Source organism: Oryx dammah, unplaced genomic scaffold (genome assembly GCF_014754425.2).
Source record: "Oryx dammah isolate SB20612 unplaced genomic scaffold, SCBI_Odam_1.1 HiC_scaffold_19, whole genome shotgun sequence".
Lineage (NCBI taxonomy): Eukaryota > Metazoa > Chordata > Mammalia > Artiodactyla > Bovidae > Oryx > Oryx dammah.
Genome location: NW_024070203.1, coordinates 75,053,835 through 75,125,923, shown reverse-complemented (window position 1 = coordinate 75,125,923; position 72,089 = coordinate 75,053,835). Strand labels below are relative to the sequence as shown.

General features: G+C 40.9%; 1 protein-coding gene and 1 non-coding gene across 3 annotated transcripts; one reads left to right on the top strand and one right to left on the bottom strand.

The window, feature by feature from the left end:
* Positions 1-13,884: 13,884 nt before the first annotated feature.
* Positions 13,885-49,146, bottom strand: YWHAZ (tyrosine 3-monooxygenase/tryptophan 5-monooxygenase activation protein zeta). 2 transcript variants are annotated; one of them, XM_040260969.1, is made up of 6 exons: positions 48,661-49,146; positions 45,419-45,723; positions 22,673-22,796; positions 21,761-21,924; positions 21,587-21,682; positions 13,885-16,053 (listed from the first exon to the last, which is right to left on the bottom strand). In XM_040260969.1, exons 2-6 carry the CDS (start codon positions 45,710-45,712, stop codon positions 15,994-15,996), a joined length of 738 nt encoding a protein of 245 aa, XP_040116903.1. In that variant the 5' UTR covers positions 45,713-45,723; positions 48,661-49,146; the 3' UTR covers positions 13,885-15,993. The 2 variants fall into 2 exon arrangements, with proteins under 2 accessions (XP_040116903.1, XP_040116904.1); XM_040260970.1 differs by lacking the exon at positions 48,661-49,146 and adding an exon at positions 48,141-48,355.
* On the top strand, positions 30,501-30,572 carry TRNAC-ACA. The gene has a single exon. It is a non-coding gene; the product is annotated as a tRNA-Cys (tRNA).
* Positions 49,147-72,089: the final 22,943 nt, after the last annotated feature.

The following is a 72,089-nucleotide window of genomic DNA, read 5'->3' as shown; positions in this document are numbered from 1 at the left end:
GATCGTCTTAGCATTTCAGGGAGATTGTCACAGCCTAAATTTCATTAAGGTGGAGATAAGTGCAAGGATTCAGATTACAAGTACAGGAAATACCCCCATTCGAGGTCAGGAGACCCAATTTCCAGTCTCAGTCATGTCACCAAGTGTGTGACGTCAGGCAGGTCACTGAACTGCTCCGTTGCCCACGTGAGAGGGGCCTCGGAAGCCCTCTCCAGCAGTCAGCTCTAACTAAGTCTGTGTCATTCTAGAAGAATACAAATAGTCAGGTTGACCAGGTCATCTATGAGCTAGAAGCCTGGGAATGAACGGGTTTTATAAGCTACAAAAGCCATGCAAAGGTAAGAATTTTTTACTGGAGATGGGAAATATTAAGATATGCTTAATTCTCTCAATCATCTATGGGGCAACAGATATTTAGTGAGCTCAGTGCTGGGTGCTGAGAATACAAAGAAACATAGGATAAGCCCCTGACTTGGAGGAGCCTCGGACCTAGAGAGGAAACAGCCAAGGACAGTGAAAGTTGGGAAGGGTGGTGGTGGTGGTGGTGGTGGTGGTGGTGGTGGTGGTGTGGTCCTTGCATGAGGCGGCACTCAATCTGAATCTCAAAGAATAATATTCTAGCCAAGGCTGATTTGACTTCAAGGAATAGAAAGTGAAGTCACTCAGTCGTGTCCGACTCTTTGCAACCCCATGGCCTGTAGCCTATCAGGCTCCTCCACCCATGGGCTTCTCCAGGCAGGCATACTGGAGTGGGTTGCCGTTTCCTTCTCCAGGAGATGAACCCGGTCTCCCACATTGTAGGCAGACATTTAACTGTCTGGGCCACCAGGGAAGTCCTCAAGGAATAGAGATCTCTTCAAATGAGGGGTTGAGGGATCTCCTGGAACCTAAGCCAGGAAATGAGTTATATAGTCCAGGGTCATCAATCTGGAACGGAACACTGGAAAGAACAGAGGAGACACATGGTCTCTCTCTTTTTGGAAAAAAAAAAATTGTTTTTAAAATTATTTTTGGCTGTGCTAGATCCTCATTGCTGCGCAGGCCTTTTTCTCTAGTTATGGCGAGTGGGGGCTACTCTGGTTGCTGTGCTCAGGCTTCTCACTGTGGTGCCCTCTCTTGCTGCACAGCAGAGGCTCTAGGGTGCATGGGCTCAGTAGTTGCAGCTCTTGGGCTCTAGAGCACAGGCTCAGTAGATGCATGGGCTTAGTTACTCCACAGCATGTGGGATCTTCCCAGATCAGGGATCAAACCCATGTCTCCTGCACTGGCAGGAACCACCTGGAAACCACCCTCTGAACCACCAGAAAGAACCTGCCTCTTTTTCATTCAGTCTCTCCTACTCCTCCCTTCCCTCCCTTCCTCCATCCCTCACTCTTTCTCATTTCTGACTCCCTCTACACATCTCTTCCTTTTTCTCTGTAGATCAGCTTCTCTGTGGGCTCATCAGCCTGTAAATGAGCCCCAAAACTGTTGCCTTAGGCTCCAAGCCCAGAATCCAGATAAACTAGTACCGTTTCTGATTTGCTTTGTTTTTATTTGCTTTGTCACTACCTGACCACAAGGTACAGAATTCATTTGAATTCTAGAATGATTGATCTAGCTCAGTTGTCCAATCTAGGACACCCAACTCACTAGCCAACCACTGGTCAACTGTTTGGGGCTCAGCTGACCATCTCTGGTCAAATCAACAGAGTGCATAGTATTGGGAAGTCTCTCTTCCAAGGACCAGGCAAGCTACAGGGGAGTAGCAGGCTTGTTTGTTGATGCAGAATCTAGTGGAGCAGAGAGGAGAAGGGAGATGGCAAGGAAGAGAGAGGGCAAGGAAGTAGTATGAGTGAAGGACCTTTTGGCATCATGAAGCATCTTGAGAGGTTCAGTAAAGGGCGCCTCCATCTAGAGGTACTATTTGAATAACATCTTAACTGGAAAGGCCTGGCTGCCAGCCTATTAGAACAGGCAGTGGCTGTCAACAGCTGGACTGGTGTTTGAATCCGATGCTTGAATCCAGGATTCAAGGCTGGATTCTTAAACTATTATAAAAGCTTTTCACGCATCTGCATTTTTACTGAAGGTTGTGGCCCTCTCTTATCAGGCTCCCCTGCCCACTTCCTCCTTTACCAAGTGAATGGTTCTCAGCCTGAGGAATAGAGTTGGCTCTGCAGGCTGGGTCCGGACTGGTTTTCACCTCCAGGCCACCTGTGGAGTGCACAGCACAGCTGTTCCTTCTGTCTGCTGCTTGGGTCTGAGGGGACTTGACTTGCCTGCAAGAGTTTTGAAGCCGCATTTCCCCTTTTCAGCCTTTCTGGGGATAAGAAGGAGGAAGCTAATGTGGTTCGATGGCATCACCGACTCAATGGACATGAGTTTGAGTAAACTCCGGGAGTTGGTGATGGACAGGGAGGCCTGGCGTGCTGCAGTCCATGGGGTCACAGACAGTTGGACACGACTGAGCAACTGAACTGAACGTGTTTGAGCCCCAAGAAGGCTGCAGAGAATTCTGGGTGAGTAAGCACTAAAAATGGGGGAAGTTTCTGAAAAGCGTTTCTCAGCCAGCAATACTTTAGCCCTGGCTGGGGTGAGTCTCTACCATGCTTTGTGTACATGTGACTCATATGAATGACTCCTTCCCTCACTAGAGGGGCTACTGGTTCTTATGGGACATCTCCTATGTGCTAGACACTGAGCTATATATGACATGTATCATCATATTCAATCATCTATAGTCCACGCTCAGATTCACTGCACAAACTTTTCCATCCCAGACATCCTCAGATTTCCCACAAACATCCCACAAACATCCCCAAACATCCCCACCTATTTCTTATGGAGCTCTGGATACTCTGTGTAAAAAGCACCATTTGGAAATAAGGCAGAGATGAAAATGGCACATCCTTTTCACATCATAGCAGGTAAAAGAGCACCCGAGAGTGTCTAGAATTGCCCTGTCCAATGCAATAGCCACTAGCCACTCTGCTTGTGAGCTTTTGAATGGTGGCCTCTGGGTTGACATGTGCTGTTAAGTGGAAACTCTACACTGGACTTCATAGACTTAGCATGGAAAAAAATTGCAACATAGCTTATTAAAATTTTTCATGTTGATACCATGTTGAAGTGATAATATTTCAGATATATTGGGTTAAATAAAATTCATTACTAAAGTTAACTTCAGCACTTTTTTAAATATGGCTGATCAAAAATTTTAAATTATGTCTGTGGTTTGCATTTTATTTCTATTGCGAGGACTGGTCCAGTGGAATGTACTTAGTATATCTCATTGTTTCCTATTGATTAAAAGTTCTAGATGTAATGAAGTTATTCTTAATTTATAAACATTTTTCCAGTAGAGATGCAGATAATTTCTGTTGAGTGGAACAAATAACCCTTAAGATTTCACTGGTTTTATATCTAACCCAGCAATTGTGTCCTAACATTTCATCACTCAGTCATTGTTAATTCCTAACATCTTGGCTTTTCATGTGTTCTTTGTACTGGTCATAACATCTTATTGGTTCCCTAATTAATTAATGAGTTTTTAAAAATCCTTGACACATGTTCATTTTACATTTAAGAGTTTTTTCTTCACTTTTTGAAAAGTTTTTCTAAAAAAATAAGTCATTTTTACTTTTTAGGCCATCATGAATAGCATGTAAGCCACATATGTTATTTTAAATTTTTTTGTAGTCACATTAAAAAGTAAAAATTAATTTAAAAAATATATGCCTTTTAATTCTGTATGTGCCAAATATTATCATTTCTACCTATAATCAACATAAAAACATTATCAAGTTTATTTTACATTCTTGTTTTCAAAAATCTGGCCCATCTCAGCCTGGACCAGACACATTTCAAGTTCCTAACAGTCACGCGTGGCAAGTGGATCTTGCATTGGACAGGGCAGGTTTTGACTCTAAACATAGAAGTAAAGGAATATGACCAACAAATAAAGGCAGCTCAAGACATCCAGGGTCCACATGTGAGCTGGAAGGCGGTTGTCTCTACAAAGACAACCAGAGGCCCCAGGGCAGAGTAAAGCTGTACCTGATGAGAGTGTGCCCCAGTGCTCAGGAAATGCTCATCCTGTCAACCCACCAGCTGGGTCCACCTGAAGAAAATCACCTCTCTTTTGGGTTTCTCTCATGCATGCGTGCTATCGCCTCAGTTGTGTCTGACTCTTTGCAACCCTATGGACTGCAGCCCGCCAGGCTCCTCTGTCCATGGGGATTCTCTAGGCAAGAATAGTGGAGTGGGTTGCCATTTCCTCCTCCAGGGGATCTTCCCGACCCTGGGATCGAACCTATGTCTCCTGTGTCTCTGGCATTGGCAGGTGGGTTCTTTACCACTGGCGCCACCTGGGTTTCTCGGTTTCCTTGTTTGTAATGTGGAGGGGTTGAAGTTCTCTGAAGTCCCTTTTGTCACTGATGTGCCATCATTCTCTGAACTCCTCTTTGGGAGCACCCTCTGGGGAAGTCAGCCACTCACTCTTGGAAGCTTCTGGGTCCTTCTGAGTCTTCCTCTTGGTCTTGTCATGTCTTGACAAGAGGCTAGGAGGCTGGGAAATGGATATGGAGCTACCCACTCAACCCAGAAGAGGCTTCTCCCTTTGGGCCGGTGGGTAGGATCTCTTGCTTCATGAAGTTCTATAGTCAATCTTACGCAACAGAAGATGAAGGAAGTTAATTCCCTTCTGAGGATTCCAAGAGACTGTGAAGGAAATTAGGAACCAGGATGTAACAAAGAAGAAAAAGAAACTCCAGGCTGATGACTCACTTCAGGAGCTGTTAACTGTCGATTTCTGTAGGTAAAATTCTCTGGAGCCTTAAGACCAGGGATTAGTCTGTAGATGTTCTTGCGTAAATCAATGAGGGGAAGCCAAATGGATATACCTTCCTCCAGTCCAACAACATGTGTATCCTGTGACGATCCAACAACTAAGTAACAGGGAGATGCCTCACCTACTGGTGCCCAGAGTGAGGGGCTGTGGGACAGAGGCTCAGGGAGGTCAGTTTCTGTCTGTAGGTATAGGGACTGTCTGAAGATGGGAACTTCCTGTGAATCAATGGACAGCCTCCGAAGGCTGGGAGATACAGGCCTTTGAGGTTCCAGGCAAAGTCTACCGGGAGAAATGTTCCACGTGGAGCTTAGGACCTGTCCAAGTGCTCCCCTGTTTAAATCACCTTATATTAATAACAGTTGTGCTTGAATTACTGACCACACGTGGGTCGTATGCCTTTTATTTCAGCTTCTCCAGTGACCGGCACATTATCTGGTCCAGAGCAGCTACTCACTAGATGCTGAATTCATGCATGAATCTATCAAACAGTTCACCAGTGGATAAAGCAATGAATAAATAAATACATGATTCTTTCATCAGATGGTTGTTGGACTAGGTGTTTTTTTCCAGGCTTGAGACTGGAGAGTTTAATGAACTAGGAAAGATAGGAGAATCACCCCTTTTTCCGGCGCTGGACAGTCCTTTCTTCTGACACTTCCACAGAGCAGAATGGCCAGGAGCTCGTGAAGCAAAGGCTCCCTTTCCTCCTGGCCCGCGACTTACTGAAGCCATCTCCGGACAGAAAGAGGCGGCAGGGAGGGAGAAGCAGGGGCAGAGATATTTTCCGTCACATCTGGACTTGTCCATTCAGGCCAGTTCCATGTGTCCCATCAAGTCACAGCAGGGTAGGCGCCTTACATACAAGGGCAGCATTATGATTCGTGAGACGCTGGAGAGGGCACAAAAATAGCTCCTCCCCTGTTACCTGAAATCCCACCATGAGGGATGCACTGATAATTTATGTCTTAAAGAATAACTCTGATTTTAGGAGTTCTCTTTTACACTGCATAAAAACCTGGGTGAATAGGCATCCTTCGTGCTTATCAGCTCATGTCTTGGGGTCCTGTAGGAAAAGTCATAGCACAAGATGCCTGAAATAAACTCTGCTGTCTTTGTCCCTTAATGCTGCAGAACACTGGGCCTTTTCCTCCCTGGAGCTTAAGGGTTTAACATCGGGCCAATTTCTGGTGAGGGAAGGCAGATATAACTCTCTGACTGCAGGCTATTAAGAGCCAGACAGATCCTCGTGGAGGTCCTTGTGTGAACAAGAGCAGACTCCACCAATCCACAGGACACAGGACAGGCATCTATAATAAAGCCTACCTTGGACTAGAACCCTAGGAGCCAAGTACATCTTTAAAATACACCCTAAGCTTTCTAAATTTGCCAATAACTCAAAGTGATACTACTATTATCATTGTCCCTTGAGGCTATTTTTTATATTAAAAAAATAGCTGTTAAATATAAAACAGACTTCATTCTGGAAATACGGTCTTGGGAGCAAATTACAAGTGAGATTCATTCTTCTAACACAATATATTTGAACACCTATTTCTAGTAAGTCATTGTTGCTTACTATGTATGTATACAAAATTGCTTCAGTAATGTCTGACTTTTTTGTGACCCCATGGACTGTAGACCATCAGGCTTCTGTCCATGGGGTTCTCCAGCAAGAATACTGGCTTGGGTTGCCATGCCCTCCTCCAGGAGATCTTCCAGATCAGGAACTGAACCCACATCTCCTGCATTGGCAGGTGAGTTCTTTACCACTGGCGCCAACTGGGAAGTCAGGTAGGTGTTTGAAAGTCAAAAAGGGAAAAATCTTTTTGTTTGTTAGCACAGATGCCAGAAGGTTTAAGGCTTATTTACAATTGTTTACTAAAGATCTATTCTGCGCCATGTTCTATGCTGAGTGAAGAACAGAATGATCAGTAGAACATAGTTGCTGCCCTCTTGCAGCTTAATTCACTGTCCCTATTGGGTGTAAGTTGGCTGGGGTGTCTCCAGAATGCTTGCCCTGAGTAGGAAGGGTACACTTTTCCTGGTGTCCTCTTGTATGTGCAGATTCTAGCTGAGGATGGTTTTTTCATTGTTGAATTCCTGCTAGAGGTCAGGATAATTTGGGGGTCTCCCGTCAACAAGGAGAGTGTGATATTTGGGCAATTTATTTATATAATTTTAAAACAATGAGAATGTTGAATAAATAATGTGCCCTCTACTTTCTTAAGAGAGATTTTTTTTCTTTAACAGCATCAATAATGGGGTGGGGATATCACATGCATCCTGTTACAATACCCTAAGGACCCCAGGTCATTTCAGTGCGACTCTGAAAAAAGGGCACAATCTGGAACTAATGAGAAAACATCAGGGAAAAATAAAGTACACAATCGAGAAAAGAGACATACAAATCAGTTGGTCTGTACTCTGAAAACATGCCATGAAAACAAAAACCAAGAAACTGTTTCAGGTTAAAGGAAGCTAAAGAGACATAACTAAGATCCTGGATTGGATCTTAGACCCAGAAAAGAAGTTCCTGTCCTCTGCCACAAAGATCATTAGCAGAACAGGCAGATTTGAATAAGGTCTGTAGATTATAGTATCACAGGTGTAAATTTTCCAGTTTTGATAATTATATAGTTTTATGTAAGATTATCTTATTTTCTTTTTGTTTTGGCTGTGTGGTGGCTTTCAGGATCTTAAGACCCCTGACCAGGGATTGAATCCAGGCGCCCCCCTGCAGTGAAAGTGTAGAGTCCTAACCATTGGACTGCCAGGGACTTCCTGTGACTGTCTTTTCTCTTTTCAAATAAACACTCAAGCATACACTAGTAAAGAGGCATCATCTCTCAAATTTACTCTCAAATGATTCAGAAAAATTACTTAGGGAGAAAAATATGGCAATATATTGACAGTTGGAAAGCCTAGATGAAAGGTACATAAAAATTCTTCATATTATTTTTACTTTTCTCTAAGTCGAAAATTTTACAAAAGACTACTTCATGTTTGCTACTCTTAAGAATATGCAATCAAAAAAGGTTTTTAACTCTAAATCACCTAAAGTTCCACAATGTTGATCCTATTTCTTTGATGAGAGGACACTCTCAAATTTTGCTAAATGTTTTAAAAGTAAGATACACAGACTATATTAATCAAAGTTTTACAAGTAAGACACACGGACTATATATGTTTTTTCTTAATAAAAGACTGATTGTAAGGCTTTCTTCTCAGGAAAAAGTAGTTGCTGTTTTGTGTCATTAGATAAAAGATTTTATTTTCTGGGAAAAGTAAAATTCCTCACTGGTGTTTTTGCTTGTTCCTTGAAAGAAAAAATAATCAAGTAGGAACATGTTTTCTCAGTATACTGAGCTGAGTTTTTTAGATTACCTGCCAGATTATTCAATTATTATTCAATTACCTATTCAGTTTTTTTCAGTGTCTTCCTTATTTTCTTCATTTTGGTTTCTATTCTCTTTCACCTTCTTAGTCATATAAAAAACCGTTTTTTCCAGTTTCTTTCAGATGGCTCTTTCACTCAAGCTCTTAGAGCACTAATTCTTCCATTCTTTTACAGTCTCACCCTTGTCATTTTTCACTGAGCTGAGATTGTTTTAAAAGTGGAGATGAAGATCTAATTGCACATCCTGTTAGTTTCTTTCCTTCACAGTGCACTGATGGAGGGATGGGTGGGTAGCTTCGTTTTCCATGTCCTCACCTGGCCCACTCCTCCTTCGGCGGCCAGCTGCGCTGACTCCAACGGGGTTGCATTAGGTGGGGGCAGCTCTCACAGGACGAGAACCACCTGACCATGACAGATATTAAAAGTCAACTTTCCTAGCCATCCATTGATTCTTTGGAGACCAGTCACAGATTAAATCTTGAGCTATCTCACCATCAGCTGCTGCTGCTCTGCCCTTCAGCCAGGCAACTCTTTAGACCAAGTTCCTGGTCTTGATCCTGGCCTCCTGGAAGCATGTCCACGTTCTGTCTTCAGAAATCCTGAGAGCAAACCATTTCAAATGTCATTACTTCTCCCGATCTGCTATCATTATCACCAGCTAGACACTGTCTCGAGAATTCCCAGTGAACCTAGCTTCACAGAGCATCACACAGTAGATTCCAGAAGTTTATGAAATGCCCCCTCCTTCCTTCCCCTGAGCAGGCAGGTGGAGGAGGAGGGACAGGCCTAGCACTTTAAAGCTTTCTCTGAAGAAACTGTCTTTTTCAATTTTTCTGGCTCTTCAACTTTGATCCTTAAGATCAAGTGTGGACTAAAGTCTCCAAAAATGATTACCTGGATATCTATCTTGCAAATCTTGGGAAAGAAAACAAAGGACCAACAGCTGTATTTCTATTTGACCTAAGTACTTCTGTGTACAGATCATAAAAAAGTAGATTTTGTACTTTAAACTCAAGTCAATAGACTTTCCCTACAGAAACCAATTAAGAACTCCTGAAGAAACCAAGAGATGAAAAAATACTGAAAAATTTAAGAATTGGCTACACATAAGGTACGAAAAGGAGATGTCTCAGTGACTTAGGCCTGAATGCAACGTTTCCTCTACATGTTAAGGAGTGAGGAAACTCAGGCTGAATTCGCTGAAGCGGTTTGGCTGGTATGACAAAATTCTTCAGACCCCAAAATTCTTCAGGATAGACCCAGAATGTGCTATCAAAAGTTCCTGAAGACGTTCCTCTTTCATGTTAAGAGACTCTTCATTTCTCACTTGTTTCAGTGTTTCCTAACATACCTTACCGGCTCAGTCGTTCTTCCAGCCAAAGCTCTGGTTCTTGCTTCCTGCTCCTGCACAGTTAAATGGAAAGGATGGGAGTTTTAGGGTGTAATGCACGGGGTGGCGATTTTTAAGTATTGACAGCTTCACGAATCTTGCTATTTTCCGTATTTTTAAAACTGCCAATCATTTTACCATTCAAGCAAGCTTTTGACTAGTTTATTGGCCCTCTGTACTTTATTTCCATTTAGTTCCTTTCCTTTGACTTTCAATGCCCAGAACTGGGTTAATCATAATCCTTGTTTCACCGCTCTTCTTGAATGGATCTCTTGAGTATTTATGAACCCACTGCCCTGCTCCCAAGCAGATAACCAGTGACGTATTCACCTTGTCTTCCCATCCTTGTCCATCCCTCTCCATAGTTAACCTCTTCTACGTTTTGTACTTGTCATACGAGTCCTTGGTACGGAAAGTTTTATCACATATGTTTGCCTAGGCAAAAGATCTGCTCAGTTTTGAACTTTATATTGCACTGTATTATGTAGTTTACTTGGAGAAGGCAATGGCAACCCACTCCAGTGCTCTTGCCTGGAAAATCCCATGGATGGAGGATCCTGGTAGGCTGCAGTCCATGGGGTCGCTAAGAGTCGGGCACGACTGAGCGACTTCACTTTCACTATGTAGTTTACTGAGGCTGTTTTCTCAATGTTATTAAAATTCAACCATGTTACTGACAGGACCTTAGTTGACTTACTATCATGAATGAAGACTATCTCATCGGGAAAATATTTATCCATTTCCTTTCAATGAACGTTTGGATCGTCTCCAGGTTTTTTTCCAATATTTGCTCTGAATACTCTATTTCAATTTCTTAGGGCACACATGCAAGTATTTTTAAGAGATGTGTTCAAGAGAGAGAATTGCTTGGCTGTAGGGATATTAATGTTTAACTTTACAAGATAATGCCAACTTGTCCAAAGGGATGTGATTTAAACTCCAATCAATACTGTATGTGACATTTCCATCCACATCATCTCCAACGTCTGGTATGGCCAGACTTTCAAACTGTTATCAATCAAATGGAGTAAAATGGTAGTTAAATTGTGGTCTTGGTTTGCATTTCTCTGTTAAGCCTCTTTTCATGTATTTAATGATCAGACATTTTTCTTGTATAAAAATGCCTGTTCTGAATCTGCCCATTTTCCTATTTTTATTATAATTCTTTACCTATCTATACTCGCTTTTTGGCCAGTCTTTCCTCAGCTGTTTCCTTTCACTTCCAGGTGTAAGAATTCCTAGAGTTGAATTTATATTAAAGTTCATATATTGACTGTGCTTTAATGTTTCTAGTTTTCTGGGTCCACCTTTACTAGACTTTTCCTTACAAACTTCAAGGTCAGCAAGTTACTCACTTAAACATCTTATGACCATTCCAAAGTTTGCTTTTAAATCTTTCATCCTTCTGGTTTGATTTTTGCTGCCCGGCTTGCGCAATCTTACCCAACAAGCAATTGAACCTGCAGCCTCTGCAGTCAAAGTGTGAAGTCCTGAGCACTGGACCGCCAGGGTACTCCCTGGATTTTTGTGCATGACAGGAGTTAACAAAACCAGTAGAACTTGCGTTCATTAAAACAAAACATAAAAATTGTGTTACCTCTCTCCTCTTGACAGAAGTTTTAACCTAACTGCTCCGAAACTAATTCAGAATCAGTAAGGTGAAAAACCTGTTGTGACATGATCTGCTAAGCAGATTCAGACTTTTTGTTTTGCAGACTGAAGCTTTTTTGGGGGGGGGGGGGCAGTTGTTGAAATGTTTTACACACCCTTTTCTCAAATGTGGACACTAAGTTATTATAGCTCAAAATTAGAATCCCTGAGACTGGGTGCTGGTAGAAAGCATTTTACACAAGCTCCCCTGATATGATCAAAAGCATTACAAGTGAAAAGCCACAGGTGTTAAGAAAGCAGAGCCTGTTTCTTCCTACAATCTCACAGGGTGCCTCACCTGAGTGCAGGGAAGTCTTTCAAGTTCTATCTTATGCCTTTGTGCAGACTGTAACCTCCATCAGGTCCCATCCATTTTCCAAGTCTGACTCCGACATAAAATCTCTAAATAAAGTCCACCTTAAACACTCAGAACAGTGGCTGGCCCTAACCAACCTCTAATATTAAAAAATATAAGTACTGAAATATTGATAGGTTTTAAAGTTCTTGAATTGGAAATAATTTTACTGATGACTTTTAGTAAGTTTGGGTTTTCAGAAATTTATGGTACTTGAGTACTTACATGATCCCTGGCATCACCTGCTGTTGCTGCTGCTAAGTCGCTTCAGTCATGTCCGACTCTGTGTGACCCCATAGACGGCAGCCCACCAGGCTCCCCCATCCCAGGGATTCTCCAGGCAAGAGTACTGGAGTGGGGTGCCATTGCCTTCTCCGTGGCATCACCTAGGATTGATAATAGCTGTGCCTAAGTATATCCATTCAATATATCTTGGTTTCTGCATCCAAGACACACATACTTGCTTGACCAGCACGATGATTGGATATTCTTACATACTATGGGTACACAGGTCAGAAGCAGATGTTCTTGATATACTTGGGGGTTGACAGTCAGACATAGACTTCAAAGGACCAGGTGAGTAGTATAACCAGACTTGGATGTACACAACCAACTTTTTTAGTTTTCAGACTTTTAAAGTAGACCTACCACTGTAATGGGTTCTTAAATACCATTTCTTGATACCAAAAGTATCAGTTTCCTTAGAGGCATGTTGCAGTTTCCAAAACATAAAAAAAAACAGAAGACCTATGAAGACCCAGTAAGCAGATCTTATGCTTCGGTCTCTTGTATTTTTAAAGGAGCTAGAATTAATCAGGACTGTGATTGCTGTCAGTCCCATCAAGGTAACAGAAGAGTCCTTTATAGATGCAATTTCACATTCAGGAAAGGATCCAAGTTCAGCCATTTCCCAGGTGCCTAGTCTAAGCCACTATTTTAAGACTGCAAATATTTTGATTCCACCACTATAACTTCCTATATGGTAGGTGACAAAATAAAGTGGCTTATTTCTTGACCTTTTTTCTACAGGAATGTCTCTCTCTGAGCACATAGGGCCATTTAAAGTTCTCACATACTTCAGGCTCTCCTCTCAGGGAATAGATTACAATGTTCCTGCATCCAAATAAAATGCCACCCTCCCCTACTGGCAACATAAACCACTTAGAACAACACTACCACCACTAGAAGTCTCAAATTCTTAGACCTGCACTTAGTCAACTAAAGACTTTTAAACCTCTCACCATCGGTCAATAAAGTCAAGTCACTCAGTTGTGTCCAACTCTTTGCGACCCCATGGACTGTAGCCTACCAGTCTTCTCAGTGCATTGAATTCTCCAGGAAGAGTACTGGAGTGGGCTGCCATTTCCTTCTCCAGGGGTTCCCAACCCAGGGACCGAACCCGGGTCTCCCATATTGCAGGCAGACGCTTTACCATCTGAGCCACCAGGGAAGCCCAATCAAGTTAAGACCTGATCACAAATAAATCTTTGACTGCAGATTACAAACTGGCTTAGTAACTAGTTTTAAAAATATGCTCTGGGCCATGGCAAGATTGGTGACTAGTTTTAGAGAAGACAAGAAAACTCCTATAGTTACTAAGCCCCTTGACATTACCTTCTTTTAATCCTCTTTGACCCCCACCCCAACTGGAAAAGCCAGGACCACATGCCAAAGTGGCAGCAAAATTCAGACTTTAACTGATCACACTGCTGCCCACTCACAAGGCACAGCTCTCAAGTGGATATATACGTTTAACAACTCCAATACTACACATATACCAAATACAAAACATTGTTGAGGTCTCCAAATTCCTGGGAATGTTGACAGAAACAGACATGAAGCCTGAATTGGGGGCAATTTAAGAAATGTTATAAAAAATTTATTATTCGGATCTCAAGGCAAAAAAAAGTCAGGTTGAAATCTTCCTTTATCTACTGGGCACTACTATGCAGAAACATAGTAAAAGCCAGTATTAATGAAATTTTATTACAATTTCAGAATCAAACTAGCTTAGCAGATGACTGAGGCATCTAAGTAGGCAAATGAGACAAGCTTTAGATTTTATTTATAATTTATGTGAATAAGATCCATCTCCTCAGTCTAGCTTCATTCCCTATAGCTATAAAAAAGATTATTTCATGTCCTTGGCCTGGTGGGCAGCAGAAATTAACAGAAAAAGAAAAGAGCTGTGAGTGAAGATGCATTATCATGTCCCAAATGCATAAGAGATCTTTTACTCCTTGAAAGAAAGACCCCAAGGCCTCCATTGCACTTTTATTTGAATGTAATATTTGGGACAATTGTCCCAGAGGGCTAATTCCCAATTTAATCTGAGGTCATAATAAAACAAACAACAAAACAGTATTTGGGATTTCAGTTTCTCACCCTTATCATCAAGACTCACTGCCTCCCATCATCAGTATTTATTGAGCATTTACAGTGTACTAGGCACAATAGAACATACAGAAAACATTGTCCCTGCTCTTGAGGAGCTTACATTCTAGAAGAAAAAAAAAATACACCTCTTTTAAAATGGTTATTTTTGTTTGGTGTTTTCTGCAAGGTACTGAGGAAATAGTTGGTAGGGTGAGCTTTGGGTTATTACTTAGCCCCATCATTATTTAAAGAGAGGAAGGGGAAAGAATTTAAAGGCAAAGACAATGACAGACCATTCAGGATAGGTAGGGTGTATAGGGAGATAACACAATCTCATCAACTCAGGAGAGATTCACTGCAGTGAATAGGAAGAGGGAAATAGTCTGTGGGATGCAAGCAGAGGAAGCAGGGTGTCCTTAGACAGTGAGTGGAGCCAGAAAGATCATGCGGCCTTTTCCCCAAGTACATGGCCACCAAGTAGGAATGATTGATGACAAGACAGAGGCTAAAAAAGGTAATCCTGTGCACCTGACAAATAGAAAGAAGAAAGGATCAAAATTGAAGGCAGGCTGTAAGAATACCAAGAAATTCTTAAAAACAAAAGAGATTTGGAAGCACAAAACTTACAGTTAATGCTACCCAATGTCATGATGGGCCAAGAACACTGTGGCTTCCTAAGTTAGAAAATGCCATATACCAAAATTTTAAATGGAATAACATTACTTTTTTCAATCAACTCCCCGTCTCTGAAAAAAATTTTCAGGGGGAGGGGGGAGAATAGGACATGGTTGGGAACAGTAGTAGTTATCTTAGTAGTATTTTACTGTTATGATAAACTTTGTATTCAAACTTGGTAAAAGCCCATTAGCTGCCAAGAGGGAATAAGGAATAAATTTCCAAAAATGTACAATTTTCTTTAGAGAAGTTTCAGAACCAAAACACTAATTTACATGAAAAGCTGTAGAGAAAGTAGTTGAAAAGTCCATTCATAAAACTTTTATTCCACTTACATGAACTTAATACACGTGTTCTTAACAATTATGCTTGGATTGTTCATGAAAATCTCATAAGACATTAAACAAAGCTAGCCATCATCTCAAGTTATTTCCCTGTTAACTATTTTTTTACAGCACATGCATGTTAGGCAAGTATCAAAAAAAAAAAAAAAATCAAAAAAGCAAAAAAAAAAAAAAAAATAAACAAAAAAAATTTAAATACATGGGTTTTTGTTTTACTGCTGTGCTTGATACACATGAAGTAATGAATATCAAGCAATTCATTTTTACTGCATCTTTACTTGTACATTTGTTCTTAGGTTGCCTAAAACATTTAAATACAAATAAAATGAGTGTAGCAAAAATAATGAAAGCAAACAGCAGGTAACTTTACAAATAATGGAATGTGAACCGTTTCTGCCCTTATCCAGAGTAAATTGGGTCACAACTAAAGGAACACTTCTGTAGCTGCAGTCAACGGTGTGCACACTGAGTCTGAGTATTCCACAGATAACACATGGTTTAACATGCAATATCCATGGGGTATCCATTTCTACTACAGCTCTGTAAATGCTCCAAACCTAAGAAGTACCCACAACTACACCTGTGATTGGAACCAATTATCCCTTTTATTCCCCACCAGGACATACCAATATGCAGGCAATTTTCTTTGCTTAGACATGGAAGCAGTTTTAACACTGGCCCTCGTGAAGCCACAATGTACCAGAAGTACTATGCCAAACATTTATAACTTGTATAAAAATTCCACATCCCCATATTGGCCACCTCAAGATGAAAACAGATAACTCCCTAAATGTTAACTGGCTCTACTCCCCTAATATTAAACATAAAAACCACATGGGAAATATAGAAATTCAAATAGAAGTAACATAAACCTGTCATAAATCGTAAACAAAAAACTATTTGTGGGACAGCATGGATGACAAATGGTCTACTGTGTAAATTTTAGAATGAGGCAGACAAAAGGTGGAAGGCAGGTTAATTTTCCCCTCCTTCTCCTGCTTCAGCTTCGTCTCCTTGGGTATCCGATGTCCACAACTAGTTAAAAAAGAAAGAAAGAATTTTTAGTATATTTCAGCTTGAAAATTTTTTATTATATACGCCAAGGTACCAGAATGTAAGCACAATTACTGGAAGGCTTAAAAAATAGCAGCACTGAAAACAGCCTCAAGATATAAAACACCTCCAGGAAACTATCCAATATCCTGTGATTAAATCATAATAGAAAGTTAATATGAAAAAGAATGTATATATGTGTAATTGAATCACTTTGCTATACAGCAGAATTTAACACAACATTGTAAATGAACTATACTTTAATAAATTTAAAAAAGCACCTGAATATAACACATTTCCTACCTAATCATTCAGCACAGTAAATACATACCAGAGTTGTCTTTAAATAACAAAATCAGATTAAGGAAATTCTTGGCTATTCATAGAAGGTAAAGAAAAAGTAGATGAAATCATAGAAATGCCAATTCTAAACATCAACAGCTATCCGATGATAGCCTGTCTTCAAACGCTGCAGTGTGCAAGTTCAGTGCAACTAAACCATACCCTTCACCTCGGCCCGCGCTCAAGGCACTCAGGCTGACTTGACTACTTCCACCTCGTAGCTTTAGACTTCCCCTCTAAAGAGAGTGCCACACTCTGTGACATTCAAGAGTTAGGAGCAAGTCTGGACTAAAATACAATTTAACTTTACTAACATTTTTAGTTTAGGAAAACATACCTTTTCTGCATCTGTCTGATTCAAAATATATAGTTAAACACAAAACAGTATGGTCAGAACCAAATCTTACAAGAGGTAAAAACTGAACTGTCTCAAAGTGGTAGGACTATGAAGCCTATTGATTTTTAGATTAATATTACAGCTTTTCGTCAGGTTAAAAAGATGATTTTTAAAATTATCTCAGCTGCTTCAAATATCAACAGTTCTTCTAAGTCTTACCACCCTAAAATGATTTTTAGAGGTAATTATAGAAGGACTATTTCAAGATGACCTTGAAATTCTATACTGCTTAACACTGGAAAACGAAAGGAGAACCTTATTAATGTTTTTCTGTCCCCTAAATTACCCATTAGTTTTATTAATCAAATATATTTCTGGCCTGGAAAGGAGACTCTTTGAACAATCATAAAGTTAGCTGAACGATCTCTAGAAGTCTGTACTGCTTTTATTAAACTGGGAGTCTTGTAAGACAAAATAAAATTATCCTTCAACATTATCTTTCCACTTCTAACTTTCAAGGATCTTTGTATTTTTCACATAAACATGAAAAATTGGATAAAAGGTGTTTCTCTTCCCAGGGTTATGTGTTGACAGTGTATGTCAACTGGATTTAGACTCAAATATTAGTTTCTACAAAAAACTTCTTTGCTTGACATGTAAGTGAGTGGACGATCAACCCTTGCCGCAAGCCAGCGTGAGGAATCCCGCCTGTGACAAGGTCATAAGGAAGCAAGATGACATACGCAAGGCATGATCAGACTTCAGGGGCCCCCCTGGCATTTCCTGAGCATGTACCCCGCAAAATAAGAATCTGCGTGCTTTTCCACTCTTCTGATATTCTCTGGAAAAAGTCAACTCAGGGCTTTAGTCTTCTGCATTTGAAAGGGATGTTTCAGTTAAACCCCCTCTTATTGCTCTCTAGCTTGCCTAAAAGGTTCCCCGGACCTCTTACAGCTTGTGAATTGCTTGCAGCCCCCAATCGCGAGAGGCACAAAGCTTAAAGCATCTTAAAGATACAGAGCCTTTTCTAAAGAGTTAAAAATCATATTGGTGACGGATTTTCACTGTTGACTCAATGACTGCTGCCAGGCCTCCATATTCTTTAGGCACCTAGGAGGATGTTAATCAATGGAAATGGGACATGGAAAAGGATATACAGTAGTTCTGATGTTAGCAACACTAGACTTTTGAGTTAATTACTTCTCTTTGCACTCCTCTTGTGTCCTTGCTATGTAAGAATGTAACTTTATTTAGTACTTTCTGAGAGTGGCACCAAACCTTGGGAAGACCAACACAAGTCAGTCTTCTGGTTGACAAACACTTATCAGAAAAAAGGCTGTAAAATGTTAATTGGCCCTTTTTGGCCAGAAGATGATGTAAATCACCTAAGACTTGTGTATACAATTAGGTATGCAGAGAGAAAAGCCTGGTTTTGATAAGAGTCTGGACTGCTAACAGTGCATAATTTTGTATTACCCATTGATCTCTATGTACAATCTAAAAGGTATATAAGGCCTTCTAAACAATAGGAGCTGGAGCCAGTCGCTGGACTGGTTTCCCCCGTGTCTTTCTCTCCTTTTCTCCCTCCCTCTCCTCTTTAATTTCAGGCTGAATTCCCATCTGGGGGGCGGAGGCTCGCCAAGTCTACTTACTTGCCCTGGCTGTTAAGACCCGAGCAAAAGGGAGCCTAAGGCGAGGCACCCTTAGATATTCAAGTGAGCGCAAGTGGCCCAACGCAGATGGTGCAAATTCCTTGTCTGGAATTTTATTGGTCTTCCGCGTAATCCAAGTTATTCAGCCCTCTTTCTCCACTTAATCTTCCTACTATACTATTGTTTCTTAATTTAATCATATTAATAAACAAATAAGTCTTTCCTCGCCAACGCTGTCCACCCTTCGAATTCCCTGGATCCCCTGGGGCTGGACCCCGGCAAACCCTATAATGGTAACAGGCAATACGACCAGGGCTCAGAGAAGGCACGTGATAGTGACAAAATCAGAATCTGAACCTTGGGTTTTCTTCTCACTCAGCTGTTGTACTATGCTCTTCAAGCTATACAGATACCAAAATTCAGCTGCAAGTACATATTCACATCAGGCCCTCTCAAAAAGTGCTGACAATACAATTCAGTAGTGATTGGGTCTCAAATTCTACCTTTTAGAAGTACCTCATCATTTCAAACCAGAAAAATATGAAAAATTAGCTAACAAACTGCAGTACTTCATTTAATGTACATAAAATTATTTGCTCTTTAAAATGGACTATACCATACCCTCTTGGAAATAATAACCTTCCAAGTGTATAGGAAGCCCTCAATTACACTTTCTAAAATAACTTTCAGTGTTTAGTAACTAACAACTATACAATATTGTTCAAAAAACTGCTGAGAACATTCAACACTAGAATATATAAATTGGTTCAGAAAATTGGCAATGGACTAGATAAAATAAAGCTGAGAAAAGTGAAACGTATATAATGATGTACAGTCCCCAGAAGAAAAGGACCTAAAGCTAATAAAAAACCAGTAGCACTAAACTATAATCTTCACTCCTAGCTCTTTATCTGGCATATGACAGATACTTAACACTCTTCACTCAAGCCTTGTAACTTCAAATTTAGTATCTATGTGAAGAACGTGAAAACCCATGGGCCTAAGGAGACATATCAACCAATTGCAATATGTAGACTATTTGGATCTCAATGCAAGTTTAAAAAAACTATTAGGGGAGAGAAAAAAAAGACAATATACAACAAAGACAATACAAAAAAAACAAGTGATAACAATGCAAGAAATTTACTATTAAGGAATTAACTGTGTACTTTCTCAGTGTGATACTGGCATTGTGGTTTTAATGTTTTTCAGTCTAGAGCAGCAGCCCTCAACCTTTTTGGCACCAAGGATCAATTTAGTGGAAGACAATTTTTCTATGGACCAGGGGCAAGAGATGTTTTGGGGAAGATTTAAGTGTATTACATTTATTGTGCTCCTATGAGAATCTAGACAGCATATTAAAAATTAAGAGACATTACTTTGTCAACAAAGGTTCATCTAGTCAAGGCTATGGTTTTTCCAGTAGTCATATATGGGTGTGAAAGTTGGACTATGAAGAAAGCTGAGTGCAGAAGAATGATGTTTTTGAACTGTGGTGTTGAAGAAGACTCTTGAAAGTCCCTTGGACTGCAAGGAGATCCAACCAGGCCTTCCTAAAGGAAGTCAGTCCTGGGTGTTCATTGGAAGGACTGATGCTGAAGCTGAAATTTCAATATTTTGGCCACCTGATGTGAAGAGCTGACTCACTTGAAAAGACCCTGATGCTGGGAAAGACTGAAGGCAAGAGAGGGGGCGACAGAGGATAAGATGGTTGGATGGCATCACCAACTCCATGGACATGGGTTTGGGTAAACTCCAGGAGTTGGTGATGGACAGGGAGGCCTGGTGTGTTGTGGTCCATGGGGGTGCAAAGAGTCAGACATGACTGAGCGACTGAACTGAACTGAATGAGAATTTAAGTTACTGCTGATCTGACAGGAAGTGGAGCTCAGGCAGTAATGCAAGTGATGGGGCTGTAAAAACAGATGAAGCTTCACTCACTTGCCCACCCACCACTCACCTCCTGCAGTGCAGCCCAGTTCATAACAGGCCACGGACCAGTACCAGTCTATGGACCAGGTGTTGGGGACCTTGGTCTACAGTATACCAAAAAGGGTAATCATGACCTGCCACAGTAAGTCACTTTTTTTTCCTTAAGAGACTAGACAAAATAGATGTCAAGACTATGCAGCGTATCTGAAATTTTATAACTAAAGTTATTAATGCCCTACCCCTAGCTACATAAATACTGCTGCTGTTTAGTTGCTAAGTCATGTCCAACTCTTTTACAGTCCCATTGACTGCAGCCTGCCAGGCTCCTCTGTCCATGTTATTTCCCATGCAAGAATAATGGAGTGGGTGGCTATTTCCTTCTCCAGGGATTGAACCTGTAAGTCTCCTGCATTGGCAGGCAGATTCTTTACCTTTGATCCACACCAGAGAAGCCCTACATGAATACAGAAGCAACTTTAGGGTCACCATTTTTAACGGACTTCAAAGATAACTTAAGCATACTTTTGAAACTAAAAGCAAAACTCTATGACTAAAATGGAAGGAACAGAATTATTTGCATTGAAATGAAAAATAAAATGGCCTATATAACTGAAAGTCCAAAACCATGAATTACAAAATTATTTTTAAAACGTGAATTTTAATAAATATGTAACTAGTAAAAGGGCACATTTTTAGTCCTTGGTCTAATATTTCAGCTTCTGTTGGTTTTCTTCAGTTTTTAAAGCAGATAGTATCTTGCATTAAAAACACACAAAAAAGGATTAGAAATATTCCTGTCGTAGTCTATAAAACATATATAAGCATACTTCAGAGATATTAAGAGTTCAATTTTAGATCACCACAATAAAGCAGAAATCAAAGTAAGTGAGTCACATAAATTTGTTTCCAGTACATATAAAAGTTATATTGACACCATACTGCAGTCTATTAAGCATGTATTATGTGTTTAAAAAAACCAATGTACATACCTTATTAAAAAATACTTTGTTGCTAAAAAAAAGTTCATCATCAATTGAACCTTTAGCCACTGAAATCTTTGTTGGAGGGTTTGAATCACTGAAAATTACCAAAATGTGACCCAGAGACATGAGATGAGCAGAGAACCCTGCTCAATAGTTTCAACAAGCCTTCAATTTGTAAAAACCACAATATCTGAAGTACAATAAAACAGAAATGCACCTATAATTTCTTCATTATTAATTAACCATTCACAGTGCCGTTAGGTACTTACTGTCAAGTTATCTCTCAGTAACTGCATTATTAGCGTGCTGTCTTTGTATGACTCTTCACTTAATGTATCAAGTTCAGCAATGGCTTCATCAAATGCCTGTGACCAAAAAAAATCACATTTCAGTGCTCAAATAATGACTACTGAATTTCCACGTAACAGGTAAAAAATACATACTGTCTTTGCAAGAGAACAGGCTTTCTCAGGGGAGTTCAGAATCTCATAATAGAACACAGAGAAGTTAAGGGCCAGACCCAGTCTGATAGGATGTGTTGGTTGCATTTCCTTTTTGCTGATTTCAAAAGCTTCTTGGTATGCTTGCTGTGACTGATCCACAATCCCTGGATAATAAAAGGCACCAAAATGTATCAATGAAAAGTACTTTGCTTTCATCCCTCGAACCAAATCTTTACTCATCCAGTAATAAATTCTGAAATACTAAGCTGCAGCAACTTTAAAACTGGCCCTTATATTTAAAAAAATAAGCTTCTGCTAGAAACCTACCCTAGTCACTGATCAATGTCAAGACAAAATAACTCTGTAACCATCTCAGTATAATTTTTAATTAGTCTGTACTGCTCTACAGTTATGCTGTAATTACTATGTCTTAAAATTGTGAGGAAACATTCCTATACATAAAATTGACTTGTGAGCAATCATACATTTTACGAAACCAATTACTAGGCAGTAGGTATACAGCTGACCCTTGAACAACACGGGGCTCAGGGATGGATAACAACTGTTGATGCAGCTGAAAATCTGAGTATAATTTTATAGCTGGCCCTTCATGTCCAACCTTGTATAATGTAGTACTATAATATTTACAGAAAAAAAAAAATTCCTGTGTAAATGGGTCCGTGCAGCTCAATCTGTGTTCTTCAAGAGTCAACTGTACAATCTCAGGAAAGAGGAAAAAAAGAAGGGAAGCGACAGGGACTGGGGGAAGAGAGAGAAACAGAGAGGAAAAGGGAGAAAGAGCAAGGAAGAGTGAGCAGAGTCCATTTGCTGCTCTTCAAACAACAGAACAGAAGAGACCACCTCTGGCCTCTGTGACTTTGTAGCGCCCAGCAACAGGCTGAGGCAGAATACCTTTCTTGTCATCACCAGCTGCAACCTCAGCCAAGTAGCGGTAGTAGTCTCCTTTCATTTTCAAATAGAAGACTTTGCTCTCTGCTTGTGAAGCGTTGGGGATCAAGAACTTTTCCAAAAGAGACTTGGGGAGAAAAGAAACAGTCATAATAAGACTTAAATATTTATAAAATTCAGAGAATGTGCATTTCCAAAACACACACCACAACTTAAGTGATAAAATTTTAATACCCACTCATTGCCAATAATACTACTTTTGAAAGTAGTAGGGTCATAAATTTGTGGTTTAGAAGCAGAAGCAATTTGGACAGCAATACTCAAAATTTGAAATTAGTGTTCAGCTTACTATTTAAGGCTAATTTGAATACTGGCCTTTCCCTCACAGTGCTTATTAATTTACATGCTGATACAGACTGCACGTTTCAATGAATGTGAAAGCATGAAAGTTGACAAAACTTTATTGCCATGTGTTATTATGTTTTATTAATATATATTTAACAAACTGGCAAACTTTTCAGTTTCAAGGCAGTCATGACACTAAAATGGAAAGAAGACAGAAATTAACCTTTTGAGACTATGATGGTATATAACATAGGCAGAAACTGTTAATATAATAGACACTACCAGAATCCATGACAGAAGAAGCAGAACGAAACTTCATTTATAAGACTACAATTAAAATAATACCTTCTAAGGTAAAAAGCTGTTCAAAGTAAAAGTTCTATTTTTCCTATCTAAATTAAGACACTGGTAGGAAAATGAGAATTAAAGATCTGAAGAGTAAACCTTTAGTTCATTAAAGTGATTCTCAGCTAATAAGATAAATGTTTACCAATCACCTCAAACAAGTAAAACTTCATCCTACATAATTCTGTTCAAAACTGTAACAATCTAATTAAATCCATACATGCTAATAATTATATTCTACAAATGATTTCAGAAAAACATGACTTCACTGTATTAGGGGGATTAAGGCACAATAAACTAGTGATTTTTTTTTTAAGGAGGAGAAAGATAATATTCCAGTAGTAGAATTAGGCAAAATGTTTACTGTTTTTTAAAATTCTCCACTTCCTACTAAATATACTCTACAAATCAAAGTCAATTTTCAACTGGGCTTAGCCCCAAACAAGTCTCAATCTTTACAAGAAATAAGGGTATTTAATTCTTGGTTTCTATTCTTGTTGCCCAGTAGTTTAGTCTATACAGCACTTCCTTATATGCCAAAGTTTGAAAAATGCTTTTAAATAGTAACTAACTTTTTATGTTTATCCCATTATCATGTTCCAAATGGTGAGTGGGTGAGTAAGCTTTAATCTAGCTTCTCTCCCCTTCCTACAACTTAAAACTACATATACTCAAATGAACTGGGTAGTTCCAAGTTGGCAGTAGGACCAGGTTGCAATGCATTACAGGAAAAGGTTGGAGGTGACAGAATTCAACCTGAAATAATGTTTCCTGTGATTATTAGCTGGCCTGAAATCAGAAGAGCACTTTGGTTAGGTAAGAAAATTCTTATTAGACGACACCTCTCAGCTGCAAGTGTTCTGTCATTCATTCCTTCATTCAGTTTGAAGGCTTCCTAGGTGGTGCTAACGGTAAAGAACGCACCTGCCAATAAATGCAGGAGATGCGGGTTTGATCCTTGGGTGGAGAAGATCCTCTGGAGTAGGAGATAGCAACCCACTCCAGGATTCTTCCTTGGAAACTCTCAAGGATAGAGAAGCCTGGCAGACTACAGTCCATGGAGCCACAAAGAGCTGGACACAACTGAGGGTACACACACACACACAACTGAGGGCACACACACACACACACAGACACACACACACACACAGACACACACAGACAGACACAGACACACACCCACCCACACACACACACACACCCACCCACCCACCCACACCCCGTGAAACCTCAACCAGCTTCAAAATACAGGGACCCTCTGGGGTTGGAGCACCACTGCCTTCTCTGACGGAGGATGCCCACAACCGAAGAATTCAAACTTCTGCCGTCTTGTCCCTTCTCTTTTGAGGTATGAACACTGTGAACATTAGGGCTGGTCTTTGAGGATCTGCCTCAACAGCATAAGAGCGTTCCATTTAATATAGTGGTTTTTAAAATTAAATGCCCAGCCCTCTTCAAGTTTTATATCTTAATACAAAATGCATTCATTCAACTACAGGAGACCGTACAAGACAATGGCTTTGGAGTCAGTCTAGGTTTAGACTACAGCACTCCACAGCTGGAAGGGTCAATTCCACTTCTGACTGGCTAGGCTAAAGGTTATGCTATGAAGTCTAACTAAAGAGAACATGTATTGCGATTAACCAGAATTCACAAATAATTTTAAATTAAACAGCAGGAAAAAATATATATATATAAATTTAAAGAAGTCTCCATATATTACTCAATTGTGAACTGTTCTTTGGCTCATTTATGTAAATTTAAGATTATACGAAGAATATCTCCAAATGAAAGAAGTGACAAGTAAAAGCCTAACCATGAAATCAGTTCTCTATTTAGGTATTTCTAATTCACATTTTACTACTTCAACATTTTTTTTTTAACATTGACTTATTCTCCAAAACTTAAATATCATTGTGTGAGGCACTGAAAACAGTGAGCAAGACAGAACAAGGATAAAATGTCAAGCAGGGAAGGCACTATAGAAACTAAGGATTAACACAGCCTGGTCATGTCCTTCCACTTTTCAATGACTTTTATCTAACCCACTGTTTATTTGTAAAGATAAAGGACACAAACGTGCAGTTAATTAAGGGTAAATCATTTAAAGTAAGAATACAAACTTGGAGAAGTTACTTAGGCAAGGTGTCAATAAATGTCGTGAGAATTTGTAACCCATCTTTTATGAGTGGTAGCTTCTCTCTCTCTCTAAAAACTACTGTTTTACATTAGGGTAACTCACACTGAGAATTTTTCAATTAGCAATTAAGTACTTCTTCCTCCAAGGAGAACACTGAATTTATCCAAAACATCAGATTAAAATAATCTACTTTTTAAAGCTATTAACTGGATGCACTCATCTCACACACTAATAAAGTAATGCTCAAAATTCTCCAAGCCAGAGGAACCAGACATCAAATTGCCAACATCTGCTGGATCATCAAAAAAGCAAGAGTTCCAGAAAAACATCTATTTCTGCTTTATTGACTATGCCAAAGCTTTTGACTATGTGGATCATAATAAACTGTGGAAAATTCTTCAAGAGATGGGAATACCAGACCATCTGACCTGCCTCTTGAGAAATCTGTATGCAGGTCAGGAAGCAACAGTTAGGACTGTACATGGAACAACAGACTGGTTCCAAATAGGAAAAGGAATATGTCAAGGCTGTATATTGTCACTCTGTTTATTTAACTTATATGCAGAGTACATCATGAGAAATGCTGGGCTGGAGGAAGCACAAGCTGGAATCAAGATTGCCAGGAGAAATATCAAGAACCTCGGATATGCAGATGACACCACCCTTATGGCAGAAAGGGAAGAACTAAAGAGCCTCTTGATGAAAAAGCAGAGTGAAAAAGTTGGCTTAAAGCTAAACATTCAGAAAACTAATCATGGCATCCAGTCCCATCACTTCATGGCAAACAGATTGAGAAACAGTGAAAACAGGGACAGACTTTATTTTTTGGAGCTCCAAAAATCACTGCAGATGGTGACTGCAGCCGTGAAATTAGAAGACACTTGTTCCTTGGAAGAAAAGTTATGACCAACCTAGATAGCATATTCAAAAGCAGAGACATTACTTTGCCAACAAAGGTCTGTCTAGTCAAGGCTATGGTTTTTCCAGTGGTCATGTATGGATGTGAGAGTTGGACTATCAAGAAAGCTGAGTGCCAAAGAATTGACGCTTTTGAACTATGGTGTTAGAGAAGACTCTTGAGAGTCCCTTGGACTGCAAGGAGCTCCAACCAGTCCATCCTAAAGATGAGTCCTGAGTGTTTATTGGAAGGACTGATGTTGAAGCTGAAACTCCAATACTTTGGCCACCTGATGCGAAGAGCTGACTCATTTGAAAAGACCCTGATGCTGGGAAAGACTGAAGGCAGAAGGGGACGACAGAGGAGATGGTTGGATGGCATCACCAACTCCATGCACATGAGTTTGGGTAAACTCCGGGAGTTGGTGATGGACAGGGAGGCCTGGCGTGCTGCAGTCCATGGGGTCACAAAGAGTCGGACTCGACTGAGTGACTGAACTGAACCAGAACCTACGAGTAACAAAAGGCAAAAGCCAGGCTGCTTACTGGCCTAATGATAAACCAAAAAGGACCGAGTGCCAACACAGTGGTGAATGTTTCTGATAAAATGGAGACTACAAAAAGTTGAAAAAGCAAACTCATCACTGTACCCATTAAATAAATACATAGAGTTCTGTCACTTATACCTCAGTAAAGCTGTTAAAAATAAAAGGTGAGACAGGGATACATGACAAACTTAAAATCTTTTGATGACATAAAAGTAAAAACCATTAAAATTTAAACAAAAAAAGCAAGAAAGACTGGATTAAAGAGTAAATTTGGTTCCAAAGGCTAACTGTGAAAGAACAGAATTGTGGTAGACTGACTCCAGAGATGGCCTCCACCACGCTCCTGAGTCAGAGTTAATTTGTTGATTAGCTTTAACCAAACAGAATGCAATAAAGATGACTCCTATTCCAGTTCCAGACCTAACCCTTATGAGGACTAGCAGCTTCCCCTATTACTCTCTTTGAACCCTAAGCCAGCGTTAAAACAAAACAAAAAAACTACCCTGCTAGAGAGCAAGGTCAAGTCAGCTCCAGTCATGAGACATGTTTAGTGAAGCCACACGGGTACTTCAGACCCAGCGGAAGACAGCAATGAATGACTATAGCCAACACCATGTGAAAAACTGTCCAAAAGAATCCAGACAAGCCACAGAGTCATGAAAAAGAATTAAATCACTGTTTTAGTTTTTATTGGTTTGTTATGCAGCAAGACACAATTGAGAAAATAAAAATATTACTTCAGTAATAAATGGCATTTTAACACTTAAATTAAGCACTTTATATGGATTAATTGATCCTTCCATAACCTTACCTCTGAGAGACAAACTACAATTAGCCCCATATCATATAAGACAACAAACAGGGCCCAGCAGTATACGTGCTCAAACTACAGCTAAGCTGCAAAGGTGCAACTCCAATGAAGCAGTATGACCTGCTCTACATTATCCTACATTTCCTCTGCCTACTAAGAAGCAGAACATGATTCAGAGATAGTAATTAGAAACCAAAGTTAAGGATGATGTTTTAGCTCTACACTGTGCTGATGAGACCAAATCTAGAGTATGTTGTTCCTTTAAAAATAGAGAGTTCACTGCCAGTCCGGTGGTTAAGACTCCACTCTTCCACTGCAGGGGACAAGGATCTGAGCCTTGGTGGGGGAACTAAGATGTCAAACGCCCACCCCAAAATATCTAGACAGGCTTTGACAAACTGGAGGGTATCCAGGAAAGCAAGCAAGAATGTTGATGAAACTAGAAACAGTCATGAAAACTGAAAAAAAATTTAACATGAATGGCTCCAGAAGACAAGACTAAATTTAGGCAGAGGCAGATTTCTGCTCAGTATGAGAAAACTTATGAAACAAATTTGGAATAGGTCATCTCATTAGATGGCAAGTTCTACTCTTCTTATTTTAAAGGAGCAAATCACTATTTTTCAGAGATTCATAAATCAGATGTGGTTTCATTCAACTCTGAGATATGGAAGATACAGAATTCGCTGAATTAAGTTAACTAGCGGTGATTTAAGTATGTTAATTTATCAGACTGAACAAAGAGAAATAAACGTTCAATTTTCCAGATTTTTGCCAGAGGAGAAAAGCATGATGGAAGGGGCAAGACCATGATGGGAATAAAAACAGAAGGGAAAAAAAGGAAGCTGCACTTCTTAGAAAGCAGCAGTGACAAGAAAAACTGGAGAACAAAAAACAAAGAGGAAAGAACTAATAGCTATTTTCAAAACATACATAAACCAGAATACCCTGCACTAGGTATACAATACAATACAACCTCCTGTTTCATTCATGTATACCAGGTAAAATGAAGGTGATGACAGCTGGGACACTGTGACAATCTGAATTTAAAAGGAGACACAGCATTTATACAAGGCAAGACGCAAACAAGGTGCCACAATTTCTATTTATAAAACGAAGGTTAGGCTGACTACTAATGTACCTTTCACTTGTAAAATTCTCCATATAACATAGCACCCTGACTTTCTAATCTAAATGTAATTTATAACAGGAAAGGATTTTCGTGTCAAATGCAAACTTTCACACTGTGCACTCACACTGGACAGGGGCTGCCATGTGAACACACGGGGACCTTGCTGAAACAGAATCTGATTTAGATTTACAGTAGTTTCTCAAGCACTTAAAAAAAATCTGTTTTTGACGATAGCTACTGTCTTTTAAAGATAATCATGGTCATTTAAAATACCTAAAATCAATTCTCTAAATTAGAGTTAATGCATGTACTGACTTTATGCAGTAGTCATCTCAATAACGAGATTGGAAGCATAAAACCTACATCTGAAATGTCTCTGTAAATGGTTCATAATCCAAGCTAAATACACAATGTAATTCTGGAGAGGTTGCTGAACCTTAATCTCATCAACAGACAAAAGGGTTTGAGATTTTAGAGTTAAAAGATTTGTTTTTTCCTTTACAGTATCAAGTACAATAACTTCCTAGGTTGTATAAAAACACTTAAGATATATGGGGTGAAGTAATGATTTCTGCCCCAAAGTTAAACTACCCAAGGCAGAATATATAAACAATAGTTTCTAACACATGTCTTGATCCAAAGAAGGTCAATGCTTTGACTTTGGGAGTGTATTAATACTAAGGAACCTCATAAACTGACAGGTTATCTAGTTCTGACTGTGCTTCTTAAGGCTCAACCTGCCAGCACTACAATAAACACTTAATCCTAACCATGGTCAAATATTTCTAATAAAAGGTTTGTAAAGTGAAAATCCACCTCTGTTCTAATGATATACCTCTCTCTCTCACTGTCCTTCAATCTGACTACAGTCTGAAATTAAAGAGTAAAACATCAACTCTTTAGGAACAATCAAGACTAGAGAATACCCTAAAACACCAAAACTGCTGCTGACCTGGTGGTGGCAAGGCCCTAATTTCTGGGCATCCGAGCATTTCTTGGAGCAACAGTTTGGGGTAATAGAAACAATATAAACTAAAATCAGGCAAACTTATATACCTGTCTCATCATTAATTTTGAGATCTCAGACAAGTTAATCTCTTAGAACCTTAATTTTCTCATCTATAAAAGAATTAAACAAAATTTAATTTTATACAATGATTTATCCTTTAATAAAAACATACAAATTGATTAAAATGAAAATCTACTTCAAAAGGCAGCTATAGGTCTAACTGAGTATCAATATAAACAGAAAAGCACCAGTCACAGCACCTGACAGAAGGCACACTCTGCTGCTGCTGCTAAGTCACTTCAGTCATGTCCGACTCTGTGCGACCCCACAGACAGCCGCCCACCAGGCTCCCCCGTCCCTGGGATTCTCCAGGCAAGAACACTGGAGTGGTTTGCCATTTCCTTCTCCAGTGCATGAAAGTGAAAAGTGAAAGTGAAGTCGCTCCATGTGTCTGACTCTTAGTGACCCCATGGACTGCAGCCTACGAGGCTCCTCTGTCCATGGGATTTTCCAGGCAAGAGTACTGGAGTGGGGAGGCACACTCTACTCAGACGTAAATTTAAAGCCTGGGGATCTTGACATTCAAAAATCTGCTTTAGTGTGCTCCCTGGTGGCTCAGACGGTAAAGCGTCTGCCTACAATGCAGGAGACCCGGGTTCAATCCCTGGGGAGGGAAGATGTCCTGGAGAAGGAAACGGCAACCCACTCCTGTATTCTTGCCTGGAAAATCCCATGGATGGTGGAACCTGGTAGGCTACAGTCCATGGGGTCGGGTCGCAAAGAGTCAGACAAGACTGAGCAACTTCACTTCACTCTCAATTTTAGTACTCTCCTTTGGGTTCAGTCATCAAAAGTTTGTTTATCTAGTAAGAGTGGTGAAATAATGCACAAAAAAACCCTTTCATTTAAAACACAGGATTAAATTACATCAAAGTACAAAAGATAAAGGAAACATTTTCCATTAGTACTTATTCTTTTTACAGCAAACGTGTAAAGGGCACGAGCTACGGAAACACTGCTTACTAGTCATGTCAACTTGACAAAGTTCTGGAATTTCTCTGGGCCTCAGGTTTCTCATCTGTAAAAGAGATACTGGAAAATAGGTGCAACTTCATGAATCTCCCCTAACAGGATGCCGAGGGTCCAAAGATCACTTTTAAGAACTGCTGACTGACTTAAAGCAATCTGAACCATCCACCTTTCGATATACCAAGCTCTAAATGTTTGTTCTCCCTCAAGCTAATTCTCAGCAATACACTAATTTCTGCCAATATCAACAATAGACTAAATAAAATGTTACATTCATAAAACACTATACTGACATTATAAAGAAGTTGTGTGCCAATATGGAATGAAGCATAAAATATAATCAAAGTGTTGTGTGTGTGGATACAACTTACAGAACAGTTTCCATATGATCCTACTTGTATATATTCTTCAAGGACAGAATTGTTTGCACAAGCACTATAAGTTCCCAGGATACAAAAAAAAAAAAAAAAAAAAAAGACTGTTAGAGATTACCTCTGAATAACTGGGATGACGTAGAGAGAGTTTAATTTTTTAACTTTATATCCTATGCTCTACAACATCTGTTATTCAGAACAATATAAAGTAAAATTTAATTATGATTTTGCACCTTCAACTTCTCATGAATGTACTCTCAACCTGCTTACAGGCTCCTTAAAGACACACATTTTGCACATATTAGGCACTCAAACATCAAATCCCATAACAGAGGAAACTTAGAACAATCTTGACTATCAAGAGCTCATCATCTTCCCAAACTTCTAAATAGTTTAGGTAAAATGTGATGGCAATTACTGAAGCTGAGATTGAAGGTTAGATAATGAATATTTTGCTCCAAGAGGAAAAACATTCTGTTTCTTTAAAGACCTAAAGTCAATAAAGTCAAGTCGCTCAGTCGTGGTCGACTCTTTACAACCCCATGGACTGTAGCCTATCAGTCTCCTCAGTCCATGGAATTCTCCAGGCAAGAGTACTGAAGTGGGCTGCCATTTCCTTCTCCATTAAAGATCTAATTGTTCAAAAATGACAGGTGTCTGGTTGCTGTTCTATGCACATATATTCAGAAATAGCAGGCAAAGGGCAAGCTAGGTACATCCCAGATGCTTTCAGGACCCTTGGATAAGCTCTAGGTTCTACGTAATGACTCTAGAGGGGGCAACTAAGAAAGACAAAACAACAGAAATTCACCAGAGATAGGGTGGGAGAACAGTCTGAGGCAGTAAGGTGAAGTAAATCTGTTTGGAAGTCAGAACACCTAGATTTTGGTAGTAAAACTCTGCCACCAAGAGCAAATAGAGGAGTTTCAGATAGAAAACCATGATACACCCCCTCATTCAAGCTACTGTATTTTATAACAGCATTCTTTTCAAAACCTTCTTTCCAAATTTCATCCCAGGAAAGCTTCTCTAATGCACTGAATACTTTCCAACCCCCCATTCTTCCTTTATTAAACGAGAATCAGACATTATATAGACTATAATGGGTATTTACTAATTTTTTGAAGTGTTTACTACAGCTCTGAAGAATGACCACCTGCCATGAAGCACTCATATCACTGGGCTATAGGCTATGATTTGGCTTGTCAATTAGAATGAAATGAAGTGAAGTGAAAGCCGCTCAGTCATATCTGACTCTTTGTGACCCCATGTGACCCCATGGACTATACAGTCCATGGAATTCTCCAGGTCAGAATACTGCAGTGGGTAGTCTTTCCTTTCTCCAGGGGAGCTTCCCACTCAGGGATTGAACCCAGGTCTCCTGCACCGCAGAAGGATTTACCAGCTGAGCCACAAGGGAAGCCTGTCAATTAGAATACATGAAGCCCATTAATGAAAATAAATTTCAAAAGAAAATTACAAGTTATAGAGCTGGGATATCTTCCCCTTTCAAAAAAGTAATCCATTCATTATAAAATGACATTAGCACTTTGGCAAACTATATTTAGTTCTATGTGGCTCAGATGGTAAAGAATCTGCCTGCAATGTGGGAGACCCAAGTTCGATCCCTGGGTCAGGAAGATCCCCTGGAGAAGGGAATGACAACCCACTCCAGTATTCTTGCCTGGAGAATCCCATGGACAGAGGAGCCTGGCGGGCCACAGTCCATGGGGTCACAAAGAGTTGGACACAACTGAGGGACTATCAAAAGGATCTGCCTACAATGCGGGAGACCCAGGTTCAATCCCTGGGTTGGGAAGATCTCCTGGAGAAGGAAATGGCAACCCACTCCAGTATTCTTGCCTGGAGAATCCCATGGACAGGGGAGCCTGACAGGCTATAGTCCATGGGCTCCCAAAGAGTCGGACACAACTGAGCAACTTCACTTTCACTTTTCATTGATTAGAAAAAATCATATTTACGGGGCACATCTATCGTTAAAAAAAATTTAATGGGTACTTTTATACTATAGGGAGTTTTTAGAAGTCTCACTGCTGTTTAAATTTGAAAATATAATGTCCTAAAAATAATGGTTTGGTAACAGAACAACAGCATGTGTATCCTAATATGATACACCAAGGAAGGCACAATGTCATTCCCAGGAATTTTCCCCGAAAATGCACAATCTGAATTTACTCATGAGAAAATCACCAGATGAATCCAAACCAGGGAATAGTTTACCAAAAACAGAAACTGGCCAGAACTCTTGAAAAAAGTGGCAAATACGTAAAAAGGCAAAGACTGGAAAACTGATCCAGATTAAACTAGAGTAAGGAGACAAGACAAACTGTGATCCTGGACTGAATTCTGGACCAGAATTAGGCAATTATGGTGGTACACTTTCTAAGTGCTATGGGTTACATAAGTTTATTTTATCCATTATTTTATTAATTTATTGATTTAGACCATTAAGAGAACCAGGTAAAGGATATATGGGAACATTTTAAATTATTTCAAAATAAAAAGTCAAAAAAATAACAGGCTAGAAAAGACCATTTAATTACCGTATGGTAGAAGAGGATACTTTCCCTTTTGGTTATTTAATATTACAATTAATATATAAGTTTTAAAGAGGAAATCGGATTCTTTTTCTGGAAGATTATCATTGAGTTCTGCACTCCAACCTTATACCGTTTTTCATGCTCATCTGGGTTTTTCAAATTTCCTTATTTGGCTGGTAAAACTTGTGTTTAGGAGATAATATGAAAACGAGTGATGTACTTGTAAATAAAAATATGAGGGGTGGAGACGAGGTTCCCACTTCGTTTCAGACTATATTCCACCAATTGGTCACACTTTAATTTCCATTAATGTAAATATACCTTAAAAAAAAAAAATCACTAAGCAAATAGTAAATAGTCCCAGAATATCAAAGCAAAATAATCAACTTCTAATGAGACATTTATGGACTACAATTTGAAAACAGCTGGGGAAGCATCTCCTTTGACTTGACCTCACTAGATACGTGTACACTGAAAAGTCCAAGCCTCCACAACCCATTCCTCTCTTTTAGATTGTACAATCATAGCCCTTTTCCACGAACACAACAAAGAAAAAGAGGTCAGGATATAGATATTACACATTTATACCAATCAAGCATAAAAAATGTTGATGGTTAAAAGGTGCCAAGAACTTGAAGCACAAGGCGTTCAAGTGTGATTCCTGTTATTTTCAAGTATAAAACTCTAAAAATTCAGTCTAAAACTAAAGGCATCACTTTTAATGAAAATGTTATTCTTCCCAGCTTGCAAAATGGGATTTAACCTTCACTAAAAACACACTTCTAACTTCTCTAATATCTAACTTATCAAACAATTCAAATACATGAAATTCCAATGAAACAAAAAGTGGTCACTCTGCAAATTAAATGCAACTGGATCTCTCCCAGATTAACCAACACCCATACAAGTCAAGCAACTAGACAAAATCCTGTTGTGCTTCAGCATCTTGATCTGTGAAAATGAAAAAACCAGGTAGGGCAGATGCTCCTTTAAGCCTAAAATCCACTGATTCAATAAAATTCACCTCTCAATTTATTATCCAATTTAAAAACTCAGAAGCCCCACAAATGTCATTTTAAATATCCTCAATATGAAATTTATTTCAACAGCACAATGTAGAAGGTCAAAATTCTGGTATAGCACAATTCCCTTGTGCACAGAGAATTTCCCCAAACTTTCACTTTGAGGAAAGAGTGAAAAGAAAGTGGCTATTTTCGTTGAGATAAAAGGCCCATCAATTTGGAAATTATTCTCTTACTCCCTCTTGTGGCTGGATTGCTTTCTTTTCAATTACAACTTCCATCAGTTGCTTCCAAAAGTGCTCCACCAAAACTGCTAGAGAATTAGTTGGTGTCAAGAACTGATTTGGGGCTCCCCTGGTAGTTCAGCTGGTAAAGAATGGGCCTGCAATGCAGAATACCCAGGTTTGATCTCTGGGTCAGGAAGATTCCCCTGGAGAAGGCAATGGCAACCCACTCCAGCAATCTTGCCTGGATAATTCCATGGACAGACCATGGAGTTGCAAAGAGTCAGATATGATGAAGCAACGAACACACACAAACACGCGTACACATGAACTGATTTCGTTGGTGTTTGTACACTTTTTGACTTTCTGTGCAATGCTGGCACAAAGTAATATTTTAGGTGTTTTATGAATGATAAGGTCACACTGCTATAAATGGGCAGAGTTGCTTAACTTCAAGGATGCAACCATACAGGACTCTGACCAGCTACTTAACTGAATGCATTTTCCATTAGTAAGAACTGGTAAATCTGCACCATTTAAGTTTTAGCATATCAACAAGAAATTTGATAAAGCCAAGATTCAAAATGTACCTCCTAAAAATTAAGATGGTGAAACATACCAAAAAGAACTTAACGAATATTGACTGGTAACTGCTAAAACTGACACTAGGAGGTTTTCCTTCTCCCCTTCCCCAGAGCCCTTTTCAGAGCTGGCATTACTGTTGACCTGGGCTGAAGTTTCTCACCCATCAAAGCTCCATTTCCCAGTATTTCCATCACGAAGGATGTTTTGTTTAAAAAAAAAAACTCATTTTTTATAGTGTTTTAAAAACGTGCACATGCACTTTGTATATTATGTACAGCTCCCTAGTGGACCAGATTTTATCAGCCACTTTTTAAATAGAAAGCTGAAGACCAGTTCTTCTGAATTTGACCAACACAGCACTTTCCCCTCTAGGTTGCTGAGATTTCTATGAACAGAGGGTTTTTTCCTCCTCTGTTAGTATTATTTTTTAATTTTACTTTTTACAACGATAGTTGGTTTCTGCTGTATCCCTATGATCCAATTAAGCCTGATGATAATGCTCTATCAGGTGGAAACGATCAAAGAGGAAAGTGAAAGGAAAGGTCATTACAAGAGCATGATTGTTCTGATGTCATAAACATCTAGCAGAAAAATATTCATCAAATTACTGACTTGAGGACTTGCTTGTTCTAAGTATACTACAACTTACCTACATAAATCAATGTCCTCAATTGTCCATTTCCCAGAATAACATTTTGAAGATAATGTGTTTTGAGTAAGATTTTTACCAAGTGCCCCCGGGTTGAATGTGGTTCAAGTGTTCCTTTGAAATTCTGGGCAACGGTTTTTAATGTATGTTTTAAGAAGCAAAAATAATTATGATCTGACAATTCACAAGTCTTGAATGTTGATTCAAGAGAAGTGGGTCTATCTCAGAAACACATTTATACTTAATCACCTGGATGAGAAACATTCAACTCACCACTGGGTTCCTTGGTAATACTGTTAATTTGAAAGAAGTCCCAGATCCCTCAACTTGTTTGCAAGACAGAAGTTAACTTCCACTAAAACATTTCTAACTTCTCTAATATTGTCCAACTCATTAAGCAATTCAAGTCAGTCAATCCCTGTACTACAAAAATTGGGCATTCCTGGGACTCCTGGTTTTAAAAGAATGAACATGCATACAAGTCAACCTATTGGACAAAGTCTTAGCTTGACTTACTTCACTCTATAACATTTGGACTATCTTTATATTCTTTCTTTGTCATCTGTTATAACCATATTTTTATTTGGAGGAGAACAGAAGAAAGCTCACAAATTCCATTGTGAGAAACTAAGAAAAAGATTATATGCTGAACTCTTTTACTAATCTATTCCAATAAAAACAAATGTGAATGTGTGTCATCAACAGGGCCACACTAACACGTCACCTATATTCATCCATGCTCTGCTGTCCCCAAGACCCATACTATAGCAAAAGAATGTCAACAGAATAAAATTAGTGAAATCTGCCAAGATATAAAACTATTTTATAGCACACTACTAATGTTATACATTAACAGAAAATGTAAAACTGTCATCAATGACAAACTGCAATTGCATAGCAATTTTTACAGATACAAGTTTTTCATTATTATAGGGAAATGCTCACTAGAGAATAAAATGGAGAACAACCTGTTGCAAAGAAATGTACTTAGTCCAATGGTAACTGATAAGAATGTGGTGGCTAAGCATGCCGTTTTTCCCAAGCCAAATTCAAACTTGTGCCATCTAAATATTAAGCATATCATATTCCTGCAGTGTGTTTTACAAATTAAATACGAATGTCAAGAGTCCTGTTTTTAAGGGGAATAAAGGAATAGAGCCAATTCTAAACTCAAAAACAACTCAGACATCAAGATTAAAGAAAGTTATTAGATTGCTGCAAAAGTAGTTGCAGCTTTGCATTGTTGGAACTTTGGTATTGGAATACATTCTTAAAGTAAATGTGGTTATGTTATACATTATTTTCATGCGCATTTCTTGCTTTATGTTTTTTTTGCTAATGACATTACTATTGCTATTTATTTTAGACTGCAGAAATGTTAGACAAAAAGCAAATTACAGCGATTTTTAAATTCAAGTTCAAAATGGGTGGTAAAGGAGCAGAGACAACTCACAACGACAAATTTGGCCCAGAAACTGCTAACAAAGGTACAGTGCACTGGTGGTTCAAGAAATTTTACAAAGGAGGTGAGAGTCTTGAAGACGAGGAGGGTAATAGCCAGCCATTTGAAGCTGATCCCCTTACAACTACACAGGAAGTTGCTAAAGAACTCAACATCCACCATTCTACAGTCATTCGATATTTGAAGCAAATTGGAAAGGTGAAAAAGCTCAGTAAGCGGTTGCCTCATGAGCTGACTGAAAATCAAAAAATCGTCGTCTTGAAGTATTTTCTTCTCTTATTCTAAATGAATCATTTTCCAATCTGATTGTGACGTGCAACAAAAAGTGGATTTTATGACAACCAATCACTAGATCAGTGGCTAGACCAGGAAAAGCTCCAAAGCACCTCCCAAAGACAAATTTGCACCAAAAAAGGTCATGGTCACTGTTTGGTGGTCTGCTGCTGGTGTCATACACTATAGCTCTCTGAATTCCGGCAAAACCGTTATATCTGAGAAGTCTGTGCAGGAAATCAATGAGATGCATCAAAAACTGCCATGCCTGCAGCCGGCACTGATCAATAGAATGGGCCCAAATTCTCCTCCACAGTAACACCTGACCAATTGCATGTCGCATAACCAACACTTCAAAAGTTGAACAAATTGGGCTATGACTACAACATCTTGCCTCATCCACCATATTCACCTGAACTCTCACCAACTATCATTTGTTCAAAGCATCTTGACAACTTTTTGCAGGCAAAACATTTCCACAACCAGCAGGAGGCAGAAAATGCTTTCCAAGAGTTCATCGAATAATGAAGCATAGATTTTTATGCTACAGGAATAAACAAAAACTTTCCTCTGTTGGCAAAAATGTGTTGATTGTAATGGTTCCTATTTTGATTAATAAAGATGTGTATGAGCCTAGTTATAGTTATTTAAAATTCACTGTCTGAAACCACAATTACTTTTGTACCAATCAGAGTAAAGAAACCCTCAGGCCATAAGATGGAAATTGGCAATGGCTTGTATCAGGGACAAGACGACCAAACAAGAGCCAAAGGCTGAGAAGGAAAGCATTTGCTTTATAAAAAGATAAGAGTAAGAGCTATCTGTATGCAGCACAGAACTGGGAAAAGAACAGTAAAGGTAACAAGTCCAAGTGAATGACCACCACTAGCAATATAAAGTTTATAACTTAGCTTCTGTCCATTAAAATTAGGTCAAGTTTATTCTTACAACATCACTTTCTTGCCAATATGCTTCCGAGTGGGAGAGTAAAGGATAGAACTACTACTAGTAGAATGGGAGTGGCAAAGAATCCTGGGTACTACCCACAGGAAATGTACCATACAAATGAGTATCAACATGAATGTAAACAGTTGAGAACCAATGATGCAGCCAACACAGCAATTAACTTACAATTAGAAAAAGAACTCAAAGTTGAGTCCAAGATGTCATTGTTAAAAGTCTAGAAAATGTGCTAAAAATTAAGAGGTTAGAAAGAATACGTAGTTTCAAAAGGAAGAGGAGCTCCTGATTGCAGCACACTGAAGCTGACAGCAGAGGTTCAGTGAGTGCTCAAGAATCTGTCTCCCAATGCAAGGGAAGGTGGTTCAATACCTGGTCACGGAACTAAGCCCACGTGTCAACTGACAACCAAGCTCCACACTCTAAAGCCTGCACACCACTGCTGGAGAGGAGCCCACATGCCATGACGACATATCCTGCAACTGCAACACAGATCCTACATGACACAACTAAGACCTGAGCAAATACCAAAAAGAAGAAGAAGAAAAAATTCCCTAAAGAGCTGTGTTTATACTCAATGCAAAACCGTAATAAAGAGAGCCGGAAATCAGGATGAAATCACAATAGGGATTATCTCAGGAATTAAAAAAAAAAATTCTAAGGCCTATTAGCATTTCAGTGGACTACATTAAGTTTTTCTGAGCTTAGCTGACATCAGAACACCCATAATTTTTACTTCCTCTTGCAATGCAGGAGATGCAGGTTCAATCCTTGGGTTGGGAAGATCCACTTGAGGAGGAAACGGCAACCCACTCCAGTATTCTTGCCTGAGAAATCCAACAGACAAAGGAGCCTGCCGGGCTGTACAGTCCATGGGTCGCAAAACAGTTGGGACACAACTGAGAGACTAGTCAACAGCAAATTATATTCATGGCAGGGGGGAACCCTATGTCTTTCATAGATTGAAGCCCCAATTCCAAAAACCCAACGTTAATACTTAAATGATTATAAACTATGATAGAGGGTACTGAAAATCTGCTTCTGATGTTAGCAGGAGAAAGTTAGCTCTGATTTTCTTTATAAAAGCACAACTTTTTTTTGCATGTCTTGGAAGAGGCAAAATCCGGCATCATTTCCTTTGGGTAAAGTTTTTTGCAAGGCCATTAAGTCCCAAATTCATTAATTTATAACATAATTGACCCCTTCATGCTCTAACCAGCACCCTCTCTCTCTTCCTAATCTCATCTCCTGCAAAATTACTGCAAAAGGCTTTTGAATAAAGCAACTGTTTCCACCCAACGCTCTGATAGAATGAACCATCACTTAATTTGCTGGATTAACCAAACCTCACTTAATAGACTGGCTTTACGCCAGGCCTTTTTCATTCCTAGGCAAACACCAATAATGCCCATGTCATTTTATCTTTGGGCTAAATACTTCAGATACATTTTTCAGCTACTCTCTGAAACCCCCTTTAGTTTCTATGAGCAGTTAAACCATTATTGAGCCTTGTATTTGTTCCCCAAGCTACGCCACTATACTTGGATATAATTACTTAAAATGCTATGCTATTTTTGTTATCAAATTTAAGTTTGAAAAGAAGCATTTCTAATGCAATTACACTGAATGTTTTGAAATGACTATTTTTAAAGGAGACACACACACACGTTAATCACTTGGGTTATCCAAACAATTGAAGATTAGAAAATTTGCTTACGTTCTTTTAGCTTCTGAGTTCTTACTCTACTATGTAAACTCAAATTACATTTTATAAAGATTGCGTCTCTTTTAGCAGCAGTAAGTTATTTTCAAACTGTAGGTCTATGTACAATTCAAAGAAAAGGTCTTAGCTCCACACTAGAAATGGGCAAATGAACACACACATTTGTTTTAACTGAAAATGTTTAGAATACGTAGGAACACAATTTGAACTACTTTTCAATTAACCAAGTTCTACTGTACCACTAATGAGATGTTACCGTTAAGATTTTTTTATGAGTAAAAAAATGGGCATTTAATTTTTGGCCACACCCTGCAAAACATGTGGGATCTTACTTCCCCAACAAGGGCGTGAACCTTCACTCCTGCATTTGAAGTGTGGAGTCTTAACCACTGGACCACCAGAGAAGTCCCCAAATTGAGTGTTTTTAGAAGAAAAACTGAAAAGCAAAATTACTCTTGGTAAACTATAGAGATACTCTAAGGTGTCTTTATTTCCCTAGGTCTCTAATTCAAATGTGTCTGCTGGGGCCGAATACAATTTCTTCCTCTTTCTTGGGCAGATCAGAAGAGTCAAAGAGTTCATAAGTGTACATGTTCCTCCTATACTTTTAAGATTTTTCTTAGGTTTTTCTGCTTGAATTTCAATTTTTAATTCTGTAATCTATTCCTTAGTTCACTTTTAACTATCTTCACAGCTCATCTAATCACCATCTGTTTCTCTTTCTAGAACAGCAGGAAAGACTTCATTCTTATATTAAATATAAAGTATTGTTAGGCTGAAAAAGGATAAGTAACCTGTTGCTCTTGACCAAGCTGTTATTCCTCCCCTTCCCACCAAATAGTAAACACCTATCTTTCCATTGTTTCTTTCCTTTACATTTAATACACCTCAGACTTCCCAAATACACAAACTACCTCACCAGGTACAATAGTTAACCGTTATCAAGAACACTCTTAAAAAGACTGCTGAATTTTATTACCAAAAGACTGTCCAATGCAGTTTTTAAAGCCCAAGGCACTTCCCAGCTTGCTCCTGCTTAATGGCAGTTCTATGGAGATAAAAACCAGTGCCCAGCAACACCACCTTAAAAATGTAGAGAAGCGTAACAAAATGGAACTCAGTCAAGTTAACTGAATCACACAACAAATATTGTTGCCAACTGTTATAAATGACAGACTCACGATTCTACTAATTCATGTCCTAATAAGGAAGCCATTCTTTTTAACTTATTCCAGTGGCTTTCAATTCTTAAAATGAAACCTTTGAAAACTTGCTGGCCAGTATGGGCCTCTGTCCTTGAAAGATAGAGAATTTTTAAGGTTTCTTGGATCCTTTAAATTTCATTCTTAGATTCCCAAGTTAGAGAGACCTCTATTAACTTATAGGCAGGTTTGTACCACTCTCACTGCTTTACAGAGAAGGCCCAAACTGAGATAAACGGGGCACCAAGAGCTCTATCTGATCTTCTCCACAGCAGTCCTATGGAGTAGGTATTATTCCCATTTAATTAAGCTCAGTTTTCTCTGATGAATATCTTCAAGCCACCCGGCCATTTAAAGGTAACACAGGTTACGACTCAAAACCTGCTCTTTTTAGGCGGCTATATTATTGAGTTTGAATTAGGTACAACCTAGTACGCATATGCTTATTTCATTTTACATTTCATCATGTTCAAGATAAAACTACCTAATTTTTGGCTTCTTGTGACTTTAGACAGAAGAGGTATGTACCCCTTCCTCCACTGACACAAGAACATTTGGTCTAAGATCTGCTAGAAAAGGCTGACTGCATTAGTTCACATACTGTAATTTCAAATTTAACAACACAAGGAAGAGAAGAACCATAATTTCGCATAAAGAGAAGTTCATGTTGTGAGAATAAGGCCAGTGACCATGTTCTTCAGTAATGCTCTAAAACTTCTGTATAAAGTAACATGGTCCCTGCTCGTTCACTGCTTAGTAAATAGTATAAATTAAACAAACATTTGATAAGTACATATAACCTAATAAGAGTAAAGAGCTTTTCAGAGAAACTTTGAACCACGGAGGTTAGTTCCTACTAATAGGAAGACAATAAATATTTTCTTAGGCAATATAGAACAATGAAGTCTGGTTCATTAATGATGCTATCAGCCAATAATATCAATTCTGAAAAGCAATTATCTGCTTATTTTTCTCAAATTAAAAGTCAAAGAAAAAAACTAGAGCAATAAAAATTATAACTGGTGACATTTTTATTATATAAGATATTGAGATATAATTAGGCACACGTTCACTAATTATCAAGCAAATCAGGTCAAATCATTTTTTCTCTAGAAGCAACAGTTCTGCTATATTTTATTCTTCCATTTTACTTAACAGGAAAAAAGGAATTTTATGCAAGATGTTTCCCAAGTCAACAGGACCTGTGTGAAGAAAGATGATCAGGAAAAGAAGCCTGCCTGTAAAGAATCACAGTATCTGTAAATATCCAAGTTTCCCCAAGTTGAAACAGAAAAGGCCTTGGAAAATTAGCTGTACTGCTGACCTAGTTCCACCTCTTTTTCAAAAGAAGCCAAAAGCTCATTTACTTAACAAATAATTTGAGTATCTACTATGTATTAGCAGGGATGAGCCATGCAAAGATCACTAATGGAGCTTCACTTCTGAAAAGACTAAGGTTGGAAGCAAAAGCTTTAGAATTCTCTGAGCCTTTTACATAGTAAAGGAATTAAACTTTCATTTATCTATACTTTCAAAGTGGAAATTTCATTTATACTTTCAAACTGGAAATTTCATTTAGACTTGGTGTGAAGCCAGTGTGCTATTCTGAAGGAGAACACACAGTGATCAGCAACCAGTATCAAACTCCCTTAATAATCATTTCAACAGGAAAAGCTATTCAGAGATTAATCCAGATATTCTCACCCACTGATCCAATGCAGTATTGTTTTTCCTTGATAAGGAAAGCAAAGGAAAGTAAAGCTAAAACTGCTACAGTCTTTTCCGAGGAAAACTCTCACGATGGGAGCTTTTATACTTTTTGTGTGGAAAACATGCAAATACCTACCTGGAATTGCAAATAAGCTGTTAGTAGAGGATGAATGTTACCACATCCCCTTTTATTCCTAAAACTGACTTTTGTCTTAAGGGAAATAACAAAACTCTTAATTATTTAATCTATCAGATATAATAACGGGGGGGGAAAACATCAGAGTGAACAAAATTAAATCACACACTCAGGTTCTTACCAGTAAACAGAGCAAGGAAGGTGGGGAAAAGTCCAATAGCAGTTTTTTTATTATAGGGAAACACAGTATTTTCAAATTTTAAATATTCCTATCACATTAGCAAAGCATAAGATAAGCATTTGTCACTGAGTCTCAATAAAAGCATGGAACTCCCTTCTCATTTTAGAAATGAATGATAGCTATCAATATAAAGAGTTCAAGTAAGCAATCAAAAACAAACTACCCACAAGATAGATACCACATGAGAAGACTGTAGCCCACATTAAGATAGAAAACGTTATTCTTCTTTAAAAAGTCTAAAGTAAATCATCATTTCAGAAAAATACTCGTAATTTAGCAACTGAAGCTATTCCATCAGCATTATTAGACTACTGTAAAGGAGTCATAATACCATTACAATTTTAACAAAAACTCCAAACCCCCATCAGAAATAATTCTATATTGCTTATTATAGTACTTCTTCCATGAAAAAGATTCAAATACTAAGAAGGGCAGCTGGATTTTCAGAGGAAATGGGATTCAGCCTCTCTATGTATACCAGAGCCCTGTCAAACAAAGACTCATGTGTATGTAAGAGTACCCATCTGCAATGTAAGAGTAATCATTTAGTTAAACCCACATTAAATATTATTCCACAAACTCCCAGTTCATTAAAATATGAAAGTGTTAGTATACACAGGCTGTTATATGCTAAACGGTTGCACTGTCCACCAACTTATCCTTATATTTCAACTTTTCTGGCACAGAAAGTCGCCGTTTGTAAGAAAATTTTAAAATTAACCAAAATGTAATGTTCAAGTCTTTTAAGCTATTTAGAGAAGCAGTGCTTCAATGGAGTAGACACTGAATTCTTAAAATGCTTCTTGACTGAACCTGGAAAATCAAGCTTTGAGTTTTTCATAATCTTTTAATATGGTTGTCACGTTCAAAGTTGACTTCCAACACTTAAATGCAGAAAGGCAAAAACAACCATCAAGCCAGTTTTCTGCACGGCTGACTCGTTATGCTAACATTTCAGTGGCTGATCCAGGGAAGGCTGCTAGGTCTATGGTCTACTACGTCTCACATAAAGCGAGAGAGGTAAAATTTCTGCATCTATATACTTTCAAGAAAATCAGCTCTAGAACTACTACAAATATTCCAACCACAACTGAAATGATAATTCGATTACTTTACCTTTTCAATTAGAACAAAATATACTACCAATCTATTTGAGCTGACTGATAATCATTACAGAATTCATTTTATACAAATCTAACCACAATTGTTCTAACATTTTAGTAATGACACTCTGAAACACTTGGAAATCTAGACCACCCCATTTTTAAAAGAAAAAGAGAAACCAAAGAAAGAAAAAGCTGAGAGTAATGGAACTGATAATCGTTACAGAAACCCTGTATCACAGTGACACTAGACTGAACGGTTTCTCACCAGTACATCATTGCAGATATCTCTTAGCTCGGTCTCTATTTTCTCTCTGTATTCTCGAGCCATCTGCTGTTTTTTCTCAGCACCTTCCGTCTTTTGCTCAATACTGGAGACGACCCTCCAAGATGACCTACGGGCTCCTACAACATTTTTATAAGCAACTGAGAGAAGATTCCTCTCCTCATTGGATAATTCAGCTCCTTGCTCAGTTACAGACTTCATGCAGGCTGCCATGTCATCATATCGCTCAGCCTGCTCGGCCAGTTTGGCCTTCTGTACCAGCTCGTTTTTATCCATGACTGGATGTTCTGCAGGGGAAAAAAAGTAGCATTTAGATATTTTTTCCAGTAAAACAGACTAAAAATCATAGCCTTTGTAAACATGTTAACATTTCAAACTTAATTACCGATGGAAGATTCTCTACATGTGGAATTCAATCAAACTTCACAAAAAGATGCTCAGAATAAGGAAAAAAAAAAAGTGGCATACTGAGCGAGCATAGTGTACATTTAAAGCCATTAAAATCGGTTTAGCGAAACTAAAATTACATTATCTCACCTTTGTTCACAAGATCCTTAATTTCACATAAAGTTGAAGCACTTGACCAAAAAGGCTGCCTTAAAAACCAATCCTTATCTTGGTCAAAATCTCAACTCTAGTTTCAAATATCACTGGGTATTCAAAAATTAAGCAGCTTTTCTTTAGTGAAAATACCATCTATGAAGAATACTACCATACTTTCAGAATCACGACTCCTGTCAGTTTTAATGTAATTCATGTCCTATTACTGTTAATATCTGCTCTTGTCAAATGTTTAAATTTTAGCTAATAACACTCCCACCCCAAGTCCACTGATCTTTGCAACAGTTGATTAGCATGCCAATTTCCTGGAAGAAATGACCATATTGCTTATTTTAATACTGTGACTGTAAAACCACCACCAAGGATCAATAACTAACCCTAAGGCTTCATTCATCTGTACCTCGTTACATGCACATGGGCTTAAAAAAAACCCTGTGAGTCCTGGAACTTCAATTCTTACTATCTTTGAGCACTAAAATGTAGATAACTAAATGCTTCCCAGTGTGATCAGTGTTTCTGATGTCACTGTTCAGTTTAAATGCAGACTTACTGCCTTGTTTCTAGTAGTCAAAAATTAATTGAATACATTATCACTCAAGCTGCCCTTATCAAGACTTCCTAATTCTTTCTCATTTTAAAGCTCTGGACTTTTCAATTTCCCCCTTATTCTATTCCTTAAGACATCCTTCTGAAAGATCCTAAAGCAGCACAGGAAGATACTAGCCCCTACAGTGGTCCCAAAGGATACATGACTTACCATGAACAGAGGGGTCACTGTCACTCACTGTGGGAACTGACTCCCTTTCTTTACCTTCCACAAAACATTTCTTTTTAAAAAACCAAATCGGAACCAATCCTTTGTATTTAAACAAGTAACTAGCTAGCCTGAATAGGAAGTATACTGTTTTCAATGTCAAACCCAAAATCTATTGTCGCATAAGCTCCCTAGCCCTTACTTGGAATTACCAATTCTCCCCTCTGGAAATTAAAAAATGCTCTCCGGCTAATGCTACTTCTAAAGAAAATTACCTACAACCAGTACAAAGGTTTCTCTCCCGAACCCCTCGGTAAAGAGGGGAAGTGGACTAGTTTTCTCAAAGAATAAGCAGCGCTCCCAGGACTCGCCGCACCCATTTAACCCTTCACCGGCGGAAGACTTCGAGGTGGGTGAAACGACAACGGGCCGCCTGTGACTTTAAAGGGCAAACCCTTCCGTCCGCGCCAGCCGCAACCCCCCTCCTTGGCTCCGCCCAGGCTGGTGCCTCCGCGCAAGTCCCCGCGTCTCCCTCTTTGTCATGGCGGATCTGTGTCAAGGAGCCCAACCTACAGCCTAGTGTTAATTCCCCCACAGGGGCCCGGGTGGGGAGGAGACGCGAGCCCCCGCCTGCGCGGGGAATGGGGAGCCGCCCGCCCGCCTCGGGGGCACGGACGCCGGGGCCGCCCACCCGCCCGCAGAAGCGGAACCACGAGCGGCCGGCCGCGGACACACCCCACTGTCCCGTCGGCGTCCGGCCGCCACCGGCCGCCGCGGGTGCTCCTTTAGTCTCCGGGGGCCCGACAGCTGCAGCCGGTGGGGGAGGGGGCGAGCCACACCCAGGCGAGCCCGGCCGCCGCCGGCTGTTACGCGCTGGCTCACCCGCCCCGCCGAGCGGGGTCCCGGTCGACACACACGCGCGCAGGGACCCTCAGGTCTACCAGGTCCCCGCACCCCCCAGAACGACGAGCGAGCCCCGTGGTCCCCCGTCTTCCCTACCCCTACCTGGGCTCCGAAACCCCCCTCCTCCACGCGGAGATAGAAAGCCAGCTCCATCCCCCCCACTCCGCCGGGAATATTCAAGTTCTCCCCGCCCCCCCCACCCCCGCGGAACCCGGGAAATTCGGCTCGAGGTCTCGGGCGAGCCCCACCCCGGGGCCGGCTCGACCGAAGCACGGCCTCGCCCCGCTCTACCTGGCGGGCGCTTCCGGGCCGCCTTGGCTCGCAGCCCCGTGGCCAGGGCCGACCCTGCCGCCGCCGCGCCGCCGCCGCCTGGGTGGGGGAGGAGGGCTGGGTGCCTCCGCAGCGCGGGGCGCGGAGGCTGCGCCGCCGAGAGGGCGGGAGAGGCGGGGGGAGGGGACGGGGGGCGGCGGGGAGGGGGCGGCTCACCTGCGCCACTGCAATGCCCGCGGCCGCCGAGTCATTCTCTCTCGGGCGGAAGCGGGCAGCGGGGCGGCGCGGAGGAGGGGGCTGCGGGAGGGTGGGGAGGGTGGGGCGGGGTGGGGGGGGCGCGAAAAAGAACGGATCGCGGCCGGCGCTGCCTCGGTCACCCTCGGGAGACCGGCGACCGGGCGGGTCCCTGGGGGAAACCTGGCGTGCGGGCGCCCTTCCCACCCCCCCAACCCCCGGGGACCGGATCAGACCCGGCGCCCCTCCGGGCCGAGGCGTCGATCCGGAAGCAAGTAGCCGGAGGCGGCCGCGAGCCGCCCGCCAGAACCCAGCGGAAGAGAAGCCGCCGCCCGTCTCCGCCTGAGGAGACTCCGCCTCAGCCCAGCGCCGCTCCCAACCGCGGGCGAGCGGGGCTTGAGGGGATGCGGAGCTAGGACTGCTCCCGCGCTTTCGGATGCTTGGCCTGGGACAGGAAGAAGCGGCGCGAGGTGGCGGCGGCGGTGGCGGCCGAGTCCCTTACCTGTGTCCGGAGTAGGTGGCGACGGACGGATGGGGCTCAGCAGTCTCTGGGCGGCAGCGGCGAGGCTGAGACTCTGTCCCTGGATCTCGCTGCTCACAGGCTACAGCCGCTCCGCAGACACGGGGTTTCCTCCAATCACCAGCCCCGGCAGCAGGGGCACCACACGCACAATGACGTCAAACGCTGCTATGGCAACCGTTGATTGGTGCCCACAGCTCTGGGGGCCCAGAGCAACCGCCGCTCCCCAGCGCGCGGCCGTCCTGCCCGCCCGCGCTGGAGGGCGAGTAGAGGAGCGCGCGCGTCCCCTCCGCTCCCAACTCTCCTCCCTAGCCCTCTCGGTTTCCAACTTCTCTACTCCTGTCCTGAGGGTGCCCGCACAGAAAGCCCTTTTTTTTTTCTTCTGGTCACCAGTATCCCCACCGTTTCCCTCGCCTTCCCCACGGATCCCCCGCAACCCTTCTCCGGCTCGCTCCCCCAAAACCAGCCGGGAGGCAATTTTTCCCCACCCCCACTTAGGGTTCGTGCGACCCTTCTGCGCCTGCGCCAGTTACTCCCTCAAGAAGGGGCGCCCGTTCGGCAACATCCGGGACCTTTCACACTCCCTCCTCTCCCCCCCCCCCCCCCCCCCCCCCCCGCCATCCGCCTGGCCCGCCCCGCCCTCCGTGCTTCGCGGCGGTAACTGCCCCCCGGGGCCATCCGCGGGGCTGGATTACGAGAGCGGCTCCACGGCGCGGGCATTATGATCTGGACTTGGGGGTGGGGGCGATGTGGCGCGCGAGCCCCCGAGCTTCCCCCGACACACACGCCGGGCGGGCGCGATCGGAGCGCGCGGCCCCTCCCTTTCTCCTTTCCGCTGCCGCCCCTTTACCTGCTGCCTCAGGGATTGCGGCCGGAGGCCTTTTAAGGCTCGGGATACAGGGAGGCGTCCGGTCCCAGTACGTGGGCTGAGCCACCAGTTGGTTTTTCCAATCGGGGCTGGGGCATCAGTGCGCAGTGACAGCTGCGAGGGGACAATGGGTGGGCACCAAGTGGGAGTGAGGTGTGGCGGGCGGAGCTGGCGGGAGGTGAGGCCTGGGAAGAGGCTCTCAAAGGCCTTCAGCCTCAGAGGGAAAGACGGCGTCCTTAGGTGGAGGGGACCTTGGAGGCCGTAACATGACAGGAGGCGAAGAGGTTTGACTGTATTCTCTCATTTTTCGTAGGTTGAATTTTTTCTGTCCAAAATAAAGCTTTCACTTAGAGACCTCATGCTTCGTGGTTTAAAACGTGATGGTTATCTGTTTTCTCCTGACAGGGGGACGCACTATTCCCAGGGCCCGGGTTGACCCAGCGGGCGGTGGGCCGCGGGCGGGGCGAAGAACAGGGACCGGGAGCCAGGAAGAGAGGAAGAAGGGCGGAAATTGCAGGTGCCTCGTTAACGTGCCAACCTAAAACGGTAGGGCCTCCACCCAGTCAACTTCAGGAAGTTCAAAGACATGCATTCACTGTGTGAAATGTCTTTGATCCGTCTTCCTTTAGGTAATTGTTAGAACTTAGAAAACTGATTAGTGCCTGGATGACCAGCCAAACCAATTGCAAAAGTCATTAAGAGTTTCTAGAACTCAGAACTCCTTGCTACCCATGTGTGAGCTCCATCTTGGCCTCGTTTACTTTTCCAACATCACTTTATTGAGCACCTACTGTGGTGAGTTGGTCGCTAAGTCGTGTCCGACTCTTGTGACGCATGAATTGTAGCCTGCCAGGCTCCTCTGTCCAGGGGATTCTCCAGGCAAGAGTACTGGAGTGGGTTGCCATTTCTTTCTCCGGGGGATCTTCCCGACTGGTCTCCTGCATTCTAGGCAGATTCTTTACCAACTGACCTACAAGGGAAGCCCCTGAGCACATACTGCTGCTGCTGCTGCTAAGTCGCTTCAGTCATGTCCGACTCTGTAAGACCCCAGAGACGGCAGCCCATTAGGCTCCCCCATCCCTGGGATTCTCCAGGCAAGAACACTGGAGTGGGTTGCCATTTCCTTCTCCAATGCGTGAAAGTGAAAAGTGAAAGTGAAAAGTGAAAGTGAAGTCGCTCAGTCGTGTCCGACTCTTAGCGACCCCATGGACTGCAGCCTACCAGGCTCCTCCATCCATGGGATTTTCCAGACGAGTACTGGAGTGCCGTGCCATTGCCTTCTCCGCTGAGAACATACTAGGGCCCTGCTTTAAGCACAGCTGACAAAAGAGCCTTCCAGGAGTCCAGCCTCAAGTTCCCCAGAGGATTGAATTTATCAGTAACCGTCACGTAAAATGTTTCCTCACTCTTCCAGCGCCTGATGTTTCGGAGCGCCTTGTCTGTTCTGTATGATGGGTTCAGTGTGCCACAAGAGTATTCTACAAATAACGTTTGGCCTGAAGTTCCAACTGGCAGTTAGATAGTAAAATATAAACGAGAAAGAGGATTTTCTACTGACCAGTTCAATTTCAGTGTTTTTAATTTTCTCTTTGGAACAGATTAATAGTGGACAGAATGGATGAACAAATTGATCAGAGTTTTGTTTCTGGGATATTAAAGTCACCTTTCTTTGACTCCCAAGCAAATTCTTTTAGGGAGTGACTCACTTAAAATGACTAATATTTCAAAAGCTTTCTTTAAAAGAAATTCTTGTCTCTAGTTTTATACCAGATTTCAGCACCAGAAAGACAGAAGATACTAAGTTTAAAAAATATTTCCTAAAAGGAAATTGATGGGAGTTCCCTAGTGGCCTAATGGTTAGGATTCCAGGCTTTCACTGCCATGACCTGGGTTCTATCCGTGGGATGAAACAGATTGCTTATAAACCTCACTCCATCAAAAAAAGTGAGGTTGTTTAACATCTCAAGTATATATATAGATAGAATATATGCCCTTTGTTTTAGAGGAAGTTTAGGGATTTTGCTGCATAAATAAGTTGTGGATTTACCTTAGGAAACAGCTAAATTAGATTTATGCCTCCTGCTTTATATAGCAAGGCTTTTTTGGTGAAAGGACAGTAACTATTAGGTTTTACAAACACAGATCAATGTGTTCATGGAATAAAGTGTAATGAGGTTACAGGGAAGCAAAAATAGGGAATGTCATGGAAACCCCAAGTGATAAATACTTTGAGGAATAGGAATAACATATGGCAAGGATAATTGAAAACAAATAGAACCTATGAACTTGAACGCTAGGACATTTACTAGAAACTTTCACTAGTAGTCTGACTTGTTTTACTTTCTTCAGTGCTCAACCCTGTTGGCTCAGTCAAGTTGCTTAACTTTCTGTGTCTTGATATTCAGTTCAGTTCAGTTCAGTCGCTTAATCGTGTCCAACTCTTTGCGACCCCATAAACAGCAGCACGCCAGGCCTCCCTGTCCATCACCAACCCCTGGAGTTCACTCAAACTCACATCCATCGAGTCGGCGATGCCATCCAGCCATCTCATCCTCGGTCGTCCCCTTCTCCTCCTGCCCCCAATCCCTCCCAGCATCAGAGTCTTTTCCATTGAGTCAACTCTTCCCATGAGGTGGCCAAAGTACTGGAGTTTCAGCTTTAGCATCATTCCTTCCAAAGAACACCCAGGACTGATCTCCTTCAGAATGGACTGGTTGGATCTCCTTGCAGTCTAAGGGACTCTCAAGAGTCTTCTCCAACACCACAGTTCAAAAGCATCAATTCTTATGGCGCTCAGCTTTCTTCATAGTCCAACTCTCACATCCATACATGACTACTGGAAAAACCATAGCCTTGACTAGATGGACATTTGTTGGCAAAGTATGTCTCTGCTTTTGAATATGCTATCTAGGTTGGTCATAACTTTCCTTCCAAAGAGTAAGCGTCTTAATTTCATGGCTGCAATCACCATCTGCAGTGATTTTGGAGCCCAAAAAGTCTGACAGTGTTTCTACTGTTTCCCCATCTATTTCCCAGGAAGTGATGGGACCAGATGCCATGATCTTAGTTTTCTGAATGTTGAGCTTTAAGCCAACATTTTCACTCTCCTCTTTCACTTTCATCAAGAGGCTTTTGAGTTCCTCTTCACTTTCTGCCATAAGGGTGGTGTCATCTGCATATCTGAGGTTATTGATATTTCTCCCTCCCGGCAATCTTGATTCCAGCTTGTGCTTCTTCCAGCCCAGCGTTTCTCATGATGTACTCTGCATAGAAGTTATATGCAGACTCTTATATGCAGAGTCTTGATATTACTGTCAATAAAGTAGTGGTAATAAAAACACAACTCATTAAATGATATTGAAGATTAAATGAAGAATATATATATATATATATATATATATAGGGCTTCTCAGGTGGCACAAGCAGTAAAGAACCTGCCTGCCAGTGCAGAAGACCTGCCAGTGGAGGTTCGATCCCTGAGTTGGGAAGGTCCCCGGGAGGAGGGCATGGTAACCCACTCCAGTATTCTTGCCTGGAGACTCCTCTGGACAGAGGAGTCTGGTGGGCTATAGCCTATAGGGTCGCAAAGAATTGGACATGACTAAGGTGACTTAGCACACACACATGTGACTGAGCGCTAATAGGACATATCCAAAGCCATGTTCTCCTCTTGTGGCTTTGGTCCCTAAAAACCTCCTTGTTTTAACCTCTGTTCAATCCATTAATGGACCACTATTTGCCGGCTGAAATAGAGAGGATTCCAAGGCTTTAGAGGAGGGGGACCATAAGATAAAAGCAGTCTGAGGCCCTGAAGGCCTTTAAAAGCCAGCCTTGATCCTATAGGACTTTATCGAAGGATACCTTTTCTTTTTTAAGCCACTGAAATTTAGGTTTTATCTGTTATAACGGCTCTCATTGTAATGTCTGTAGATATCATTGGCAAATCCAAAGCATGGTAAGGGTTTGTTTTTTTTTTTTTAAGAGGAAATGCGAAAGAAAAAAGGCACAGAGGGAAAAGAAGTGAGAGTAAGGGCCTCTGCTCTTGTGATAAGAGGTATTTTATGTATTCTCAACTAATCGATTGACTCCTAGAATAACTTCAGGAAAGTAACATTTTCTCAATTCTTAGTCACTCTAATAGTCTCACTACTTTTTAATTTACTATTCACTTGATGCCATCCTTATTCTTTTGTATACTGTTTTAACCTTGTTTTTCTTAAAAAAAAAAAAAAACACTTGTTTTTCAGTCCATACCTTTTAACTCTATCCTGACATCCCAATCTCTAAACGGTGTTCTGTGATACTTTGGTCACAGACTGGGTTTTTCACATGCTGATTAAAAAAATGAAAATATAAACCAATAAGAATCCGAAGTCTTCGGGGAGCTCTCATTTCATACCTTCACCAGACCCTTAACTAAGGCCCACTGGTCAGAGATTATGCTGCTTTGGAGGGATAGAAATGCATGAGTCATACTCCCTCCCTGAAGCAACACACGGTCAAGGGACAGACCCAAACACCAAATGCAATTACAGAGAAGCACAGCGAAGTAAGGGCTCATAAAGGTAAGCCGATTGTGTTTTGAGAAATCTGAGCTGTGAGCACTGTCCGTGGAGAAGTGAGAAAGGTTCCCTGAAAAACAAAACCTCATATTCATCCTACAGATTACTTATTTGACCATCAGCAGAGTCAGTTTTGCTTTTTTGCCTCCAATGGCATTTTTAATTCCACAGTGAAATTTTAGTTGCCTTATATTTTTAATTTACTGATGATCAATAAATAGACACTATCTCTCCTGCCTTCCATTAAGTACAGAGAGACATTTTCTAAAGTCTTCTTTTCCCATAATAAAGTCTTATTTTCCCATCTTCAGTTGTATGCTCTTTTTTGGCGTCTTCAGATAGCTCTCTATTTCCTTGCACTATAGAGTTTTTTTCAATCTTGTGTTGAGGTGGTGATTGTTTTTCCTATTACATATCAACAAGAGAAATTCCTTCCAGTCTTAGAGTTGGCCAACCAGCAGGTGAAATTTCCTCTGCTTCTCTTTGCCATCCTCTTGAAAAGATAGATAGATCTAAAGTTGTAGGAGAGTGCAGGAACACACTCACCTACACAAATGCTGGAATCCATCAGACATTTACATTTATCACTTGTGGAGCAGCCGCCATGACAAGATCTTCCCCTGACCCATTGTCCAGTTGTCTGCAAGGAGGGGAATTTATGTTGTCAAGAATCAGAGGCTATCTGGGGTTTGTCTTTAATCAGCTGTGATAAATGAAAAAACTGCAGTCTTGAATACTGTGGGCTGTCAGGGTGCTTCCCCACAATGCTTTATCTGCAGCTCCTTATGCCAGGGGTCTATCCATCACATTCTGTAGCCAGCCACCCCTGCCTCCCTGGTTCTCTGTAATTCTCCTATGCCTTCTCCTGGGATCTGGAGATTCTGATTGAATAACAGTGTGAAGGCTTAACTTCTTCCTACCAATTTTGCTCTTCTTTCTTGAGGATAAAGTATTCATAATAAAGTTTCTTGATTTAGTTCCCTCTGTACTGTAGTTAGTGGAAATACCTCTTGCAAATGATTGATTCTCAATTTTCAAAAAGTTTTTCATGAAACTTTAATGGGAAAATGGGAAAGATTATAGCAAAGATTGTAACTTGGCACTATTTTACTATCTTAAGCTTTAAGTCTCCATTGCAGTCTCCAGTATTATAGGATTTATTTTAGATTCATAACAAAATTGAGAGGAAGGTACAGAGCTTCATATAGTTCTAGCACCCACTTATGCATAGCTTCCCCTATTTTTGACATCTCCCACAGAGTGGGATATTTGTTAAAATTAATAAAATTGAGTGGTATTTTCTTAAAATACATCTACGGTCATTATCACCCAAAGTTCAACATTTACCTTTAGGTTCTCTCTGAGTATTGTATATTCTACAGGTTTGGACAAATGTGTGATGACATATGGGCTTCTCTGCTCGCTCGACAGTAAAGAATCTGCTTGCCAATGCAGGAGACCTGGGTGCAATCCCTGCGTTGGGAATATCCCCTGGAGAAGAAAATAGCAACCCACTCCAGTATTCTCACCTGGGAAATCCCAAGGAGAGAGGACACTGGCAGGCTACAATTCATGGGTCACAAAAGAGTCAGACATGACTTAGCAACTAAACAACAACAAATTATAACATATATCCATCATTATAGTGTCATACAAGGTAATTTCACTGTCCTAAAATTCTCTTGTCCACCTGTTCGTCTCTCCCCCTAACCCTTGGTAACCACTCATCATTTTACTGACTCCATAATTTTCTCTTTTCCAGAATGCCATATAGTTGGAATCATAAAATAGCAGCTGTTCACATTGGCTTGTTTCACTTAGTAATTTGCATTTAAGATTCCTCCATGATTTGTTGTTTTGCTGTTGTTGTTGTTTTAAGGATTGAGTAATATGCCATTGTCTGGATGTACCACAAAACTGTGATACACCCATTCACCTACCATTAGGACATCTTGGTTGCATCCAAGTTTGGGCAATTATGAGTAATGCTGCTATAAACATCCACATGCAGGCTTTTGTGTGCACATTAGTCTTCAGCTCCTTTGAGCAAACACCAAGGAGTGGCACTGCTGGATCATATGGTCAGAGCATGTTTAGTGTATGTTTAGTGTTGTGAAAGTGAAAGTGAAGCCGCTCAGTCTTGTCCTACTCTTTGCGACCCCAGGGACTGTAGCCTACCAGGCTCCTCCATCCATGGGATTCTCCAGGCAAGAATACTGGAGTGGGTTGCCATTGCCTTTTCCAGGAGATTGTCCCGACCCAGGGATTGAACCCGGGTCTCCCGCACTATAGGCAGATGCTTTACTGTCTGAGCCACCAGGGAAGTTTTGGTGGGAAACCACAAAACTGTCTTTCACAATGACTATCATTTTGCATTCTCACCAGCAGTGAATGATAGTTCCTATTGCTCTACATCCTTGTCAGCATTTGATGTCAGTGTTCTGGATTTTGGCTATTTTAATAGGTGAGTAGTGTTATCACATTGTTGTTTGAACTTGCGTTTCACCAATGACAAATGATGTGGAGCATTTTTCATATGCTTATTTGCCATCTGTATATCTTCTTTGATGAGGTGACTGTTGAGGTCTTTGACCAACTTTTTAATCCAGTTGTCTTCTCATTGTTGAGTTTTAAGAGTTCTTTGTGTAATTTGGAAAGCAGTTTTCTATTAGTCTGTTGCAATTATTTTCTCCCAGTCTGTGGCTTGTCTTCCCATCCTCTTGATTAATTATATTTTTAATATATTTTTATATTTTGTAAGCAAAGGTAAAAACTTTAATTTGGTGTTAAGCATTAAAATAACTTTTGGAAGGTACCATTGAGATTAGTAGTGCAGAAATGAGGGTACTGGTTTATGATACTTACCAAAAATATTTTCTGAATTTAAAAATCATTTTGTATGAGAGATTCTCATACATACAAAGCAAAATGAAAAATGGTACAGGTACTGCCATGTCTGATTATCCCTTGGAGCTTTCCATCATTTGACAATTGTTTGAGGCAGGTGAAAGCAGCTGGGAATTCACAGTTTCAAAAGTGCATGATTTACAATTCAAAAGTAATCATGGAGTGAAAAGGTTAGAAGAAGAATTTGTCCCTTTCTGGACTGTATTTCAGCCCTGAGGACCCAAGAATAAGTGAAGGGAACATTTGGGATTCATTACGGGTCGAAAATAGAATAATGCATATATATTAGAAGACTTAAAAATCCTCTCCCTCCCCCTCTCCCCCTGCCTGCCCCTGAACCTTTAGGCATCTGGAAAAGGAATCAAGGGCAATGTGAATTTCTGGCAGTTTTCCCAGGACCTGATATAAAGTTTTTCAGGACCTAAGGGCAGAATTTCTGTATTGTAGTTTTCTTGGACTGGGGTAATCTCTCTCAACTTGAAATTATTCTTAGGAGTAGTTTACACACTTTCTTAACCATGAAATCCTAAAGAATCCCTGAAACATTTAATATTTCAGCAATTTGACAGGAAATTTAAACCAAATCCACTCTATGGGACAAGAGATGGTTGTTTTGGGTCAGTCAGATGTGTGTTTTTAACATGACTAACTTCTGTACAGTTAATGCCTCACTTATTTGTTAAACATTGATTTTTTAAAAAAAGGCTAATATAGTCAAAAGACTTCAGACTTGATCAACTAAAAAATGAATAAGCAACAACTATAAGAACATTTAAATTGGTAAGTGACCAGTAAAAGGAAAGGACACATATGTTGAACTGTTTCTCTAAATCACCATTGGCCAAAAGATCTAGCTAAGCAATGTATAAGATGAGGTCACCTTCTTTTTGTGACTTTCCTATCATAGCAGTGCAGCTAGCAATAGTTTATGCATGCAAGCAGCATAAATAAGTCAAAATATTCTGCTAGGCAGCAGCTGTAGATATGAGAGGGTAGGGATTAGAAACAGTACGAAGGTCAAGCTTTAGAAAGAACAATTAACCCTGAGCTGCTGACAAAGAAGACTTGATTATTTTATTAGGGTAAGTTGAGTGTCAGAGGTCAGGGAGAAGTGGGTGTTGGTCTTGACTGAGAATTGAGGGGACTATAGATGCAGGAAAAGCCCTGACGTCTATTGCAGAGAGTCAGAGAATGGAGAGTGAGTTCTAAGACAGGCTTTTGTATGGTACCCTACTGTTCTTTGCTGAAACATCTCAGGGGCTTTCTGGAAGGGCAAATAAATATTATCAGGACCAGGGGATTCTGGAATATCAGTGAAACACTCAACATCATCATGGATGGTCTTCATTGTCTTTAGGAAAATAGAACCCCATCAATGGATCTGGGTTCTGGAAAAACCACATTTATTCTTTCTTTCATTTTTGAACAGATGTTTGTTGAGTAGTTACTTAATAAATATCAGATGTAACAGGTGCTGAGAGTGGGAAGATGGAAACAAAAAAGACACTGCTGGACCACAATAGAGTCACATTTTGATGGGAAAGCCACTCTTTGTAGATAATTGGTAAAGACTGGTTGAATGGGGGAATAATAACTAAATAAATAAATGGATTTTTTAAAGAGAATAGCATGTTGGAAATTAGTAATATTGCTATGTATGAATAATAACTTGAATAAATGAAATTCACTGATAAATTCTCTTTATTTAAACCTAGAAATAGTAGGAAGTATTTCTTTTTAAAGAAAAACTGAGTAAGTTTTCTTTATGTTCATTTCTCTGTAAAGGACTCCAAGAGAGATTTGGTTAGTGATGAAGTGAGATAGCAGAGTCAAAGGGGAAGAGAAACAAGAACTGGATAATCCAGTTATGTATAAATATTGAAAATAAAATGGACATTGTCATTTTTGAAGTATTTACTTTATTCAGACCCTAAGACACAAGCTTAAAAGGGGCTATTAGAATTAAAATATCACCTGCAGCATGCCAGGCTTCCCTGTCCTTCACCATCTCCTGGAGTTTACTCAAACTCATGTCCACTGAGTCAGTGATGCCATCCAATCGTCTCATCCTCTGACTCTTTCTTCTCCTTTTGCCTCAATCTTTCCCGGCATCAAAGTCTTTTCCAAAGAGTTGGCTGTTCATATCTGGTGGTCAAAGTACTGGAGCTTCAGTTTCAGCATCAGTCCTTCCAATGAATATTCAGGACTGATTTCCTTTAGGACGGACTGGTTGGATTTCTTTGCAGTCCAAGGGACTCTCAAGAGTCTTCTCCAGCACCGTAATTCGAAAGCATCAATTCTTTGGTGCTCAGCCTTCTTTATGGTCCAACTCTCACATTCACACATGACTACTGGAAAAACCATAGCTTTGACTATATGCACCTTTGTCGGCAAAGTAACAATTTTCTTTTTCGACTAATAATTAGGAAGTTTTCCCCCTTGAGTTTCTTGAGAAAGTAAAGTTATGTTTATTAAATGAATGATGAATCAGTTAGTGAGTACTGGGTGTTTTGTATTTTCATAGAAAAATCATCATATTTTTTGTTCAGACATTCTAAGAAGATAAAAGCTTGAGAACCAAAGAAACAAATTTAAATGTGGTCTGCGGAAGAGTTTGCAAGTTTGCTCCTATACACCTTCTTCCTTTCTTCTAGAAACATTAATAGAATTTCTGATAGTCAGTGGGGCACAATGCTCCCTGGAGTAAAAGAACACATTTCTTACTGCCCACCCAGTTGAGTGGGCCTTCAAAATAAGTGACACCTGAGAGATATAAGGGATGTTTGATGTGAGACTTCTGGGAAGTGTCCAGAAAGGGAAAGGATGCTCACTGCCAGAATGTGGACAGCCTGGACCTAAGTGGAATATCAAGGAGAGTGGAGCAACCAAGCAGAAGGGGCCTGGGGTTCTCACAGCTTCCTGGAACTGCTGTACTAGTCCTAACCTGCATTTCTGTTGTTTTTATTAATAAGATTAAGCATGTCTGTCATATGCAGTCAAATGTAATCCTAGCCAGTAGTGGCATGCTGCTGCTGCTGCTAAGTCATTTCAGTTGTGTCCGACTCTGTGCGACCCCATGGACAGCAGCCCACCAGGCTCGTCTGTTCATGGGACTCTCCAGGCAAGAACACTGGAGTGGGTTGCCATTTCCTTCTCCTCTAGTAGTGACATAAATAGTTCTAAAATTGTTACCTATTTTGTATGCTTGTCATGGATTCTATGACACTAGTTTGAGATTCATTTCTCTTTTTTGCCTAGCTGCGGTTTTTCCAGTAGTCATGTACAGATCATAAAGAAGGCTGAGTGCCAAAGAATTGATGCTTTCGAATTGTGGTGTTGGAGAAGTCTCTTAAGATTCCCTTGGACAGTGAGGAGATCAAACCAGTCCATCCTGAGGGAAATCAGTCCTGAATATTCATTGGAAGGACTGATGCTGAAGCGGAAGCTCCAATACTTGGGCCACCTGATGTGAAAAACTGATTCATTGTAAAAGACCCTGATGCTGGGAAAGATTGAGGGCAGAAGGAGAAGAGGGTGACAGAGGATGAGATGATTGGATGGCATTACCAACTCAATGGACATTAGTTTGAGCAAACTCTGGGAGACAGTGAAGTACAGGGAAGCTTGGCATGCTGCAGTCCATGAGGTTGCAAAGAGTCAGATATAACTTATTGACTGAGCAACAATATTGGATGTCCAGTTGCTCTAGCATCATTTTTTTTCTTTTTTGGAAAGGTATCCTTTCTCCATTGAATTGCTTGTGCACCTTTGTCAAAAAATCAGCTGGGCACATTTGTGTGGGCCTCCAGTCAGGGGTTTGATCCCTGGGTTGAGAAGATCCTCTGGAGAAGGGAATGGCAACCCACTTCAGTATACTTGCCTGGAGAATCCACAGACAGAGGAGCCTGACAAGCTACAGTCCATGGGGTTGCAAAGAGTCGGACAGGACTGAGCTACTAACACACACACACAGTTTAGTTCATTCCTTGTTATTACTGAATAGCATTCCATTGTATGGATAGTCCGCAGGCTCTTTATCCACCCACGCATCGTTCAACATCTGGGGCTTTTTTTTTGCTTTTGACTCCTGTGAAGAAAGCTTCTGTGAACGCTGACATATCAGTTTTTGTGTGGACATCTGCTTTCATTTCTTTGGGGCTAATATCTAGGAGTGGGACTGAGGGCTCTTATGGCAGGTATATGTTTAATTTTACAAGAAGCTGCCAAACTGTTTTCATACACAAGCAGTGTATGAAAATCCCAGTTGTTCTGAATCCTTGGAAACAGTATTGTCAGTCTCTTTGATTACAGCTACTCTAGTGGGTGTGTGGGTGCTATCTCATAGTAATTTAAAAATGCATTTCCCTAATGACTAATGAGGCTGGGTATATTTTCATGTTCTTACTTGCCATTTTTATATAATCTTTTCTACATGTTAATGTTTTTTGTTTTTTAAAAAATCAAATAAGTATTTTGAGGAGATTACCTTTAAAGGAATGCTGAAGTGGTCCTTCCCAGCTTCAAAGTGTATTAGGTCTTTAAGAAAACAAAATTTTTTCCTCATTTTTTTTTTTTAAAGAGAGAACTACTTTCCTAATTTATTTGGTGTATATATTTGGATTTTTGTGTATAATAGTAAGTTATTTAAAGAAGGATATACAACTGAATGGGCTTCCCAGGTGATGCTAGTAGTAAAGGACCTGCTGCCAACGCAGGAGATCCAAGAGGCACAGGTTTGATTCTTGGGTTGGGGAGGTACCCTGGAGGAGGGCATGGCAACCCACTCCAGTATTCTTGCCTAGAGAATCACACAGACAGAAGAGCCTGGCAGGCTGCAGTCCATAGTGTTGCACAGAGTTGGACACAACTGAAGCGACCGTGCACACACACAGCATAAGCACATGCAGCAGAATAGTTAAAAAATATGTAGTGCTTACTGTTCATCCTTTGTTGAATTAAAGTGAAAATGATATTGCTAACAGAAGGGGCTTCCCTGATGACTCATCGGTAAAGAATCCTCCTGCAATGCAGAAGATGCAGGAAACTTGGGTTCAGTCCCTGTGTTGGGAAGATACCCTCGAGAAGAAAATGGCAATCGACTCTAGTATTCTCAAGAATCCCATGGACAGAGGAGCCTGGTGGGCTACAATCCACGGAGTTGCAAAAAGTTGGACACAACTGAGCGACGAGGCACACGTTGCTAACAGAATGTGAAGGACTTAAATTCTTCAAGCCTGCATGTTAGCAAAGAACTCTTCTTAATAATTTTTCTGACCCTTTTCAAAGGTAATCATTCTTTCTTCTACCTTTGAAAAGCCTCTCAACGTTGCCAAGATGTGCCTCGTGGCATGCCCCTCCTAGATGGCAGTAAGTGCCATGATCCAGTAGGGTAGAGACCCTGGAGACAGATAGAGGGTAGTGCAATCTCCCATCTTGCTTTTTGTTTCAATCCAGTGGATTGAAAACCAGCAGTAGATTTGATGCCAGAGTCCACCAAGCACATCTGACAAGAATGATGTGGAAGTCAGCAGTTGGTTACATTGTTAATTAACTTTATTTATAGACTATTTGGTGGCATCCTAACTCAGAGGCAATATGGCAGAGTGAATAGGGATTAAATTATAGAGTCACTTACAACCTCTCTGAAAGAGGAGAGTGAAAAAGCTGGCGTAAAGCTCAACATTCAGAAAACGAAGATCATGGCATCTGGTCCCATCACTTCATGGGAAATAGATGGGGAAACTGGAAACAGTGTCAGACTTTATTTTTTTTTTTGGCTCCAAAATCACTGCAGTTGGTGACTGCAGCCATGAAATTAAAAGACGCTTACTCCTTGGAAGAAAAGTTATGACCAACCTAGATAGCATATTCAAAAGCAGAGACATTACTTTGCCAACAAAGGTCCATCTAGTCAAGGCTATGGTTTTTCCTGTCGTCATGTATGGATGTGAGAGTTAGACTGTGAAGAAAGCTGAGCACCAAAGAATTGATGCTTTTGAACTGTGGTGTTGGAGAAAACTCTTGAGAGTCCTTGGACTGCAAGGAGATCCAACCAGTCCATTCTGAAGGAGATCAACCCTGGGATTTCTTTGGAGGGAATGATGCTGAAGCTGAAGCTCCAGTACTTTGGCCACCTCATGCAAAGAGCTGACTCATTGGAAAAGACTCTGATGCTGGGAGGGATTGGGGGCAGGAGGAGAAGGGGATGCCCGAGGATGAGATGGCTGGATGGCATCACCAACTCGATGGACGTGAGTCTGAGTGAACTCTGGGAATTGGTGATGGACAGGGGGGCCTGGCATGCTGCGATTCATGGGGTTGCAAAGAGTGGGACATGACTGAGCGACTGAACTGAACTGAAAACCTCTCTGACCTTCTGATCCTCAGTTTCTTCATCTATAAATAGAGATAATAATATCAGATATAATGTGAAAATTAGTGATATGTAAATAATGTCTGCCACTCTCCTGGGCTAATAGTAGATGTTCAATAAATAACAACTCTTATTCTCATTTTTCAGTGATCCTAGTCTACAAGCTATCCACTAAAAAATCAGAAATGACTATTGCAATAAGACTTTAATTTTAGGTTGTGTTTTGTTATAGGTTGTTTCCATTAATTGGACAGTTACTGTGTACCAAATTGTGCACCAAGTGCTTTATATATGAATTCTCACAAAACTAACATGAGGTAGGTTTCCTTATTCTTTTTTTTTTTTTTTAAACAGGAGAAAAGTATAGAAATTTTATTGAAGTTTTACTTATATATGGGAGCCGTCACAAGAAAATGGAGACCTGAAGAAATGACCAGAGCAGGATGCTTTTATATCAGAAATATTTTAATAGCCTGGTTTTCTTCTTGCTGTAGGTAATCCACTTGTTGTCTGATATGAAAGCTGCAGCTCACCCTGGGGTTAGAGGCACTGGTTTTAGACATATTGGGGAGCATTTAGCCGCATGAGCAGTTCTGGAGGCTAGTATCTTGGATCTTCTCCTTATTCTTATTTTATAGCAAGTATAGATACACAAAGGTGAAGTTGTTAGCCTTTCTTAAATTAAGATCCTTCAATTAAGTAAGGGGCAAAGCTTGAGTTCTGACTTTTTGTCAGAATCTGACACAAAGCCAGATTCTGACACTGGTATTTTAGCCCCTACAATCCCCTGCATCCCATCATTATTTTTATTTGCATTGTACGCTTTACATAATTTATACCCCATCTTGCCTTAAACCCCTCATCTATGTTTGCAGATAGGATTGCAAATATTTTCATCTAAGTTGTTGGAATGGTAGCACCTATAAACTTGAACAAAATGTGATCTGTTTAGCATTTCTAAGTTTCTCCCTGACAAGCTCTAAAATCTACAAGCTTGATTCTTCCAAGTCATTATTCCATTCAATTAAAAATAAATTCCCAAGGACTAGTGTAGAGAATGAATATTGGTATTTGTTGGTATAACTCTGATTTTTAACTAACATATAAAAAGAAAAGAATGAGTTTAGGTAGTACTCATAGCTTTTTCTTATTTTTTCTTTTCTTTTTCACCTTTAAACTCTTTAAAATTTTAATTTTCAAAGTACGATCTCAATTACTCTTTTAAAAATTAAAATTCCCTACAATACAACCTCTTAATGGTTGCCCTTTTCCATTTTAATCTGGCTTCTGCCTGGGAGTAGATGATTCTTATTCCATGAACTGAAGGCCAAAGAATCACAAACCTGTAGGAGAGGCAAGGAATTATCGAACCAGAACCCATCCGCCTGATTCTAAGCTGTACATGCACGTGGGGTGTGTGTGTGTGTGCGTGTGTGTGTGTGTGTGTGTGTATGTGTGTGTGCGCGCGCGCGCGTATGTGTGTGTGTAGCTCAATTCCAGTTTGAAATCAGGCTTTTAAGGCTTTACATACAGGGAAGTTACAGAGACTTGGTATTAAAGATAGTATTGTAAACAGTTTTATGTATACAGAATGACTTTAAATAAGGTCTGCTTGAGTGAATGTCCTGCTAATTAGATGGTGAACTGTTAGTGTCAGCTGTTCGTATCACCCACAGCGGCAGGCAGGTCAGCCTGACATTCAAAATTTAGAGACATGACAGCTCCTGCTGTGGGAAAAACCACCATAGGAGGTGAGGAGCAAGTTGGATGAGCTCAAGGTTTACGAAAGTTGCCCAAACCCAAACCTAAGGGACAGTTGTTAGAGTTTCAGGGTCAAATCTCATCTTTTCACTCACTCTTTTACAAAGAAGAAATAACTGTCAGTGTTGTCATTTTGCAATTCAAAGGACAGACTCTTTAAGGAAGTGACATCCCCAGATCGCCTGTGATGACAGAGTTTCTCATTAGAACACTGGGTAGTGAAGGACATGGTGCCTCTTTAGGCAACAACAGGGTGGATGTCTGCTGCCCTCTGGTCAGCTCCGTGAAGCGGGAGAGAAGGAAAAAACACTCAGTGTCCTTCAGGATGAAGCCTGAGCACCTGCTTCAACCTCTCCTCGAGACTAACTAGAGTTAGTTTGTCTCCATTCAACACGGGACCGTTTCACATCAAGCCATCCCCACCCTGCATGTAACCTCCGGGGCCATGAATCAGTCCCCTGGTGAGCCCTGCATGTTGCCACTAAGGAGCGTGGCTGGTCACTCAGTATGGAGGGCACAGGCAACTTAGGCAGAAAATAAGTGGGCTGCTTTCAGTAGAAGGCTGCTGCGGGTCTGGTGAGAAGAGGTATTATCCCAACCGATCCATGTCTGTTGATGGCCATGCTCTCCTAGTGGTCAGGATTCTCTTTAACCTCTCTCTGTAGATCTGACCAGTAACCAAGAGTTGCCATGACTTTTTGAAAAACGTCTGTCAGATTCTCCCATCCCTTCCCTCCTGAGGCAGAGAGGCGTGTTGCTCAGAGTCCTCTTCAAGAAATGACTCGCTGACCAGCCATGGGGTGGGTGATTGTCCAACAGCCTGCAGCTGTCAGCTCCTTCAGGACCTGCCTCAGCTCTTCAAGTCAAGATCACAGTTCTCTTGGGATCCTCAGACAAGGGCTGAGCAAGGTGGCAGTGCTAGCCTAGCCGTGCCCCTCAACTCAAGACGCCTCTAGCAGGCAGTCCCTGTGACTGAGCTCGTTGTGGGGTTGGCAGATATAGTCAAGTCTGATGGCCTTCGGACTGCTCTGCCTGCCCAATTCGGCTTTCTCCCCATTTCCTTTTATAGATGTTGACTGCTGCTAAGTCGCTTCTTTATTTTAGGGGGCTCCAAAATCACTGCTGATGGTGACTGCAGCCATGAAATTAAAAGACACTTGCTTCTTGGAAGAAAAGTTATGACCAACCTAGACAGCATATTAAAAAGCAGAGAGAGACATTTACTTTGCCAACAAAGGTCCGTCTAGTCAAAGCTATGGTTTTTCCAATAGTCATGTAAGGATGTGAGAGTTGGACTATAAAGAAAGCTGAGCACAGAAGAATTGATGCTTTTGAACTATGGTGTTGGAGGAGACTCTTGAGAGTCCCTTGAACTGCAAGGAGATCCAACCAGTTCATCCTAAAGGAAATCAGTCCTGAGTGTTCATTGGAAGGACTGATGCTGAAGCTGAAACTCCAATACTTTGGCCACCTGATGTGAAGAGCTGATTCATTGGAAAAGACCCTGATGCTGGGAAAGATTGAAGGCAGGAGGAGAAGGGGATGCCAGAGGGTGAGATAGTTGGATGGCATCACTGATTCAGTGGACATGAGTTTGAGTAAACTCTGGGAGTTGGTGACGGACAAGGAGGCCTGGCGTGCTGCCATCCATGAGATCGCAGAGTCGGACACGACTGAGTGACTGAACTAAACTGAAGTTGCTTCAGTTGTTTCCATCTCTTTGCAACCCTGCCAACTGTAACTTGCCGGGTTTCTCTGTCCATTGGATTGTCCAAGCAAGAACACTGGAGTGGGTCACCATTTCCTTCTCCAGGGGATCTTCTTGACCCAGAGATCGAACTTGCCTCTCTTCTGGCTCCTGCATTGGTAGGTGGGTTCTTTACCACTAGCGTCACTTGGGCAACGTCCCCCCTCCCAAAAGATTCATACTGGAGTGAGTAGCCAGTCCCTTCCCCAGGGGATCTTCCCAACCCAGGGATTGCCGATCTTACCTCCCAATAAAACTTCTATACCCCCAACTCTTTCTCAGCATCTTCTTCCCAGAAAACATAACCTACAACCATGTCTCCCTTCCCTAACCCTGAGGTGTGGCATATCTCACCATGAGACCTGCTATGGAGTTTGCAAAAGTCTCCTAAGATCCCTCACCCACCCCAGTGACACTGCTATTTCACCCTGGGAACAGTGGAAAGGACTGTTCAATTTTTATCTAGAGAAAGAAAGTGAAGTCGCTCAGTCGAGTCTGACTCTTTGTGACCCCATGGACTGTAGCCTACCAGGTTCCTCCGTCCATGGGTTTTTCCAGGCAAGAATACTGGAGTGGGTTGACATTTCCATCTCCAGGACATCTTCCCGACCCAGGGATTGAAGCTGAGTCTCCCTCATTGTAGGCAGATTCTTTACCATCTTAGCCACGAGGTAAGTCCAGGAGATATGTCAAGGAAAACACAGAAGATGGGCTTGACACTTGAATAACCATCATGTGAAGAAAATGGGAACAAATCACCAGGTTTGGGTTCAATATTGGAATTTTTTCTTTCTTCTGTTCTTGTATTCATTTTTTGCAGGTTCTTTTTCAGTTTTTCAATAATAATATTCACCATGGGATCATCTTAGAATGTCTGCAGGATGCATTTAAACTCATTGATTTAAAAAATTTGAATTTTTACTTCTCTTTTCTCAGAAAGTAGCTATTAAGTTAAGTAGCTATAACATGCTCGAAATAATTGTTCTTCAAGATTGTAGATGACACATAGTAATAGAGTTGCTTTTTATTTTTACTTTTATATGGCTAAAAATACTTGAAAGAACTGAAGAAACACCAAAGCATTACTTGAAAGAAGCCAAGAGGCTCTCAAATAAGGAATGAGAATCCAAAACAATCCATCAAGTTTTGTTGTGCAAACAATGACAGTACAGCCAGTTTTGCACTGAGGGTGAATGAGATGTGGTGAACAAACCTTTTGCATATGACAGTCATGTAAAGTAATGTTGAGACATTGGAGCCAGCTTGATTTATCCCATTTGGTGAAAGGGAACTGGCCACCTTTTCCTTTCACTTTTTGATTGTTTTAAGAAGTTATTATTTTCACATGACTCAAAATGCAAAATGTACAACACAAAATATGTGGGCAGCCCTCCTCCTTACCCAGTCCCATCTCAGGCGAATGTTTTGAGTCCTTCTTGGCCTTTGACCCACCACATCCATCCCTTCCACAAATGTTTATTGAGCACCTACCTGATGTGAGGCACTGCTTGCAGGTATAAGGATACAAGAGAACTGACATTTTACCAATGCAGAGGCAGACAACAAAGACAAACAGAATCTACAGTGTACCTGATGGTGGCGATGGCTCTGCAGGGTGAAGAGTGTGGGGTTTTGGTGGGTGGGAGGCGTTGTTGAAAAAGATTGGTCTTGGAGGGCCTTTTGTTTTTGGACACACTTCGTGGCATATGGAGCTTCCTGCACCCAGATGCCCCGAGCAGTGCAGAGTCTTCACCACGGGACCAGGAGGGAAGTCTTTGGAAGGCCTTTCTGATAAGGAGATAGTTAAGCAGATACCTGGAGGAAGTAGGCAGGCAAGCTGCGTGGCTCTCCTGAGAAAGCTTCCAGGTGAGAGGGAACAGGAAATAAGTGAACCTGAGGAAGACTGGTTTCTTGTACTGTATTGCTCTACTTTAAGAGTAATTTCTGGACACAGTACCCAATATTTTGTAATAATCTATAAGGGAAAAGCATCTGAATATATATCTGAATCACTTTGCTGTATACATTGTAAGTCAATTATACTTCCAAAACAAAAAACAGAGAGAAAGAGTAACTTCCATTCCTCTTCCAACGGGAAATTCATGGGACAAATCACCTTCTCAATATTTTAATTAAAGCCAGAGTTTGAAATTGGTTTGGTCATGGTATTGCCTTTTTTTCATACCTAGCAACATTATGTATTAATGAGCCATTTACTTATGAGGAAGAATTATTTCATCTATAGATGTACTTTGCTTAACTAAGTTCTTATTTATTTTTTGGAAAAAAGTAGGTTATGTGTTGATTAGATTTTTATCAATCAAATGTCTTAAAAATATTGTAAAATTTGGTACAGCTCTGAACCCAACCAGTATTGTGAGTACTTCTAACCATCCTTCAATGATTACTTCAGAGCAATGGTTCCTAAAGGGGGTGATTTTGTATTCCAGAGCACATTTGACATTGTCTGGAGACATTTTTAGTTGTAACATTTGGATTGGAGGGAGGAGTTTCTATTGGGTGGAGACTAGAGATTCATTCTGCTAAAAACCTTACAGCAATGAACAGGATTCCCCCTCACACAAAACTTTTCTGGCTCCAAATAACAAGAGTGCCAAGGCTGAGAAACCTTGCTCTAAGATCATGAGCTTAAACTAAAGCTTGAGAGTGGAGAGGCCCACGACACCTGCATTCTGACCAGGTGATAACCGATGGCGTGAGGCCACTGATGTGCGGCCTCTTAATGATGTGCGGCCTCTTAATCTAATTCACTCACTCAGTTATTCATTCATTTGTCCAACAAATACTTGCTGAGTGCTGGTATTTGTTAAATATTACCGTGTACAAATTACTTCAAAACTTAGCAGCTTAAAGCCACAACAGTATGAACATGTTCACAATTTCTGTGGGTCAGGAATTTGGAAGTGGTTTATCTAAGTGGCTCTGATTCAGGCCTCTCATGATATCCACCAGGATGTGGTCACCTGAAGGTCTGACTGGGGCCGGAGATGCCGACTCCTAAGTTCTCTCACATGATGCAGGCTGTTGGCAGGAGACAAAGGCTTTTCCAGGCTGCTTGAATGTCCTCACAATATGGCCTCCCTCACAGCTGGTGACCCCAGAGAGCAACGCAGATGCCATATGTTTATTCCCTAATCGTGGCTGTTACACCTGGTCACTTCTGCAGTATTTTATTGATTGTACAGGTTGTACTGGGCTTCCCTGGTAGCTCACACGGTAAAGACTCCACCTGAAATGCAGCAGACCTGGGTTCAGTCTCTGGGTTGGGAAGATCCCCTGGAGGAGAGCATGGCAACTCACTCCAGTGTTCTTGCCTGGAGAATTCCATGGACAGAGGAGCCTCGCAGGTTACAGTCCATGGGATCACAAAGAGTTGCACATAGCTGAGCAACTAACACTTTTCACTTTCACACTTTCACAGGTTATATTGGTTGTAGTGAACTCTGAGGACTAGATAATACCTAGTCCTCACAGAGCTTTTATTCCTAGTAAGAGGAGATAGACAATAATTAAACTGATGAACAAACAGGGTAAGTGCCAGAAATGAAGCAGAGGGTGAAATAGTGAGTGACCCGTTGGGGAGGCAGAGGTGCTCACACGGATGGGGCAGTCAGGCAAGGCCTTACTGGGGAGGTGTCCTTTGGGCTACAACCCGAATATGAGGAGGAACTGGCCAGGGAATATGTGGCAGAGTGTTCCAGGCAGAGGGAATAACAGGTACAAACTATTATTAATAGTAACTGGTGGAATCTTGATGTGTACACGAAGCTGAGAATGCAGAGCCACCAAAGGAACATTTTGTTTCATAACTAACAGTTGCTCTTGCTGTTTAGCCACTAATATGAGTCCAACTCTTTGTGACCCCATGGCCTGTAGCCTGCCAGGCTCCACTGTCCATGGGATTTCCCAAGAAAGAATATTGGAGTGGGTTGCCATTTCATTCTCCAGAGGATCTTCCCAGGAATTGAACCTGTGTCTGCTGCATTGCAGGTGGACTCTTTACCACTTAGCCCCCAGGGAAACCCCAACTAACAGTTACCCCTTACTCAGTTAAGGCAGGAAGTAGTGTAGAGTCCTGATATAAGTATAAAATTGGGCAAACACTTTGAAAACTTGTTCAGCAGGATTTCCTGAAAGCTGAATGTCTGTCTTTCTCACCCAAGAATCCAAGAGGAATGAGTGCTTAAATCCACCCAAGACATGTGGACACAAGTAGCATCTTTATCCATAGTAATCCCAAACTGGAGGCAACCCAGATGCCAACAACTGAGAAGAGATACACTGTGATATGTCACACAACTGGAGCCATACACAGTAATGAAAAGAACAAGTGAAAGGAGCAAATTACAACTTGCACAAATCTCACGAACATAACATTGAGTGAAAGCAGACGCAAACGAGTATCTACTATATGGTTACAGCTTTAAAAAGATCTGGACTTTCCTGGTGGTTCAGTGGTTAACACTCCATGCTCCCATTGCACGGGCACAGGTTTGATACCTGGATGGGGAAGTTCTACATGCTGTGCAGTGTGGCTAAAAAATAATACACACACACACACACACACACATGACGTTCAAGGAATAGGCAAAACTAACTGACGATGACAGAAATCAGAATAATGGCTTTGTGGTATCGTGTGGGGTGTTTTCACTTGAGAGGGGCAAGAAGAGTCTTTCTGGATAACTGAAAAAATATTCTACACTTCAATCTGGGTGGATTATGGTGTGTCCACCATGTGTAAAAATTCCCCAACCCAAGTAAGACACACACGTAATTCTTATTAAAAACAGCAATAACAAGGTTCAGTTTTACACGTGATAACATCGATTCAGATGAAAGAGGCACAAAGAATCTGGAGTCCTACGGTGTACCTTATGGGTCCAAAATTTCATCCAGTGCCCAACTTGGCCAAGCAGATCCCCCCCCTTTTTTTTTTTTTCCACAGGTTCGTCCCCACACAGACAAAGTCATTCAATCCCCAGACAAAGTCACTAAACCCTCAGAAACTCACCCCCAGGAAGTCCAACCAGGCCCAGTGAATCCTGCTGGGCTTCCTGTTTCCCAGGCCCTCCTTTTTTCTCTTTTATCATGTGCCGTTTTATTCCCTTCCTCTGCCTTAGAGATAAGTTGTTTTTTTAAAATATTAGAAAATATATTGCATTCAGGAAA

Excerpts from the sequence above, each read along its gene's own strand:
- YWHAZ (XM_040260969.1), bottom strand. The coding sequence starts at position 45,712 with ATGGATAAAAACGAGCTGGTACAGAAGGCCAAACTGGCCGAGCAGGCT. Across the intron at positions 22,797-45,418 it reads ATATCTGCAATGATGTACTG|TCTCTTTTGGAAAAGTTCTT; the intron begins GTGAGAAACCGT and ends TTTCTCCCCAAG. Across the intron at positions 21,683-21,760 it reads CCTGTTCTCTTGCAAAGACA|GCATTTGATGAAGCCATTGC; the intron begins GTATGTATTTTT and ends TTTTGGTCACAG.